Source organism: Salmo salar, chromosome 03, assembly GCF_965601325.2.
Source record: "Salmo salar chromosome 03, fSalSal1, whole genome shotgun sequence".
Lineage (NCBI taxonomy): Eukaryota > Metazoa > Chordata > Actinopteri > Salmoniformes > Salmonidae > Salmo > Salmo salar.
In genome coordinates, this window is record NC_138293.1 from 27,672,441 (window position 1) to 27,744,325 (window position 71,885).

The 71,885-nt window shown below is 40.8% G+C and overlaps 5 protein-coding genes across 6 annotated transcripts in view; 4 read left to right on the forward strand and 1 right to left on the reverse strand.

Annotated features, from left to right (window-relative positions):
- The first annotated feature begins 12,810 nt into the window (after positions 1 to 12,810).
- On the forward strand, positions 12,811 to 23,447 carry LOC106599318 (cysteine-rich secretory protein LCCL domain-containing 1). Its single transcript, XM_014190489.3, has 15 exons — positions 12,811 to 13,074; positions 13,548 to 13,857; positions 15,372 to 15,490; positions 15,894 to 16,026; positions 16,126 to 16,241; positions 16,399 to 16,499; positions 16,605 to 16,763; positions 16,889 to 16,949; positions 20,874 to 20,940; positions 21,576 to 21,706; positions 21,916 to 21,959; positions 22,039 to 22,111; positions 22,326 to 22,395; positions 22,489 to 22,622; positions 22,874 to 23,447. The coding sequence occupies exons 2-15, from the start codon at positions 13,600 to 13,602 to the stop codon at positions 22,923 to 22,925; spliced, it is 1,518 nt and encodes a 505-aa protein (XP_014045964.1). The 5' UTR covers positions 12,811 to 13,074; positions 13,548 to 13,599; the 3' UTR covers positions 22,926 to 23,447.
- Positions 23,448 to 41,564: 18,117 nt separating this feature from the next.
- LOC106599315 (suppressor of cytokine signaling 6) lies at positions 41,565 to 45,081 on the forward strand. Of its 2 annotated transcripts, none has more exons than XM_014190488.3 (2): positions 41,565 to 42,443; positions 42,544 to 45,081. In XM_014190488.3, the coding sequence occupies exon 2, from the start codon at positions 42,622 to 42,624 to the stop codon at positions 44,167 to 44,169; it is 1,548 nt and encodes a 515-aa protein (XP_014045963.1). In that variant the 5' UTR covers positions 41,565 to 42,443; positions 42,544 to 42,621; the 3' UTR covers positions 44,170 to 45,081. The 2 variants fall into 2 exon arrangements, with proteins under 2 accessions (XP_014045963.1, XP_014045962.1); XM_014190487.3 differs by having other exon boundaries at positions 41,677 to 42,250.
- A 12,393-nt stretch (positions 45,082 to 57,474) lies between these two features.
- Positions 57,475 to 58,472, reverse strand: LOC106599593 (cerebellin-2). Its single transcript, XM_014190885.3, has 3 exons — positions 58,106 to 58,472; positions 57,882 to 58,001; positions 57,475 to 57,795 (listed from the first exon to the last, which is right to left on the reverse strand). Exons 1-3 carry the CDS (start codon positions 58,376 to 58,378, stop codon positions 57,598 to 57,600), a joined length of 591 nt encoding a protein of 196 aa, XP_014046360.1. The 5' UTR covers positions 58,379 to 58,472; the 3' UTR covers positions 57,475 to 57,597.
- Positions 58,473 to 64,509: 6,037 nt separating this feature from the next.
- On the forward strand, positions 64,510 to 70,876 carry LOC106599312 (neuropilin and tolloid-like protein 1). The gene is made up of 9 exons (XM_014190483.3): positions 64,510 to 64,537; positions 64,823 to 64,879; positions 65,087 to 65,221; positions 65,311 to 65,559; positions 67,334 to 67,375; positions 67,496 to 67,623; positions 67,788 to 68,016; positions 69,514 to 69,627; positions 69,841 to 70,876. Exons 1-9 carry the CDS (start codon positions 64,510 to 64,512, stop codon positions 70,428 to 70,430), a joined length of 1,572 nt encoding a protein of 523 aa, XP_014045958.3. The 3' UTR covers positions 70,431 to 70,876.
- Positions 70,877 to 71,047: 171 nt separating this feature from the next.
- The window catches only part of atpsckmt (fATP synthase c subunit lysine N-methyltransferase), a 1,606-nt gene continuing 768 nt past the window's right edge, over positions 71,048 to 71,885 (forward strand). The window contains exons 1-2 of the mRNA XM_014190486.3: positions 71,048 to 71,612; positions 71,884 to 71,885. The exon at positions 71,884 to 71,885 is cut by the window's right edge and continues 136 nt beyond it. Coding sequence (XP_014045961.2) covers positions 71,334 to 71,612; positions 71,884 to 71,885 — 281 coding nt within the window. The 5' untranslated portion in view covers positions 71,048 to 71,333. The remainder of the gene's footprint in view (positions 71,613 to 71,883) is intronic.

The window sequence follows — 71,885 nt, forward strand, 5'->3', positions numbered from 1 at the left end:
TTAAAATTTAAATACAATCAGATCCTCTCTGCTAAAATTGCTAAATCTTTTCTCTATGCCAAGCAAAAATATTTTGAGTTTGGTGACAAACCACACAAACTACTCGCCAGACAACTTCGTAAGAATGTGAGTGACCGTATGATTCACAAAGTTAAATCTGCATCTGGGGAATTACTCTCTTCCCCCAAAGACATAAATGACAGATTCCGTCAGTTTTATGAGACTTTATATACATCTAAAGCGGATCCTAACCCCTTAATTATGCAAAACTTTTTGGAGAACTGTAATCTTCCTGCCCTTAACCAGGAAGACTCTAACTTCCTGAATAAGGAAATATCTCTTGAAGAAATTACAGAAACAATAAAATCTCTAAAGAGTGGCAAGACCCCGGGCCCAGATGGATACCCGAGTGAATTCTACAAAACATTCAGCAACATGCTCTCTCCCTACCTACACAAAATGTTGGTTCAGGCCAACGAGGATGGAGTGCTCCCATCCACTTTGGATGAGGCGTTTATTACAGTTATACATAAGAAGGGTAAGGATCCGGAAGAGGTAGGGTCATACAGACCAATATCCCTCCTTAATACAGACCAAAAGATTTTAGCAAAAACTTTGGCTAACAGGCTGAGGACTTTAATTGGCAAATTGGTCCATTCAGACCAGACCGGCTTTATCCCTAACAGAAACTCATTCTTCAATCTCAGGCGCCTATTCAACATTATGTATTCTCAGAGGTTACCTAACGTGGACCTAGCCGTTATATCTCTTGACGCTGAAAAGGCCTTTGACCAAGTTGAGTGGCCCTATCTATTCAAGGTCCTACAGAAATGTAATATTGGAGATGGGTTCATAAAGTGGATCCAGCTTTTATATAGGAACCCCTGTGCGAGAATACTCACTAACCAATCATTGTCGCCCCGATTTAACCTTCACAGAGGGACAAGGCAGGGTTGTGCGCTGTCACCTATGCTCTTCGCCCTAATTATTGAACCTCTCGCTCAAGCGATCAGATCTCATGCAGCAATACACGGCTATAATACTAAACATACTCTAAATAAGATTTCCCTATACGCAGATGACATTCTCCTCTATGTAACAGAACCCCATGGTAGTATTCCAGCTATTCTAGAGGTGATTCATTTGTTTGGTACCTTCTCAGGATACAGAATAAATTGGAACAAGAGTGAATTAATGCCCATTCGGTTGCAAAACACCTCCTGGCTAGAACATCTTCCAGTTAAGCTATCTTCAGATAAATTTACCTACCTTGGAATTGTAGTTACCAAACAATACTCCTTACCATTTAAAGAGAATTTCCCCTCTCTGATGCAAAAACTTAAGGCAAACATACAATTTTGGAGAACTCTCCCAATTTCTCTGCTCGGAAGAATTAATGCCATTAAAATGGTCTTCCTCCCACAACTGCTCTACCTATACCAGAACATCCCAATATTCATACCTAAATCCTTTCATAAACAACTGGACTCTATTATCAATCCTTTCATCTGGGATTATAAAACACACAGGATAGGTAAAAAACACCTCTGTAAATCCAAGATGGAAGGAGGATTGTCTCTCCCAAACTTTATATTTTACTACTGGGCCGCCAACCTCCGCGCTGTTACGTTTCTGCTGGATGACGCACCCCCGCCATCCAGCTGGCTTAGTATGGAGCGAGAGGAGTGCCACCCCTTCTCTATTGGTGCTGTGATTTTGTCACCTGTCAATCTGGAGATGTCACTTTACCGTAACAATCCTATTATACATAGCACAGTCCGAATCTGGAAGCAAATTAAAGTCCACTTTGATCTTAGACAAATATCGTTCATGCTTTCTGTTGCCAGGAATCCCTCCTTTGCCCCCTCTAACCTTGATAACACCTTTGAGCGGTGGGGAGAGTTGGGGATAAGTACCATAGGGGATTTATATATAGGGGGAACCTTTGCTTCCTTTGAATTGCTGAGGGAAAATTATAATCTTCCCAGAAGTTACTTTTTCAGATACCTACAGATTAGAGACTATGTTAGAAAATACCTCCCAACATCCCAACAAACCTTCCACGTTTGACGGATGCATAAAAATATGCCCCACCTCAGACAAACTGATATCTCGTATATATGATGCTTTTCAATCTGTTAGCACACCCTCTACTGATGCCATTAAGGCAAAATGGGAGGAAGAACTAGGGACTGACATTTCGGTGGCAGACTGGGAAGATAGCTTGGTGTATATCCACACCTGCTCCATTAACTCCAGACATCGTTTCATACAATTCAAGGTATTACACAGATTACACTATTCCAAAACCAAACTGCATAGGATATTTCCTGGTACATCCCCTATGTGTGATAAATGTCAGGCTGAGCAGGGTACACTACTCCACTGCTTTGCCCTATGCGCTAACTTGTATGGGTATTGGTGTGGAATTTTTGGGGTCCTCTCTGAAGTTCTGGAGACTTCAATAGACCCAGACCCGCTTCTGATAATCCTGGGAGTGTCCGATTCCCTAAACGGATTAACCAACTCCCAAAAACAACTCATCTCTTACAGTCTCATTTCGGCAAAAAAATTAATCTTGTTGTTTTGGAAAAAGAGGGAAGCGCCAAATTATGGTTCAGCGAATTGGCAAACACTGTACACTTAGAAAGAATTAGATATATTTTGAACAATAAATTATCAACATTTGATCAAATCTGGCAGCCTTTCCTCTCTTACTTGGACCAGGCGGCGCTGTGAATTTGCACTTAACGCACTCTTAATTGTCATACGGTAATCTACCTTTGGGCAGCGTGTGCTGGCCCCGCCACCCGAGCAGTTGGGAGGGGAATAGGGTGGAATAAGGGGGGATAAAGTGGGGTATAAGTGGGGGGGCTACATCGACCCTTTTTTTTTTATTATAATTTTTTTTTTTGTTCTACCTGTCCTTGTTTTGTATGTCTTGTTTTGTAATATTTGTTTTGTGCCCAGAACTCTGGGTCCTTTGGTTAATGTCTGTTCTCTTATGTTTAGATAAGAACTGTAAACTTGTCTTTTATACCTATACACCATTCTTGTGTATGTGTTCAATAAAAAATATTTGAACAAAATAAAGTGGTGATCCTAACTGACCTAAGACAGGGAATTTTTACTAGGATCAAATGTCAGGAATTGTGAAAAACTGAGTTTAAATGTATTTGGCTAAGGTGTATGCAAACTTCTGACTTCAAATGTAACATGTGAAATGGCATGAGACACAAGCTTTACAGATCCAATCAGTATTGTACATTACAACAATAATATTTTATATAATATTATTCTGTGTAAAATATCACAAAGAATACTCTAGTGATATACATACAAATTGATTGAATTATCAAAACATTTACTGTGGTGTCCATTTAGCAAAACAAACCATTTTCACTTTCTTCAGTGGTGTTGGCTTTAGTTACATCACTAGAATTGAATCCAGACTACTTTGTAGGGTCTACAGACCCCTACTGACCGTAGTACAGAGTGCAGCTCTCTACATCAGGAGGTGAAGACATGCTGGCCAAAAATAACACCAGCTGAGCGATTATGAGAAAATGACAAACTTTGTGTAACTGATATGAGCTTGGTAGAACCATATTATTATTATTATCTTTATGGTTGGATTAATGGTCCAAGAACCTGTAGAAATGAACTCCTTACATCAGCATAAAGAGTGTCACCTATAGTATAGGTTGTTTGACAGTTCAAATCAAAGTTTATTGGTTGCATACACAGTTTATATTTGGGACTCCTGTGCGGCGCAGCGGTCTAAGGCACTGCATCTCAGCACAAGTGGTGTCACTGCAGTCCCTGGTTCAAATCCAGGCTGCATCACATCTGGCTGTGATTGGGAGTATCATAGGGTGGTGCACAATTGGCCCAGTGTCGTCCAGGTTTGGCTGTCATTGTAAATAAGAATTTGTTCTTAACTCACTTTCCTAGTTAAATAAATATATTTAAGGTTTATTTGGAATTGTTCACATTTGCAGCTAAAAGCTGAATTGCAGCGTACATAAGCCCAACGTAAGTAAATAAAAAATATGAGATGTGGTATACAATATTACAGTTAAGCAGCATTAAGCAGTCTCACAAACTATGGCATAGGGCTGTTGTAGTACCTGTCAGTCAGAGTAGGGGGAAGGTTCAGTTTGTGACTGGATTGGGCAGATCTGCCACTGACATGGACTCTCGTCTGAGGCAGCCATTTGTTGTAATCCTGGAACTTTGCAAGCTTCTGGGCAAAGGATCTGCAGAGGTGGGTGCGACGGGACTCCAAGGACTGCAAGCCCAAGTCATTGCATGCAGAGTCGTAGGGGGTGTAGGGGGGCGCATGATGATTTTGGCTGCATGTCGTTGGATCTTCTCAAGTTGATTGTGTTGGTGGGCTGTGGGGACCTGGGTGCCATACTGGAGCGGCGTAGGCTACTCCAGCACTGGACGGACAAAGCAGGTGTAGAGTGTCAGAATGTTTAGCAGATTTTAAACAAAAATGTCAAACAAGTACACACCGTAATCAAAAACAATCTAGTTAACAACCCAAATCACACTGTATCACTAATCCAAATGCAATCTAGGCGTATACACACCAAAAATATATACTTAGAATGATATGTATAGCAGTAGATATGACACTCATCATATTAGTATCAGCTGATACCAGGTCAACATTTCACACTGTTATTATTACTACGTAGTTCCGGGTTTTTGTGTGATTTAATGTAAAATTGGACTGAGCAGGTACTAAGTCTCCATGCTGTAGCTCTCTAATTTTTCTGATTATTATGACACATAACTTTATAAGCCTATACACTTATTGTACAAAACATTAGGAACACCTTCCTAATATTCCATTGCACCCCCTTCTGCCCTCAGAACAGCCTTAATTCATTGGGGCATGGACTCTACAAGGTGTCTGTCACATCCTGACCAGTAAAGGGGTCATTTTGTTATTGTAGTTGGTCAGGACGTGGCAGGGGTGTGTTTGTTTTGTGTGTTTTGGTTTATGGTCTATGTTTTCTATTTCTATGTGGGTTTTCTAGTTTGTCTATTTCTATGTTCGTTTTGGGAACGACCTCCAATTAGAAGCAGCTGGTTGTCGTTGCTTCTAATTGGAGGCCATATTTAAGTGGGTTTATTTTGTCTTGTGTTTGTTTCTTTGTATAGCTGTGTAGCGTTACAGGACTGTCGTTTGGTTTCTTGTTTTGTTTAGTGTTCACGCTTATAAGTATGGACACTTACCACGCTGCGTATTGGGCCGATGATTTCTCCTCATCAGAAGACGAAGCTTATGACAGTGTCGAAAGCGTTCCATAGGGATTATGGCCCATGTTGACTCCAACGCTTTTTCAAATTCAAACCAAATCAAATTGTGTTTGTTCAAATGCACCGAATACAACAGGTGTAGACCTTACTATGAAATGCTTACTTACAAGCCCTTAACCAACAATGCAGTTCAAGAAATAGAGTTAAGTAATTATTTACTAAATAAACTAAAGTACAGATTAGTCGAGGTAATTTGTACATGTAGGTAAGGGTAAAGTGACTATACATAGATAATAAACAGTGAGTAGCAGCCGTGTGAAAACAAAGGGGGGAGGGGGGGTCAATGTAAATAGTCCGGTTGGCCATTTGATTAATTGTTCAGCAGTCTTATGGCGTGGGGATAGAAGCAGTTAAGGAGCCTTTTGGTCCTAGACTTGGCGCTCCGGTACCACTTGCCGTATGGTAGCAGAGAGAACAGTCTATGTGTGACTGGAGTCTTTGACAATTTTTTGGGCCTTCCTCTGACACCACCTAGTATATAGGTCCTGGATGGCAGGAAGCTTGATTTTGGAGAGCAAAGGGATGCCAGATTCTCATGCCTCTATTTGGTCGCCCAAATGGAAAAGATAGTATTTATCCATTATTAGATCAAATCAACCATGTTTGACAAATTATCCCAAAATTCTAAGGATTCAGTAAAACTTCAGGAATGACATGCATGGAATAACGTTAGAGTGAAGTTAGCTACCAACAAATATATTTTTTTACTCCCATATTGCAATGCAATTTCTACTCTAGCTGTATGGTCTTCTAACTGACTACTTAATAGAAAGTGTATGAGTACTTCCTCTGCCAACAATCCTTACTGACAAAGCAATGCAGAGGTTATGCTGGGACAGCACTGCATTCTAAATCCAGCTTCAGGCCAAACCAAAGTAACTACGGTGAGATAAAACAAGCAATAAATCTATTCTTATGAGTGTGCAGAGGATGTAGTGCAGTGATTAAACTTTCATTACTTTGACTGTAATTACTGTATCACTAAACCATGAGAACAAGAGCAAAACATTTGTCAAACTCTTCAACACTGCCAAGTTGTCGATATGGATATCTGTCTCTCCAAAATCCCCCACTGTACTGTATTTAAAACTACGGTCAAAGAAATTAATAGAGATTTAAAAGAAATGCAATTAACTTTCATGGCTGATGTAAGCTCAGGCTGCGAACTCAGGAGGCTCAGAGCCAGAGCGTGCTGCTTCTCCAACTGCTCTAAGGCAATTTCCGATATTATCGCAAGCACTAAGAATACTATGAATACTGATGATACATATGCCCGTCGTTTTTTAATTATTTTGTTTTAAGCCTTCCCTAAACCATTGCACTAATCGAATTAATGCCTAAAATGTTCACCTTTGAGTTGTTTCTCTTTTAACCACGTGGAATTAATGCGTCAAAAATAGACAGTCATCCATGGGAGTAGATGTATTTTTTCGTTAGGGAAAATCCGTATTTTTTTTGTTGAATTGCTTTATTATGTTGAAGACAAGCAATAGGCACTATAAGTTATTGGTTTACTCAGTGCCTGTGTGGTCCAGTGCTTACAGCCACTGACCTCAGCACACATATTCCAGAGTCGGCATATGCTCGAATCCGGCCCTTTGACTCATGGACAGTGGCGATTTTAGCATGTAAATCTTGGTGGGACAAACTCAAAAATAGTTTTTGAGATGCATGCCTGCAAAGCCACTGCACAACACAACACTAAACAATACGTGAATTGCACTATAACGGTGACAAACGGTGCCCACAAACTGTTAGGGCCTACATAAAGCTGTCCCAACAGCAGAGCTTTCTTTTCAGCACCATGGAGTGCTACACCTGGCTATCAGCGGAGCCTTGTCTGGCAGCAGAACAGTTCATTGAGCCTCATTTACTGACTTTTTAAAAAACATAGCTGACCTGCTTAAATACATTTGGTTTCTACTGACAATTCAAATGTACAAACTATGGCATAAGGGAACGATGAGCGGATGAGAGGCAATCTGTAATTTTGATTAAAAATGAGAGAGCTAAGACAGATGTAGTCAATATAACTATTAGTTCAGCACTTTTGAAATGTACAGCGACAGAATTCCGAACGTGAGACGTTCTTACAGTATTCTCCCACTACACTGTGATAGAAAAATTACATATTTACCTGATTTGTTTGATATTAATAGTTAGCGATTAATACTTAACAAATAGGAGGATATTTCTGTCCTGTTAGTGTCTGTGTTTTTATGGTCTCCACTCTAGTTCCCTGCAGCTAATCTGGGCATCTGGCCAGAGATGGCTTGAGCTGACAAATGAGTTAAAGACTGCATTACAGAGACAAGAATGTGTTTTACTAGAGATAGCTTAGGAGTAGAACAATCCCTCATTGTCTCAAAATCATCCTTGCATCTGGGAAACTAAGCCAGGGTGGGGTTAAGACAACAACCCATGTGCAGATAAGACAGGATGAACCCAGAGTGGATTATGATGCTCCTTGGTCTGTATGAGGGGGGTTAACCAACCATGACTGAGCATTGTTAGTGTCAGCTATATATAGTACTCTGCATTTGTGTAAAAGTTAGGTTACTCGGTCCAACACTCAAGGGTGGGGGGTCGTCCAGCCTCATTATTGCAATAGTTCATCGATATTAAATAAGATGATTGTTAGAAGAAATTACCAAATCTCTCTCAGTACTGAATTTCCACGACAACACCAAGTCAGAATCATAGGATAAATAAAGGGGATAAACAGTGCATTCGGAAAGGATTCAGAAGCCTTGACTTTTTCCTAATTTTGTTACGTTACAGTCTTATTCTAAAATTGATAAATCATTTTTTCCCCTCATCAATCTACACACAATACCCCATAATGACAAAGCAAAAACAGGTTTTAGAAATGTTTGCTAATTTATAAAAAACAAAAGCTGAAATATCCCATTTAGTATTCAGACCCTTTACTCAGTACTTTGTTGAAGCATCTTTGGCAGCGATTACAGCCTTGAGTCTTCTTTAATATGACGCTACAAGCTTGGCACACCTGTATTTCGGGAGTTTCTCCTATTCTTCTCTGCAGATCCTCTCAAGCTCTGTCAAGTTGGATGGGGAGCATCGCTGCACAGCTATTTTCAGGTCTCTCCAGAGATGTTTGATCGGGTTCAAGTCCGGGCTCTGGCTGGGCCACTCAAGGACATCCAGAGACTTGTCCCCAAGCCACTCCTGTGTTTTCTTGGCTGTGTGCTTAGGGTTGTTGTCCTGTTGGAAGGTGAACCTTCGCTCCAGTCTGAGGTCCTGAGCGCTCTGGAACAGGGTTTCATCAATGATCTCTCTTTACTTTGCACCGTTCATTTTTCCCTTGATCCTGACAAGTCTCCCAGTCTCTGCCGCTGAAAACATCCCCACAGCATGATTCTGCTACCACCACGCTTCACCGTATGGATGGTGCCAGGTTTCCTCCATACGTGACGTTTGGCATTCAGGCCAAGGAGTTCAATCTTCGTTTCATCAGACCTGTTTCTCATGGTCTGAGAGTTTTAAGGGGCCTTTTGGCAAACTCCAAGAGGCTTGTCATGTGCCTTTTACTTAGGAGTGGCTTCTGTCTGGCCACTCTACCATAAAGGCCTGATTGGTAGAGTGCTGCAGATATGGTCATCCTTCTGGAAGGTTCTCCCATCTCTTCAGAGGAACTCTGGAGCTCTGTCAGAGTGACCATCGAGTTCTTGGCCACCTCCCTGACCAAGGCTCTTCTCCCCCGATTGGTCAGTTTGGCTGGGCGGCCAGCTCTAGGAAGAGTCTTGGTGGTTCCAAACCCCTTCCATTTCAGAATGATGGATGCCACTGTGTTCTTGGGGACATTCAATGCTGCAGATATTTTTGGTACCCTTCTGTCTCGACACAATCTTGTCTCGGAGCTCTACGGACAATTCCTTCGATCTCATGGCTTCATTTTTGCTCTGACATGCACTGTCAACTGTGGGACCTTATATAGACAAATCATGTCCAATCAATTGAATTTACCACAGGTGGACTCCAATCAAGTTGTAGAAACCTCTCAAGGATGATCAATGGAAACAGGATGTACCTGAGCTCAATTTCAAGTTTCATAGCAAAGTGTCTGAATACTTAAGTACATTTAAAATATATATATTTAACCTTTATTTAACTAGACAAGTCAGTTAAGAACAAATTCCTATTTACAATGACGGCCTATACTGGCCAAACCTGGGCCAATTGTGCGCCACCCTATGGGACTCCCAATCACGGCCGGTTGTGATACAGCCTGGATTCGAACCAGGGTGTCTGTAGTTATGCCTCTAGCACTGAGATGCCATGCCTTAGACCGCTGCCCCACTTGGGAGCCCAAATAAGGTATTTCTGTTTTTTATTTGTCACACATTTGCAAAATTTTCTAAAAACCTGTTTTCGCTTTGTAATTATGGGGTATTGTGTTTAGATTGATGAGGATTTTTTTTATTTAATCAATTTTAGAATAAGACTGTAACGTAATAAAATGTGGAAAAAGTAAAGGGGTCTGAATACTTTCCGAATGCACCGTAAGCAGACAATGAAATCTCTTACAATATTCTTACAATGCCACACCCTGATCAGTTTCACCTGTCCTCGTTATTGCCTAGAAGGCCAGCATCCCAGAGTCGCCTCTTCACTGTTGACGTTGAGACTGGTGTTTTGCGGGTACTATTTAATTAAGCTGCCAGTTGAGGACTTGTGAGGCGTCTGTTTCTCAAACTAGACACTCTAATGTACTCGTCCTCTTGCTCAGTTGTGCACCGGGGCCTCCCACTCCTCTTTCTATTCTGGTTAAAGCCAGTTTGCGCTGTTCTGTGAAGGGAGTAGTACACAGCGTTGTACGAGATCTTCAGTTTCTTGGCAATTTCTCGCATGGAATAGCCTTAATTTCTCAGAACAAGAATAGACTGACAAGTTTCAGATGAAAGTTAGTTTCTGGCCTTTTTGAGCCTGTAATCGAACCCACAAATGCTGATGCTCCAGATACTCAACTAGTCTAAAGAAGGCCAGTTTTATTGCTTCTTTAATCAGAACAACAGTTTTCAGTTGTGCTAACATAATTGCAAAAGGGTTTTCTAATGATCAATTAACCTTTTAAAATGGTAAACTTGGATTAGCTAGCACAACGTGCCATTGGAACACATGAGTGGTGGTTGCTGATATTGGGCCTCTGTATGCCTATGTAGATATTCCATAAAAAATCTGCCGTTTCCAGCTACAATAGTCATTTACAACATTAGCAATGTCTACACTGTATTTCTGATCAATTTTATGTTATTTTAATGGAGAATTTTGCTTTTTTTTCTTCTTTCAAAAACAAGGACATTTCTAAGTGACCCCAAACTTTTAAATGGTAATGTATGTCTGAAAGGTTGTCCAGAACATTGATAACATGTACTTTACCTACAGGATGCAACATATGTTTACACCATTGAAATCCATTTAGTTTTGTGTCCAAATAATTGCCTTTTACAAATGTTACAGAATAAAAACTGGTATATACTGTAACTGAGTGTATAAGAATCATGAACGTCCTAATCCAGGCACTTGTCATCTCCCGTCTGGATTATTGCAACTCGCTGTTGGCTGGGCTCCCTGCCTGTGCCATTAAACCCCTACAACTCATCCAGAACGCCGCAGCCCGTCTGGTGTTCAACCTTCCCAAGTTCTCTCACGTCACCCCGCTCCTCCGCTCTCTCCACTGGCTTCCAGTCGAAGCTCGCATCCGCTACAAGACCATGGTGCTTGCCTACGGAGCTGTGAGGGGAACGGCACCTCCGTACCTTCAGGCTCTGATCAGGCCCTACACCCAAACAAGGGCACTGCGTTCATCCACCTCTGGCCTGCTGGCCCCCCTACCTCTGAGGAAGCACAGTTCCCGCTCAGCCCAGTCAAAACTGTTCGCTGCTCTGGCACCCCAATGGTGGAACAAGCTCCCTCACGACGCCAGGACAGCGGAGTCAATCACCACCTTCCGGAGACACCTGAAACCCCACCTCTTCAAGGAATACCTGGGATAGGATAAAGTAATCCTTCTAACCCCCCCCTTAAAAGATTTAGATGCACTATTGTAAAGTGGGTGTTCCACTGGATATTATAGGTGAATGCACCAATTTGTAAGTCGCTCTGGATAAGAGCGTCTGCTAAATGACTAAAATGTAAATGTAAATGTAATGTCTTGCTAGAGAAAGTGTTTGGGAAGTCCAAATGCATGAGCAGAGATTTTAGCAGCAGTTGTAGTGAGGAAAAAAACCACCAGAGGGCGAGCCTGACAAAGTAAACTCAGCCTGCACTGGAATATTCCTTTGTGAATATTCAACTATGTCCCTATTTGAAGACTGGTTATTATATACATTTTGCAAATAAATAAGTCCTATAAAGACAAGGAATGAAAGGAATAATAGGGGAAACAACATAGGATAAAGTTACTTTGACACAATGTCGACTACCTGCTGAAATGTTTGGTACACTGCTAAATATGATGAAAAAGTTTGTCCCTGGTCAACCTCATCACAGATCATTTGTATAGGCCCAACCATAAGCAAATTATCTCTTGGACCTGTTCGGTTCCACACTGACTTGGAGTCTTGCAGTGCTGGAACCTAATTGACCCCTAGCATGGGTGTGTCTGCCTTTCTACTATAAATCACTGAACAGGACTATCAATGCGATTTCATTTCCCCTAGTAGGCAACTTTGGAAGCAACCATGGCACTGTACAGCAACTTGTTACCTCTTAGATGGGCACTGGCTTCATTTCCAGCTGAGTTGACATTTCTTGGTGATGTGGGTTGATTCCTCTAGAAGTCTTAGTAGGAATGCAGGATTGAAGTCAGCATGACTTAAGGTGCTGAGAATCTGATCCCCAGGAATGCACTCATAAAGCAGGGAGCAAAGCTTGCCCTCTACCTAGAGGATGCCAGCTTTCTCCTGTGAAAAATGCTCATTATACCCACCTGAGGAAAATAACTTGTGTCTGGAACTTGGGTTGATGCTGACTGAAGTGTAAAAAGCCTTATCAGTTTTGAACACAGTTGATTTGATCTGCAGAGCTCAGTGGGGTCATGCTGCATAAAATGGCAGGGAGTAGGCCTACAGGAAGAGAGCAAGGAGAGTGCAAAACTTTTCTTAATGTCATGGATGCAGGCACAAAGCTATTGAGGCTTGTAAGAACATAGATAGTGATTTTTGGGGGGTTGGAAATCTACTTGAACATACAGTAATACATCATTCAGCCACAAATACTGAATTAAACTCACAGTAAATGTGATAATTGAAAAAAATCACATCTTTAAAAAAAACATAGAATACAGAAATACTATTCTAAAGAAATACTGAATTTACATATGAGTGGGCTGTCATTGCCCAAAGTTTACCTTGCAGTCACTTTGAGTGGGATGGCTGGACTCAGAACCAGAGTCTTTAAATAGTTCAACCTGCGAACGCTGTGGAGGAGGCGTGGTCTGCCGCGTAACCTATAGCTAAATCCAAATTTGGCATATAAATGCAGGGAGCGCTCGTTTTTGAGATATTATACAGGTAACTCTCTCGACTTTTTGGTGGATGTACGATACTTTACCCGGGCGAACTTTCTTATTACGAAAGTTTTGGCTCCTGTTATGAGAGATGTCATAAATCTTAGGATGTATGAAGAGTAGCTTTCATTCAGCTGCAATAAAACGTTTGGAGGTGGACATTGTTTCCTGAGGATAGTTGACCAGATTGAACAAGTGTTCGGTGAAAGGTAAATCATTTGTAAATGTTATATTCGTCATTGAGATAACGAAAATACTGTTTTGTATTATAACAGCCTGTCTAGGCAGACATGTTGCCTCCAACAATGTATCAACGCTACTAAGGTGGGTCGGGTTTACTAGACTATAACAGGATCAGACGTGACTTGCCTTGTCAGCCTGTGAGAGAATTTCACATGCAATATGCATGGTCATGAAATATTGCATGTGCTTGGCAAAAACGTACATGTTTTCCTTGTGAGAAATTGTGTGAACAGTTCAATTGACCTACTATCATGCACTTAAAATACACCAAATATACATGTACAGTATCAGTTCTAGTTCTAATGTTTGATAACCATGTGCCAAAGATGTGTTAATTCATCAGTAATCACATTCAAGTGAATATATTAATCAATAACAAATAGTATACAATGGATTACAGATCTCTGAATGCTTGTATTTTATTTTGTCTCTTGTTTAGCCAACAGAATACCGATTTTTGTATTGGAGGCTTGAGAGGCTGATCAGTCATTATGAAGTGTGGAACTCAGGACTGGCTACGAGGGTTTGGGCTGCTATTCTTTGTGCAAACAGTACTTTCTATGGTGATCCCTAACTCTACTCACCTGGAGATGTTACTGGAGAAGTATATGAACAAAGATGATGAGTGGTGGGTGTCCAAACAGCGAGGGAAGAGGGCCATCACTGAAGGTGATATGCACCTCATACTCGATTTGCACAACAACCTGAGAGGTCAAGTTTATCCTCAAGCTTCAAATATGGAGTATATGGTAAGCTGAACCAGGACCTGTTGTGTCTGCATCACACATTTCTGTTATATTTAGGTCATCCTAAGATGAACTGTAGGCAATTGGAATATGACTTGCCCATACTGGAGTATGTAGAAGGAGATTGTACAGTACTACAGATTGAAGCAAGTGTTAGTTAGTTATTTTGCACTGATACTTCATCTTAGCTAATGATACTTGCTCAACGACTCAAGACATCTAGGCTTGAGAATCTGGAACATTTTCAAACCAATTCAACCATCCATGGGGTTCAGCAGAGCACATCTGCAAAGTCAGGGCCAACTCAGAGGTTTCACACCAAGTTCTTGGAGCACAGAGTGCTCAAATAGATCAAAACCTAAAAACAAGCCTGACCGACAGCCAAGCAATAAAGCCAGTGTGTTACTGGCCCTGCCAAACCTCAAGCTCTGCCCCCTGCCTTGGTAACCGGCCAGCTCTCACCTCCCCTGGGATCGTGCACTCTGCCTCAACCATTTCAACTCACATCTTCAAATATTAGTCTTTATCTTTGCATTTCATTTGGCAACAAAGCTGGATCTGTGTTGATTCAAACGTGTAACAGTTGAGCATCATCCTTTGAAGTATGGTGGTTCATTTGGATGACTTCCCATGCATAAATGGAGATTTGTATCCTGTGTGGATACACTGTGGTCCTGTGTGGCTCAGTTGTTAGAGCATGGCGCTTGCGCTGCCAGGGTGGTCAGTTCGATTCCCAGGACCACCCATGTGTATATATGCGCGCATGACTGTCAGTCGCTTTAGATAAAAGTGTCTGCTAAATGGCATATATAGTATTGCAGGCCTATGGTATGTCCATTGGCCTCAAGCCCATTGCATTCACCCTAAGCAGTGCAGAATGCAGATATCACTAATGTAATGTTCTACACATGGAAGACATTAGGACTGTACAGGGCAGCCAGCCGGCTGGCACAGTTTTCAATTAACCTTGATGGGTGTTAGTGCAGTTAAACAGCAGAACAGCAGCACACTACACCTAATGGACAATTGTACTACAACTTGGCTGACACGTTAGAATTCCTCAAGTCATATCTACGTAGTTCTTTGTAAGAAACAAGTGGTGCACAAATAGATTATAATTTTTAACTTCACTTGACCCGTTATAAGATCTCGATCATGTAGGTTGTTGCACTTTAGTGCAGACCCACTGGGCACACACTGGTTGAATCAGCGTTGTTTCCACGTCATTTCAATGAAATGATGTGGAACCAACGTGGAATAGACGTTGAATTGACGTCTGTGCCCAGTGGAGAGTTGATGCAAAGAGACCAGTAATACTAAAAATGCCATCAGGGCCCCCCAAGACTTTCTGTGAAGAATGTTAGAATTTGTATTTACAATTTTTGTTTATCAAGAGTTTTGTCTTTCAAGAGTAATACTAATACTAGCAGTATTAAGTGTATCAGTAGCACCAATCTGATGTGCCTGCAGATATGTCTTTATCTTATCAGAACAACTCTGACTTTGGCATTTCAAAGGTTTGGGATACAGATCTGGAGAGGAGTGCTGAGCACTGGGCACACACCTGCCTGTGGGAGCATGGACCACAACACATGCTAACTCAGATTGGACAAAACCTGGGTGCCCACTGGGGAAGGTCTGTATAGTATCTGGAGAGATGACCAGTTTGATTATATGCATTATGTCATTATACAGTTATACTGTATGCCCATTTCCTAACATGTTGCGGGGTCCTATAAACTCATGAGGCAACCAATGTGTGATTAGACTGTACAGGGAGTACTGTATATTGCTGTGGGTTATGTCTAGTTTAGGGTTTCCCAAACTCGGTCCCGGGGCCTCCCATGGGTGCATATTTTGGTTTTTGCCCTAGCACTACACAGCTGATTTTAAAATAATAAACTCATCATCAAGCTTTGATTATTTGAATCAGCTATGTAGTACGAGGGCAAAAAACTAAACATGCAACCCTGGGAGGCCCCAGGACCAAGTTTGGGAAACCCTAGTTAGTTAAATTGTTTCGTTTCTACTTTCCTCAGAGACCGACCACCAACATTTCATGTCCAGGCCTGGTATGATGAAGTGAGAGACTACAGCTATCCCTATCCACAGGAGTGTAACCCACACTGCCCCTTCAGATGCTCTGGTCCTGTCTGCACTCACTACACACAGGTAAGAGTTTCCTATAACAATATCATAAAACCTTATTTAAGGTCAGAGAAGTCTGAGAGGACTACTAACTGAAGGTAGCTACTTTGTTTGTCTTTGCAGATGGTTTGGGCAACAAGCAGCCATATTGGATGTGCTATTAATGTGTGCTACAACATGAATGTGTGGGGCATGATTTGGACTAAAGCTGTGTACTTGGTTTGCAACTACTCACCGCCGTAAGTTTGAAAGGTTTTTTATGTCGTCCCCCCCCCCCCAAAAAAAAAATGAAGTTCAGATTCTTATTTTCAACTGTTGTACGTTATGTAGTGTATGGGAACTGGGAAGGATTGGGTTAAAAGGTTCAGTGTGTTTTATGATGTCATTTGTGTGCAGGGGAAACTGGTGGGGGCATGCCCCATACAAACATGGCAGCCCGTGCTCTGCCTGTCCGCCCAGCTACGGTGGAGGCTGTAGGGACAATCTCTGCTATACAGGTCGGCTGCTTTCAGAAGAAAGTTGTGCCATAACAAATTGGTTGCTTTTATGCATTTTGTTTTGCAGAGTATATTACATGTGATGTGACACTTGTTCTTCTTCAGAGAACGGAGTAGACCGACGTCCTGCCCCTGAACTTGAGGAGACAAACTACATCGAGCCAGAGCCGAGGGCCCAAGAGCCAAGGTCGAGACCGCAACCCCCAATACCATCACCCAATGACAACATGGAGAGGAATGAGGTGGTCAGCACAGTGCAAATGTGTAAGAATTTATCACAAATTTGACACTGTTTCTAATACACAATGTCATTATACAGTAGGATAAAAGTCTATATTTGGTATCACTGCCAGAAGGTCTAAGTGAAATTGTTTTTCTTATTTTCAAAGGTCAACAGATGGACTGTGAGACAAAGCTGCGTGATCGCTGTAAAGAAACCACTTGTAATAGGTAGGCCTAAGTTGTTCCTAAAGTGGATGTTGTCACCTAGGTTTGCAAATCAAATGTTATTTGTCACATGCGCCAAATACAACAGGTGTAGACCTCACAGTGAAACGCTTACTTACCAACAACTGTGCCAACTGTGCCAGCCGGCTACCAACAATGACGTTTTTTTGTAAAAATTAAATGTAACCTTTAATTTAAGAAAATACCCCCCCCAAAAAGTAAGAGATAAAAGTAACAAATAATTAAAGACCAGCAGTAAAATAACAATAGTGAGGCTATATACAGGGAGTACCAGTACAGAGTCAATATGCGGGGCACCGGTGTCGAGGTAATTGAGGTAATATGTACATGTAGGTAGAGTTATTAAAGTGACTATGCATAGATAATAACAGAGAGTAGCAGCAACGTAGAAAGGGGGGGAGGGCAATGCAAATAGTCTGGGTAGCCATTTGATTAGATGTTCAGGAGTCATATGGCTTGGGGGGTAGAAGCTGTTTAGAAGCCTCTTGGACCTAGACTTGGTGCTCCGGTACCGCTTTCCATGCGGTAGCAGAGAGAACAGTCTATGACTAGGGTAACTGGAGTCTTTGACAAATGTTAGAGCCCCGCCTCTGACACCGCCTGGTATAGAGGTCCTGGATGGCAGGAAGCTTGGCCCCGGTGACGTACTGGGCCATACGCGTTACCCTCTGTAGTGCCTTGCGGACAGAGGCCGAGCAGTTGCCATACCAGGCAGTGATGCAACCCGTCAGGATGCTCTCGATGGTGCAGCTGTAGAACCTTTTGAGGATCTGAGGAACCATGCCAAATCCTTTCAGTTTCCTGAGGGGGAATAGGTTTGGTCATGCCTTCTTCACGACTGTCTTGGTGTGCTTGGACCATGTTTGTTTGTTGGTGATGTGGATGCCAAGGAACTTGAAGCTCTCGACCTGCTCCACTACAGCCCCATCGATGAGAATGGGGGTGTGCTCGGTCCTCCTTTTTCTGTAGTCCACAATCAACTCCTTTGTCTTGATCACGTTGAGGGAGAGGTTGTTGTCCTTCCACCACATGGTCAGGTCTCTGACCACCTCCCTATAGGCTGTCTCATCATTGTCGGTGATCAGGCCTACCACTGTTGTCATCGGCAAACTTAATGATGGTATTGGAGTCGTGCCTGGCCGTTCAGTCATGAGTGAACAGGGAGTGCAGGAGGGGACTGAGCACGCACCCCTGAGTGGCCCCCATGTTGAGGATCAGCGTGGCGGATGTGTTGTTACCTACCCTTACCACCTGGGGGCGGCCCGTCAGGAAGTCCAGGATCCAGCTGCAGAGGGAGGTGTTTAGTCCCAGGGTCCTTAGCTTAGTGATGAGCTTTGAGGGCACTATGGTGTTGAACGCTGAGCTGTAGTCAATGAAGATCATTCTCACATAGGTGTTCCTTTTGTCCAGGTGGGAAAGGGCAGTGTGGAGTGCAATAGAGATTGCATCATCTGTTGGGGCGGTATCCAAATTGGAGTGGGTCTAGGGTCTCTGGGATAATGGTGTTAAAGTGAGACATGACCAGCCTTTCAAAGCACTTCATGGCTACAGACGTGAGTGCTTCGGGTCGGTAGTCATTTAGGCAGGTTACCTTAGTGTTCTTGGGCACAGGGACTATGGTGGTCTGCTTGAAACATGTTGGTATTACAGACTCAGACAGGGAGAGTTTGAAAATGTCCATGAAGGCACTTGCCAGTTGGTCAGAGCATGCTCTCATGCATGTTTCACTGTCACTTGCTTCGATGCGAGCATAGAAGTTATTTAGCTCGTCTGGTAGGCTCGTGTCACTGGGCAGTTCTCGGCTTTGCTTCACTTTGTAGTCTGTAATAGTTTGCAAGCCCTGCCACATCTGATGCGCGTCGGAGCCATTTTAGAACAATTCGATCTTAGTCCTGTATTGATGCTTTGCCTGTTTTATGGTTCGTCGGAGGGCATTGCAGGATTTCTTTTAAGCTTCCGGGTTAGAGTCCCGCTCCTTGAAAGCGGCAGCTCTACCATTTAGCTCAGTACGGATTTTGCCAATAATCCATGATTTTGCCAATAATCCATGGCTTCTGGTTGGGGTATGTACGCACAGTCACTGTGGGGACAGCGTCATTGATGCACAGTGACTGATGTGGTGTACTCCTCAATTCCATCGGAAGAATCCCGGAACATATTCCAGTCCGTGCTAGCAAAACAGTCCTGTAGCTTAGCATCTGCTTCATGGTGCTTCCTGCTTTAGTTTTTGCTTGTAAGCAGGAATCAGGAGGATATAATTATGGTCAGATTTGCCAAATAGAGGGCAAGGGAGCGCTTTGTACGCGTTTCTGTGTGCACGGGGGGGTCGTCAATGTTTTGTTGCCAAACTGGTGGCAGCTGTGAAAAAAGTTAATAGTTAGGAGTCCCATCAGAGCCATAGATGACACAATCTCTATTGCACTCCACACTGCCCTCACCCACCTGGACAAAAGCAATACCTTTGTGAGAATGCTGTTCATTGACTACAGCTCAGCATTCAACACCGCAGTCCCCTCCAAGATAATCAATGAGCTCAGGACCCTGGGACTGAACACCTCCCTCTGCAACTGGATAATGAACTTCCTGACGGGCCGCCTGAGGGGGCAAGGGTAGGCAACAACACATCCGCTACGCTGGCCATCAACACGGGGGCTCCTCAGGGGTGTGTGCTTAGTCTCCTCTTGTACTCCCTGTTCACTCACAACTGCGTGGCGGTGCATGACTCCAACACCATCATTACATTTTCTGACGATGCAACAGTGGTAAGACTATTCACCGACAACAGGCAGCCTATAGGGAGGAGGTCAGAGACCTGGCAGTGTGGTGCCAGAACAACAACCAATCCCTCAACATCAGCAAGACAAAGGAGCGGATCGTGGAATATAGGAAATGGAGGAGCGAGCACACCCCCGTCCACATTGATAGGGCTGTAATAGAGCAGCTTCAAGTTCCTCAGTGTCCACATCACTAAGAAATGAACATGGTCCACACCCACACAGTTGTGAAGAGGGCACGCAGCACCTCATCCCCCTCAGGAGGCTGAAAAGATTTGGCATGGGCCCTCAGATCCTCAAAAAGTACCATTGAGAGCATCTTCACTGGCTACATCACCGCTTGGTAAGGCAAGTGCAAGGCACCCGACCGCAAGGCGCTACAGAAGGTCCACACCTGGCCCAGTACATCACTGCGGCCGAGCTCACTGCCATCCAGAACCTCTATACCAGGCGGTGTCAGAGGAAGGCCCAAAAAATGGTCAAAGACTCCAGCCACCCAAGCCATAGACTGTTCTCTCTGCTACTGCATGGCAAGTGGTACCAGTGAACCAAGTCTAGAAACAATAGGACCCTGAACACTTTAACCCTACCTGTATGTACATAGCTACCTCAATTACCTCATACCCCTGCACATCGACTCAGTACTGTTACTCCCTGTATATAGCCATGTTTTTTTTTAAATTCATTATTCACTGTGTATTTATTCCTCGTCACTATTTCTGTTTTAATTTTAATCTTTAATCTTTAACTTTGCATTTTTTGAAAAGGAAGTAAGCATTTCACTGTTAGTCTACACCTGTTGTTTACGAAGCATGTGACAAATAACATTTGATTTGCAGAGTTAATTGAAAATAATGCTATTGTTGATTTGATTTTTGTTTCATTAATTAGGGTATTTTAATCTTGAACCATATGGTCTATCAAGTAGAAACTCATGGACAATATGGATACAGATATATAAAAAAAAAATGTATGAAAACATTTTTTGGGTTATTCTAGTATAAATTACCAAAGTTACTATAGCTTGCCATGGAATACCTTTTAATTACCAAAATTACCCTACACTTAACCATTCTCACTAATTTCTGTGAATGGGTCAAAAGTGAGTTTATAATGTTATTTCTTCCTACAGGTACGAGTGTCCTCCTGGATGCTTGTCCAGCCCAGGAAAAGTCATAGGGACTGCGTATTATGATATGGTACGAACAGAAAACACTTCATCTATTAATTTTTAAAATGTATTCCAACTGCATGAGTTGTGGGATACTAGATATAAAATAACGGTACAACTTCAGTCATTTTATTGATGTATTTTTATTATCTAATTAAAATAATTAGGGAAAGCCAAAACATGCCCTCTAAGTGGTCTAAGGCACTGCATCTCAGTGTAAGAGGTGTCACTACAGTCCCTGGTTCAAATCCAGGCTGTATCACATCCGGCCGTGACTGGGAGTCCCATAGGGCGGCGCACAATTGGCCGGGGTAGGCCATCATTGTAAATAAGAAGTTGTTCTTAACAGACTTGCTTAGTTAAATAAAGGTTAGATGAGCTATGCAATCGACTTTGTATTACGTCAAACATCTGGGTCCTGTCCCCTAATCTTTAGCACGGACTCATAGATTTTGTGAAAACACAGTAATTTAAGATGTATATAAAATTATATGTGTTTGTAGATGAATTTACTTCTGCCAGATGCCATTGGGCTGCATTTCTGCCCATTGTTGACCATTCAAAAAGCCTACAAAAGTTCAAAAACTACAAGGCTACTTCCTGGAAAATGCCATGTCCCTTTCATAGCTTATAAAGGGTAGTGAAACATGTTTCATTTTCCAGCAATCAAGTGTTTGTGGAGCTGGTTTACACGCTGGAATAATAGACAACGATGGAGGCTGGCTGGATGTTACAAGACATGGAAGAAAACCACATTTCACAAAGTCATACAAAAATGGAATTCAGTCTCTTGGGTGAGTTAATTTTACACAGCTTTGTCTCGTAATGTCACCCAATTCTGTATGTAGTGCACTACTTTTGACCAGGGCCCATAGGGCTCTGGTCAAAATAATTACAATTTAAAGGGAATTTTATGCTATTTGGGATGCAACTTTACTCTATTATGTTTGTTTATAATAAAGCAGCAAGTCATGTTTTCACACCAAATTATTCAAATTTACAGGATGAACAGGAGTGCAAATGCTTTCAAAGTATTCTCTGTACCAGGTATGTCTGATCTAGTTTCACCTTTGTCTCAGTAATGCATGTATTTTTCAAATGACATTGTGGCATCTTTGCTTCTCAGTAAAGGCAGTACTGTGTGAGACCACTGTTGCACGGTTCTGTCCCTACAAAAGACCTGCACGGCACTGTCCAAGGTAAAGACAGAGTTCACTCTAATAAACCAAACGTGATACTCTTCTTCTGTAAAGTTGATTGGTTTGGATAGGTATAGACTACACCTGCATTGCTTGCTGTTTGGGGTTTTAGGCTGGGTTTCTGTACAGCACTTTGTGACATCAGCTGATGTAAGAAGGGCTTTATAAATAAATTTGATTGACTACTGTGATCATGGCCATTTTCCTTCACCAGGTTGTATTGCCCTCGCAATTGTCTGCATGAGACCCGTGCCAGAGTCATTGGAACACAATATTATTCGGATGTAAGTCTGGCTGACAATGGCCTTCTATACAGATTATATTTCTCTCCATAGAACTGATGTTTGTGCTATGCTAATCTACCTTATTTTTTCTAGAAATCCAGTATATGTCGAGCAGCCATCCATGCTGGTGTAATTCAGAATGACTCAGGAGGCTACCTGGATGTGCAACCTGTGGACAAGAGGAGACAGTACAGCGGTAGCTATCAGAATGGAATCTCTTCAGAAAGGTAAGGGATGTGGATAAGGGAAATACAGGTCAATTGTGGGGTTTTGACTTTGTTCCAAATGCTTTTGGATGCATAATGGCTAGGGACCAGGAGTTTTTCCTGGTCAGCTATTGTGATCAGAAAAAAACTCCTATCCTTTGTTGTAACAGTATGGAGATGTAGACTAGTATCAGTGTCATATACCTTGGCTTGACGGTGTAAACTGTTCTTAGCTGAATCCAAACTAACCACAGTGTTTATTCTCCCCCCAGCCTACAGAATCCCTCAGGTGGCAAAGCATTCAGAGTATTTGCAGTCATTTGAATTGACATTGCAAGGACACTGGCAATGAAAAAGAGCACTTGTCATTTAACACCCAGTCATTTCACGGCCAGTAATCACATTGCTTATGGTTTGAACAGTGTATCTTTAAGCTTGTTTATTTGATGTATATAATATGTTGTAAATAAGTTGAATGTAAAAAAAAAAAGGAAAAAAAGAAAAGCAATCTCTCATAGATATTTGTATCAGAACAGAAAAATATATACAGTAATGTGCATGCCATAGTAAATGTTTTCATTCTATGATATTTAAATTGTATTGTTTTTTATTTTATTTTGTATGCATATTTAAAAAAAAAAGTATTTTATATGTTTTGATGGCTGATGTTGTATTTCATGATACAAAATATATAGTATAGTCTCCATTCATAGATTTTTACAGTTCAAGCCTGGCTGGCCAGGAGTGTCTCAGAAGATGTCATAGCCTGAACCGAAAAGGGAGAGACAGCCGAAATATGCATTATTTATTTACATCTATGAATAAATCAATGGTAAATTCTGAAAAGACAGAGCATTCATTCATTCATTCATTCATTCATTCATTCATTCAAGAGCTTTATAAATAAATGTGATTGATTCATATGTCTTTGCGGAACATACAGTATCGCCATTATCTGTTTCAAGAAAACCTTAAATATCAGTTCTCCATTGATTGCTGCTGTTCACAATACAGTAGTGTATAAAGCACTACCTGACATTGTTAGATAAGCGTTGTCCTATCACTGTCAATGTTCTGGAAAATACTGCTATTCTGTGACGGATGGCCAAGAGGGTACTTTCTTACTGTCCTAGATCAACGTTTGTTTGTAAGGCATTACTAATCTTCAGGGTATTCAGTAGTAAAGCTCTTCATATTTCTATGCTCTAGAATGCCCTTCAAGACAATCAGAAAGGAGTATTCAACAATACCATGGTATAAGTATATACATTATACAACTGTTGCACATGTTTAAGGTTGCAAAATGTGAAATTCCCAGGTTTTCCATAAATCCGGGTTGGAGGATTCCCGGAATAAGCAAGAAATACAGAATCCTCAAACCAGGAAATTTATTGAAAGTTCCTGGAATTTTGCAACCCTACACATGTTCATCTATCCACAGAATTCAGGCACTCATATTCAATATTTCAAAAACAATATTTGCAGAAATCTTTTCCAGGCAGGAGCAGTAAAGAATGAAAGCTGAGCAAGCCCTTATGTTAAACTACTTTGGCCCACTGGCTGTGTGCTAGGTAGAGCAGACAAAGAGTGACTTTGTCTGTGTTGATCTCAATCTCACTTCCCGGGATGCAATTCCCCCATGCCTGCCACAGATGTGGTCAATCCCAGCTGAAAGGTCTCTGTCAGTCACCCTTACTTACCCTAATGTAAACATACCCTCTGTGGGATGCTTTATGTAAGTGGTTGAGATTTAGAAACAAGTTAAAATTCAGTATATTTTCCTCAATAGTTTAGTCTGAAAGGAGTTTGCTTCGGATAACGCATTTTAACTAATGCTGGTCAACTAATGTTGCTGACTAACCTATGGTCAGTCAACATACAAAGAGAGTTGAATATTATAGCTCTAAGTGGTACAGACAAACTTCAATATGGAACAGAAACAGGGGAATCTAACATGACAGACAGATTGACCTTTATCCATAAAATTATTTATTTTGAAATATACAGTTCACGCTAGCCTCCTTTGCTAGTGCGAAACCATGGTTAATAAACTGTATACTGTATACACTGTACTGTCGTGGTGACCCATTATAACACACAACCCCCACTACCACCACCATTCTGTGTAAATAAGAATTTGTTCTTAACTGACTTGCCTAGTTAAATAAAGGTTAAAAAAAATAATAATATTCTGCTGAGTGACCAGTAGGGCTGGACTGAAAGGAAATTTCCAGGAAGAGGACCAGGGCTGATATAGAACTAGCTGCTGATGGCCTCGTTGAGTTCTGTACTGCTCTCCAGAGAGGAGAGGCATGCATCAGAACGCTGTCAAAATTCACAGGGCAGTGTTGCAGAGGAGTCTACTGGCAAAGACGCCAACTGTTCACTTCTACAAGAGTGTTACACAACATGAAAAGACCTCACTGTCACAGACCCACACAAGAATCGATACATTGTCATCTCAGAGGTGCTGTTTTGTGAAATGAGATTTGTAGCTACAGCTAATATTATACCTGCTACTGAATAAAATAATGAGTAAAAATGTGTAGAAATCAGTTCCACCAGATGAATGCTGTTATAGTATAACCCTCTTAAATTTGACACACTGTAGTGCAGTACAGTATGACTAATCTGCCTTCAGTGAATGGTGATCTGTGTAATCTTTATAGAATAATTCCCATTGATCCATGCTGGACGCTGTTCACAGGAAATTAATAAATACAACATTTATTTTTGTAACTCCTGAGCCTCTAATGACATAATTTAAGTTACTAGTTATAGTCAGAGAACTCGATGTTGGTTTATTGTACAGTACAGCTATGTAAAATATAGTCAGTAATTATAAGGTTTTTGAAGTATGTTGGACATCTCAAGGCAGCTCACCGCTAGAGAAACATTAGCCGGTGTATAGAGGTGAGTGGTTTCTAAATATAACTTGTACAATCATTCTCATGCTTTATAACTTGTTCCTGAGGTTGACTTCTGGGTGGACATATATGATGTACTGTTTATGGGCCAACAATCAGTAACTCCAGATATAGAATCGTAGTGTCAGTTAGTGCCTCCTGCCTTTACTCCCTGAGAGTTAATCATTACTTTGTTAACATAACTGTAGTTTCCAGCTGTGTTTAGTTTGAGGAGCATAATCATCTCTGCATTGCTGGCTTTATAATGATAATGCGGTATTTATAACAGTGGCAATTTCATTTCACTTTCACATGCAATAGATAGGAAACATCTCACGGCATTCCCTTAACATGAGTTTTTAACGATTACAGTAAATCATTTCCAATTCTGCTTCCTGCAGAGAGGGTTCAATTCAAATTCAAATGTTTTATTGGAACTAAAGAGCAATTCGCAACTCAAATCAGAAGTGGCCCTAATCCTGCACTTCAGAACATGGCGCATATAATTTACAACCCATAGGGTACATATTCTGAAGTAGGAAATGCAACAAACCATTCTCAATGTCCATTTAAAACACACATTTTTATTTACAACATGATAATATAACAGTCAAATCTGTTTCTCATGCAGCTCTACACAGTGGATCAAACATTCTGCTCTAACCTCATCACTTTCCATCCACACACACCCACCCAGTTGTGATTTTGGCAAGCCTCTCTCTTACTTGCCCTATTTGTTGATATCCCACACAGAGACTTCCACTGCCAGTGTGGCAACTGTATTTCCCCACAACCTCACACTCCAATAGTAAACCAGTCAACTCTTTATGGAGTCTTTTCATGCTCCTACTGTTTGTCCCTAAAGAACCCTATAAAAATGTTCTGCAACTCTCAAAATAGTTGTCTGATGTCTTGGCACACTTTATTGGTGCCCTCCTGTCACTGACTGGAGCAGAGTACAAATAAATGATGAGACTCTTTAAAAATATATATATTTATGAATCTCATTAAATCCGTTTTTTTTTACTGTACTGAATGTATGTCCTGTGTTTAACATCTGTAATTACCTCTAATGCAGCATATGATATTGGAACAAAAACACTGCAGGATAAGTGTTACTACAGTAGTAGTCATTAATTGGCCACTTGTGTACTGTATACAGTACATGTCTACAAACATGCAGAACTGCATCAGTTAGCCCCTCTGTGTCTTTACTGGTTTACGGGTTACTTCTTTTGGCACGCGCAACATGCATCCCGATTGGAGACCTGCATTGTGAATGTGTGCATGCAGTTGAAAGTTACTGTAGATGCTGTGCACTACGCAGATATAAAAAATGTTAAATAAAATACACAATATATCACCCACTTGCTTTTTCAGTGCACAGTAGAGACACAAAAATACCACTGTAGTGACATAAGAGGTTGTCCAAGCCTCCATATTTATTTAGTTTCTTGGGTTTGGAGTGTAGAATGTAAACAACAAGAAAAGCTACAAATAGAATTTACCCACTTAAGAATATAGTCACTCCCTCACTCCCTACGTCATCTCTGACCTTTTTCTGTTTGCAGAAGGGATTTGATTTCACCTCTTTTTTCACACTTAAACCACTGTAGCATCTTGGAGTATAAAATAGTAGATTTTTGTCTTGATGAAATGGGGGTGCAGGACCAACATGCAGCTGCCAAGCCATAAAAGAACAGCTAACATCCAGCACCAATCACCAGCTCCAGCCCTCACCTGTTTTTTATTACGATTGTCAGCCTACATATGGACCCCAGCTAGCAAACAGACCTGAGTTTATGTACTTTTATTTCACAACTTGAGTTCCTTTATTTAGAACCACTGTAAGGTCTATCTGGATGGGTGCATACAAACTGTTACCTCTGTTCAGATGAACAAGTTTTATCAAATGTTAAGTTGAATCCAGTCCCTTGTGGAAAGTGTGATTTAATATTTTTGTATTCATACCATTGGAGGTTCCTCAGAGGAGGAAGAGGAGGACCATGCTCCTCAATTAATTTCATTTAAAAAATAAAATATGTAAAAAGTAATAATTTTTAGATAAACTATACTAAATATAATCACGTCACCAAATAATTTATTAAAACATGCTGTTTTCCAATGAAGGTCTACAGTATCCTCAACAGCACTCTCTAGGGTAGCACCATGGTGTAGCCGAAGGACAGCTAGCTTCTGTCCTCCTCTGGGTACATTGACTTTAATGCAAAACCTAGGAGGCTCATGGTTCTCACCCCATCCATAGACTTACACAGTAATTATGACAACTTCCAGAGGACATCCTCCAAACTAATGGAGCTCTTACAGTATGAACTGACATGTTGTCCACCCAATCAAAGTGTGGACAACGGAAGCAAACGGAACGAAACGAGGATAAAAATACCTGAATTTGTCCAATAGAAACTCTCGTTTAAAACTGTTGGACTAATGATTACATTACACTTTAGATCAGTTAGATGCAGGCAAGAGTGTGCAAGGCGATATTGAATGTGTTACTGTCTGTCACCTCAAATCTTTCTCTCGACCTGTGTGCACCTACGTAGTAAACTTTCATTCATAGCCGAGGTTGTAGCAACCTCATGATGGGTATAGGGAAAACTAGTATCATGTAATAGCTTAAACCTATCGATGTTAAATTGAACTGGGTGAGCGGAATATTAATGACAGTCATCCAATATGCTGTATTATAAACTGGGTGGTTCGAGCTCTGAATGCTGATTGGCTGAAAGCCGTGGTATATCAGACCGTATACCATGGGTATGACAAAACATTTATTCTTTTTACTGCTCTAATCATGTTGGTAACCAGTTTATAATAGCGATAAGTCACCTCAGAGGTTTGTGATATATGGCCAATATACCACGGGTAAGAGCTGTGTCCTAGCACTCTGCATTGTGCCGTGCGTAAGAACAGCCCTGAGCCGTGGTATATTGGCCATATGCAGTACCCCACCCCCTTGCTTAAATAGAAATAAGGCCATACTCATAACAAAATAGTAATCCTCCCTCATCTTAAACGGCACCAACCGCCACTGATTCATACTGAATCAAAAGGCTACAATAAAATTCTGACTGTCACAGCACATACATATTTTCTCCAAATAGGCACATCTGCATGGACTTAACCAAACAACAAATTTAATTTTCAATTCATATATTGAAGTTGAATTTATGATTTAAATAATTTTATCATAAGAGGCTCACTTTATTGTTTTGCTACACGCAGTAGTAGTAGAGAGTGTTTGAGAGGGGTCTAGAGAGGATGTGCAAACTAACAATAACAATGCTGCCCTCTGCAGTATAAAAGTTCAATCCAAGCAACGAACAGAGTATGCTACCATTAGGGGCACATACAGGGCACAGAGAAAGGTCTCTATGGAATAACCCAAATATTGTCTCGGTTTGATAAAATTTCCCACAATATATAATGTTGATTGGTAATTAAAAAGAGCAAAAAAAACAGCTCAATGTAAACAGCTACATTCTGGGGGTTCTACAGAGTTAAAATGTCTGCTGTTATTTCAATCTGAATTACTATAATTCAGCATTTCCTGAATGACTTGAATATTTAATGTTTTAGCGGAGATGCCATTGCACCTCTTCATGGCAGCATCCCACATTGCCAGGATGCCTTTCTCCAGCAGTTGGTGGCAGGCCTGGGGACCAGAGAACTAATGGGGAGGAAGCGGATAGATGAGAGGGGGAAAAAAACAAACAAACCTACTAGGACTGGGTGAGGAAGAGATGAGACAAGAGATCAGCCCATTCTGCTGACGTAAGTTTCTTTCAACAACTCCCCTCAAGCAGCGAAGTGCACAAAATGTTCAAGGTTGAGAAGTACAAGTAATGAAGTGGATAAATAAGAGAGACACTTGAAATCAGAGAGCGAGAGATGGGGAAAGATAGAAAGAGGTAGAGAGAGTTGCTCTTAATTTGACTTACATGTTTGGACTAAGCTTTTTGTAATCATTATCAGTGGTGTAAAGTACTTAAGTAAAAATACTTTAAAATACTGCTTAAGTATTTTTTGTGGGGGGGGGATCTGTACTTTACTATTTATATTTTTGAAAACTTTTACTTTTACTTCGCTACATTCCTGAAGAAAATATTGTACTTTTTACTCCATACATTTTCCCTGACAAGTTAACCATGTTCCTCATTTTTAGAACATAAAATATTTCCTGAAAGAAATACACATTAGGCATCTTTTACATCCTTTCCAATTAAAACAAACATGTTTTACTTTCGGGATCATAGAGTGCACAAAGCACTGCCTGAAGCCCTTTTTATGCCATGCTGGACAGTGCTGTCATTGTCTGAGGGGTGCATTGGGAGCTCTTGTCTGAGGGGTGCATTGGGAGCTCTTGTCTGAGGGGTGCATTGGGAGCTCTTGTCTGAGGGGTGCATTGGGAGCTCTTGTCTGAGGGGTGCATTGGGAGCTCTTGTCTGAGGGGTGCATTGGGAGCTCTTGTCTGAGGGGTGCATTGGGAGCTCTTGTCTGAGGGGTGCATTGGGAGCTCTTGTCTGAGGGGTGCATTGGGAGCTCTTGTCTGAGGGGTGCATTGGGAGCTCTTGTGGAAATGGGAGTGGAATTCCTGAGTTTTCTTTTTTATTTCAAACTGTCCAAAAGCAACAGTTCTGTGGCCCATTAATAATCTATATATCCTCCATTACTCAGCGAACATTCAAACTTAGACCTATGAGATGTGGAGCATCGGAAATGCACTTTCAATAACATAAAGCAGGAAACTAACAATAATATGCATGTTTCATTATGTGTTAGAAGGTCTTTTGCCCAAATATATAGGCTAAGTACTGTTCCAGTATTTGTTTAATAGGCTATAATGAAAGCTGGGGTGCGTTCAGTCTGCGTCAACGTTTGCTACGTTGCATGACACTTTGAACCAAACAACATGTTTCCTCAAATCGGTCTGTGCCGTTCTTCAACAGGGGTATGTTCATTACACCGGTTCTGTTGCAAAACATTTTGCAACAGAAACCGTTTACACCAAAGGGAAAATGTTTTTCCAACGAAAACAATATTTTCTATTGGACAAATGTAGGTAGGTCCCGCCTCGTTTTGATCTGTTTGCTTTGTTTGCTTACGTTTGGTTCTTAAACGGTAAACGGTTTCTGTTGCAAGACGTAATGCATACATCCCTGGTATGTTTTCTGCCTTTTGGTGGGTGTGGCGGGGTGAGGCCTGATCAATATGGGTGTGACCCTGGGCCACATTCAGTTACAAAACATTCTTGAATGTTGCAGATAGAAATTCCATGAATAGAGCTGACATGATTCCTTATTCTACATGTTGGAGAGGCATGTTTGTTCTACATTGCAAAACGTTTGCAGCACATCATAACTGCCCTCTGGGCCACCATATTCACAATGTTTTTCAACTGGTCGTTCAGTACAGTACAATTTCCATTGAATGTTGCACACAGATCTGTGGTACTGAACTGGAATCTTATTCTAAAACAAAGGTCATGATGGTTTTATTTTGTAAAGGTTTTATTCTGACCCTAACAGTTATTCAAAACAAGAGAAAAAATCAAATAAATGACACATAATTGATTATGTGGTAGGCTAAATATTATTATTGACATGTAAATTGGGGTGATTATCAATGCGTTCAGTTCTGGGGGATTCCTTTTACCTCTTTTCCCAGAGACAGGGAACGCATGTCAAATGGCACATGTCGAGATTGAGTCTGATGCAGCTACCAGTTTGGCGAGTGAGAGTGAAGTGGACGAGAAATCTGGATGGACAACTGTCGCTAAAGGTCGGAGTAAGAAGAAGTCAGTTAAAATGCAGTTTAGTAAGCAGATGGCTCATGCTCCAACTTCTCAGTTTGTAGTGGGAGTGCGGTTTAGGGATAAGAAGATGTACGATGTTTCTGGTGAAGAGTGAATTGGGTGCTGTGTAGTCTGTGAGGGTGACCAGAGGTGGAATTGTGTTGATCTGTTGTGTATTGGAAAATAAAAAGCAGCGAGCATTGAACCTGATTCGTATCAAGGAAAAAGAGGGGACTTGCTTAGACTTTCGGAGTAGGGCACTATATCTGGGGTCACTGTTGAAGTTGAAGCTGAGAAGATTAAGATGGAAACTGCTAGAGTGGTTGGGGTTCAAAGATCAACATGAATGTTCAATGTTGAGAAGAGACAGAGTATGTCCATGCTGTTGTTTTTGAAGAGGAGTCGCTTCCTAAGCATGTTAATTAAGCAATGTGGTATATATGAGGTCAGTGGCGACATGTCATTCTGTTTTGAGCCCCACCTGTTTAAGCAAAAAAAAAAATGTTTTTTTGCCAGTTTTGTGTGTTATTTTTGCATTAATATGTGTCACACATCAGTTTGCAAACAATGTAAAACAATATATATAATCATTGTGAACAAATATTGTCTCTGGGTAAGGCAGGTAGCCTAGTGATTAGAGTGTTGGGCCAGTAACCGAAAGGTTGCTAGATCAAATCCCAGAGTTGACAAGGTAAAAATGTGTTGTTCTGCCCCTGAACAAGGCAGTTAATCCACTGTTCCTAGGCTGTCATTGTAAATAGAAATTTGTTCTTAACTGACTTGCCTAGTTAAATAAAGGTTAAATAAATTAAAAATTAAACAATTCAGGTGTTTCAGCCTAGCTCAGTGCTTTCTGTAGGGGTTGGTATTGTTCTCTAGTTGCGCTGTGATTGGCTCAGTGTTCTGTCACTCATGGGGACACTATGTCACTGCAAAATCTACAGGTAGAGCTCGAATATTCAAGCCCTTTGCGTTCTCCCATAGACTTACATTAGAAGTGCCCATCCAAGAAGGCTCAAGGTCAATGGCCAAAGATAAAATGACTTCAAATTACGTTACATCTACCGTAGCTTTGATTGGACTGATCATGTCAACATAATACTTTTGAAATCTTAGCTAGCAGATTAGACAAGGCGTCATCATCATGCAATCTACTGGCAAATCCTTTTCAATCCTTGTCATATGAAGAGAAATTATAGATAAAACGTAACAGTGGTCATCGGCCATGGGACATAAACATTACTCAACAAGTTTGAAATCGAAAATTCAACACACCACTGCAGCCCCGGGTTCGTTCCCAGGCTGCGTCACAGCCGGCAGTGACCAGAAGACGCAAGAGGCGGCGCACAATTGGCCCAATCGTCCAGGTTAGGGGAGGGTTTGGCCGGCCAGGATGTCCTTGTCTCATCGTGCTCTAGTGACTCCTTGTGGCGGGCCGGGCAACTGCAAGCTGACTTCCGGTCGACAGTGTTTCCTCCGACACATTGGTGCGGCTGGCTTCAAATCAAATTGTATTTGTCACATGCACCAAATACAACAGGTGTAGACCTTACCGTGAAAGGCTTAACCAACAATGCAGTTCAAGAAATAGAGTTAAGAAAGTATTTACTAAATAAACCAACTGTATCCGTGTCGTCGTTCAGCCACGATTCGGTGAAACATAAGATATTACAGTTTTTAATGTCCTGTTGGTAGGATAGTCTTAATAGCTTCCGGGTTAAGCGAGCAGTGTGTCAAGAAGTAGTGCAGCTTGGCTCTCAACCTTTGCCAAATCCGTAGGGGAGTTGCAGCGATAAGACAAAATCGTAACAACCAGTTGGATATCACGAAAAAGAGGGTAACAGCATGGGCCAGAAAAGTTTGAATACATTGGCCATGCTGTCAATCCAGCATGACTTCTGCCACAAACAACTGGAAACTCGGAACTGGGAAATCTCAGACTTTAGTGAGTTCAACTGGGAACTCGACTAAAATTAGCTCATCCAACTCGGGGTCCAGGGCTGGATTTCGGGCCACTTTGTAAAGCCCATAAGAAGGACCGCCGTGCCAACCTCCTGTTCAAGTGAGCGCAGCATAACAAGGTGAGTCCAAAAATGTATTGTTTGCTGCTGCATAAATGATGTAATATGCCAGGGAGATATGTACACTGTAGCTAAGAAAGTAATACTAACTGTATTTTGTGTAGTAAGCTGTTAGTAGCCCATGTGCCTCACCCTAATATTTGTTCCCTTTCTCCCTCATAATTTAGCCTACTGTTCTGACTTAGTGGTGCATCCTATAGCCTGTTTTAGAGAAATATAATAATTGAATATTGTAAGAGCTTTCATTGTCTGCCCCTTTATTAATCCTACTGTTCTAACTTGGTGTAAAGGGAGAATACTATAAGAACGGCCTATGTTCTGTATTCAGTCGCTGTACATTTCAAAAGTGCTGAACAAATAGTTATATTGACTATGTCCGTCCTAGCTCACTCATTGTCTTAATCCAAATTATGTATTGCCTCTTATCCGCTCGTCGTCCCCTTATGCCATAGTTTGTACATCTCAATTGTCAGTAGAAACCACATTTGTTTAAGCAAATCAGTCATATCAGCTGTCTTTTTTAAAGGAAGTAAATGAGGCTGAATGAGGGCCTCCCGAGTGGTGCAGTGGTCTAAGGCACTGCATCGCAGTGCTTGAGGCGTCACTACGTACCCGGGTTTTATCCCAGGCTGTGTTGCAGGTGGATGCCACCGGGAGACCCATGAGGCGGTGCACAATTGGCCAAGTGTAGTCCGGGTTAGGGGAGGGTTTGGCCGGCCGGGATGTCCTTGTCCCATCGTGCTCTAGCGTCTCCTTGTGACAGGCCGGGCGCATGCACGGTGACTTCGCTGGTTGTGTGTTTCCTCCAACACATTGGTGCGGCTGGCTTCCGGGTTAAGCGAGCAGTGCGTCAAGAATCAGTGTGGCTTGGCAGTCGTGTTTCGGAGGACGCATGGCTCTCGACCTTCGCCTCTCCCGAGTCTGTACGGGAGTTGCAGCGATGGGACAAGACTATAATCAAATCAAAATCTATTTGTCACGTGCGCCAAATACAACAGGTGTAGACCGTACAGTGAGATGCTTACTTACAGGCTCTAACCAATAGTGCAAAAAAGTGTATAACTACTACCAATTGGGGAGAAATTGGGGAGAAAAGACTTTAAAAATAAAATAATGAGGCTGAATGAACTGATTCGCTGCCAGACAAGGCTCCGCTGATAGCCAGCTGTAGCAGTGGTAAGGATTCACTCCATGGTGCCGAAAAGAAAGCTCTGCTGTTGGAACAGCTTTATGTAGGCCCTAACAGTTTATGGGCACCGTTCCTCACCGTTATAGGGCAATTAATGTATTGTTTAGTGTTGTGTAGTGGCTTTGCTGGCATGCATCTAAACAATTTTTGGGGAGTTTACCCCACCAAGATTCACATGCTAAAATCGCCACTCTATGAGGTACCCTTTGAGGGAATTTATCCCAAGGGTAATTTAGTGTCCCAACTGCAAAGAATTTTGATCAAATAAGAGCTGTTCAGAGTGTCTCATATGTCAAGGCAGCATATAAAGTAAAATAAAGTGCTAGTGAGTCCAAGGACCTGTGTAGGGCTCAGAGTGAATTGTGAATTCATTAAGATTTTATTTTTTTTGCTTTTTACAAATTGGAAATTTCTCCAGTAATGGGCAGCAATTACATTTTTGGGATGGGCCTAGCACGGTAGTGCGACAGAAGACGGAGGAGACCTGGCTGACGACTGTGGCACGTTTTGGGAGTCTGGCAAGAGATAGCCAGACTAGTAAATTGGGCTAAGGAACAGAAGGTGGGTATTGGAGAAAGGCAAGCAGTACAGCGGATGAAGGCACGGTATGAGCATGGTGAACGAATAGCCGTGGTTATGGACAGCAAGGAAGGAGAAGTACCGAGTGCAGTAGGAAGATGTGTTGAGGAAGAATGGCGCCAAGTACAAACCGCATTCTCCTGTTTCTGATGGCTCAGAAATGTTACCTGACGAGAGTGAGGATGAATTACCTGTGGTGGCAGATGTGATGAAGACCTCAGTCTGAGCCTCGCCTCGATAGTCATGCAAAGGATGACCATCGGGAGTGATATTTTTGGCGAAAGTGGATCGCTGCCTTTTGGCTGACACATATGAAGTCTCTGGTTGGGTTGAAAATCGGTAGAGGTAGCTCGAAGTGGACTTGTGATGATTTTCTGTGTTTCTTCCGTCCAGAGTGAGCGGGCGCTTCACGTCACGTACCCAGGGACAAGACCTGTGACTTGCTTCGCTCTCCGGAGCAGGGCACCTTTTAAAGGAGTGATTACTGGGGTGGCGGTAGTGTTGAGGTGGAGCAACTGAAATTGAAGATTCCCTATTTCTGTGACGCCCGCCGTTTGATGCAACGCAGACCCGGTGGCGAGCGTGGTGAAACTGAAAAGACAGTGTTTGTCCTTTTGAGTTTTGAGTCTTTACCTGATAAAGTCATTTAGGATATGTCAGTTATCCTGTGAGAGCTTTTGTTCCAAACACACTAAGGTGTTTCAGGGCTTGCAGCAGTGTGTAAGAGGGAGATTCCGAGATGTGAGAAGTGTGCAGGAGGGCATTGGCTGTGGTGTAAGGTACTTAAGTAAAAATATTACTTAAGTAGTTTTTTGGGCTATTTGTACTTTACTATTCATATTTTTTACAACTTTTACATTTACTTCACCACATTCCTATTGAAAATAATGTACTTTTTACTCCATACATTTTCCCTGACACCCAAAACTACTCGTTACATTTTGAATGCTTAGCAGGATAGGAAAATTGTCAAATGCATGCGCTTATAAAGAGAACATCCCTACTGCCTCTGATCGGGCAGCCTCACTAAACACACATGCTTTGTTTTTAAGTGATGACTGAGTGTGGACTGTGCCCCTGGCTATCCGTAAATGAAATTTTTAAAACTAGACAATTGTGCCATTTGGTTTGCTTAATATAAGCAATTTAAAATTATTTATTATTTTACTTTTGATGCTTAAGTATATTTAAAACCAAATACGTTAAACTTTTACTCAAGCAGTATTTTACTGGGTCACTTTCACTTTTAGTGGAGTCATTTTCTATTAAGATATTTTAACTTTTACTCAAGTTTTTCCACCACTGGGAATGGGTCAAAGGAAGGTGTAGTATCGGTGGAAAAAACGGTGTGTGTCAATTGTGGGGATGGCCATGTTGCTGGGGATCAGAAGTGCCCGGTGCGAGAGAGACAGGCTTAGGTTGCCAGAGTAGAACAGAAGGTACCATATGCCGAAGAGAGAGTGATACGAATTTGTGCATCAGTAAGGTTGGCTTCTTAGCATTCATTGCCATGGTTATCGACCATACTGCAGAAACGGAATGTACATTACAGAAAATAGATGTTGTGGTGGCAGCTGCAGAGAAGTACTTAGGTGTATGTGTCACAATGGTCGTAAAATGGAGACCAAGACGCAGCGTGTAAAGTGCTCATTCTTTTTCTTTAATGAATATACCTCAACAAAAAACAACAAACGACGGATAACAGTCCCGTCAGGTACACAAGACTAAACGGAAACCAACTACCCACAAACCCCAAAGGAAAATAGGTAGCTCACTACTGTTGACCATTAGGGTGCCACAGCAAGCAAAATTAGAGTATAAAGAAGCATTTATTTTAGAAACATTTTGTAATGTTTAAGAAAATGATAATACACAAATATTATCACACAATAACACAAAAACATCACAGAAAGTTAAGTTTGTTAACAAACATTAAATAAGAAATACAAATTTCGATCTTTGCATAAGATATAAAATGACAATAAATCAAGTATAAAAAGACAATAAATACATAAACAAATATTGGAAAGCAGCTCGACTGAACATTTAGTCCACTTTTTATGGAAAGTTTTCCAGGTGATACTGTCGCCTGGAACTCAAGCCTAACCTAGTCCTGACAGGCAGGGCAGACATAATCCTCCAATGATGGGATGGTTTTTGTCACATTCTTCGTCAGATGAAGAAGAAAAATCATTGTCGGACCAAAACGCAGCAGGGTTATGTGCACTCATCTTCTTTTATTGAATTGGCAAAGAAGGAAAAACAAAAATAAACACGTACACAAAACACAATGATGAATAACAGGCCGGTAAGGCATTAAGGCTATACCTAGCACAATCTCCCACAAACTACCAACACAAACACATACCTATATATAGGACTCTCAATCAGAGGCAACTAGGAAACACCTGCCTCCAATTGAGAGGCCAACACCCCAATGACCTAAACAAAGAAATACTAATACTAGAATGAACTTAGAAATACAAAACATATAACATAGCCCAAAACCCGGAAATAAATCAAACACCCTTCTAAACAACCAACCACCCCGAACCACATAAAACAAATACCCCCTGCCACGTCCTGACCAAACTACAATACAAATAACCCCTATTCCTGGTCAGGACGTGACAGTACCCCCCCCAAAAGGTGCAGACCCCGGATGCACCTCACAAATAAACAAATACACCCCCCCCCCCCCCAAAAAAAATCCCCCTAAACTAAAGGGAGGGAGGCTGCCGTCACCGACGGCACTCATGCAACACCCCCCCTCCCAACCCACCTATACTGGAGGTGGCTCAGGTTCCGGTCTACTACCCCGACCCAACCTGTCCACCCCTACAGAATACTCACTCTGGACTGGACACTGTTGCCGGACACTCTGGACTGGACACTGTTGCCGGAAGCTCGAGACTGAGCTGATGCACAGGAAGCCTAATGCGTGGGGCTGGTAGTGGAGCTACCAGACTGGAGACACGCGCTTTAAGGTTAGTGCGAGGAGCGGGAACAGGCTGAATAGGACTGGGCTGACGTACTGGAGGCCTGGTGCGTGGTGCCGGTACTGGATATACCGGGCTGTGGAGAAGCACTGGCGGTCTCGATCGCACCTCCTGCACAACCCGTCCTGGCTGGATGGAACTAGTAGCCCTGTACAAGCGGAGTGCTGGTACAGGGCGAACTGGGCTGTGCAGGGACCTGATGGTTGCCGTGCGTAGAGCGGGCATAGGGTAGCCTGGACCTAGGAGGCGCACCGGTGGCCAGATGCGCTGCGCAGGCATCCTCCTACCAGGCTGGATGCCCACTCTAGCACGGCATTTGCGAGGGGCTGGGATCACTCCCACCGGACTGTGCGTGCGTATGGGCGAGATCGTGCGTACTTCCGCATACCTATGCGCTCTCCACTCCATACGTCCTTCCCAAAAAACACGGGGAGCTGGCTTAGGGCTCACCCTTGCCCCAGCCAAACTACCCATGTGCCACCCCCAAAACATTATTGGGGTTGCCTCTCCGGCTTTCTCGCCAGCCGTGTTCCCCGGTAGCGTTCCCGGTCTTCACCCGACTTCCTCCATGGGCCCTCTCCGGCCAGAATCTGCTCCCATGTCCAAAACTCCCGATAGTCCATATTAGTGTTCCGTTGCTCCTTACCCCGCTGCTTGGTCCTTGGTTGGTGGGAGATTCTGTCACAATCTTCTTCATCAGATGGTAAAGAAAAATCATTGTCGGACCAAAACGCAGCAGGGTTATGTGCACTCATCTTCTTTTATTGAATTGGCAAAGGAAAAACTAAAATAAACACTACACAAAACACAATGATGAATAACAGGCCGGTAAGGCATTAAGGCTATACCTAGCACAATCTCCCACAAACTACCAACACAAACACATACCTATATATAGGACTCTCAATCAGAGGCAACTAGGAAACACCTGCCTCTAATTGAGAGTCCAACACCCCAATGACCTAAACAAAGAAATACTAATACTAGAATGAACATAGAAATACAAAACATATAACATAGCCCAAAACCCGGAAATAATAAATCAAACACCCTTCTAAACAACCAACCACCCCGAACCACATAAAACAAATACTCCCTGCCACGTCCTGACCAAACTACAATACAAATAACCCCTATTCCTGGTCAGGACGTGACAGTTTTCATACAGGACTGGTGGAACCATCGTGGGCAGCAGTCACAACCAATCTGAAATTTATGATGAAAAATGTTAATATATTTAAAACATTAAATACATTTTCTTGAATTACAATTATTTCATTATCAGACAAAGCGGATGATGCTACCTCTAGTAATATTACTGCTTATACAAATTCGTACTCCTAAAAATGTACCTTTAGAAGTGAACAAGTGTAACGACGGTCGTCAGGAATGGACCAAGGCGCAGCAGGTTGAGTGCTCATAATACATTTTTTAATGAAAACACTTATACAAACAAAACAAAATGATGGACGACGAATACAGACTTGAAGGCAAACGACAGCAATTCAAGTGACAACCTCCCACAAATTACAAACACTACCCTAATATATAGGACTCTCAATCAAAGGCAACTAGACAACACCTGCCTTCAATTGAGAGTCCACACCCCAATTAACTAAACATAGAAACAGACTAACTAGAAAGAACATAGACTAACAGAGCAGTGACCAAAAAACCCCGGAATACATAAATCAACTACCCTCTACATAATACACACACCCCGAACCACATAAACCAAATACCCTCTGCCACGTCCTGACCAGCCTACACTAACAAAATAACCCTCATACTGGTCAGAACGTGACAACAAGTAATTACCCAGTTAGTGTCTTCCTCATTATTGTCCAACTCCCCACAGAAGTGGCACAGTTGGCTCAGGTATTCTAGCAAAACATAATGTCAAGTGTTCTATACATCTTTACATGTATAATACTGAGCAAACAGGAAAGAAGGGAATAGTATAGGTTTCTTGTAACAGAATTATTTAAATACATGTGTTTTAGTGGCCATCTATTCAGAAGTTGGATCAAAGATAACCTTGAAGATCCATATAAATGTTTTTTACCTACTATTATATTAAATTAGAATTTGAACATACCAGTGTTTTGGAGGAGAGTGACTGCTATTTCTTCTCTCATGAGGTTAACATCTTTGTCCGTATTTGAAAAGACAATCGACTCCTCCTTCAGAACACATTCAGAAAACTGGGGAAAAAATTTGATGGGCATTTCAGTTTTCCCCAACAAAATTAGGTTACACTTAAGATTCTAATTCGCAAATATACAACGCAGCTATAATATAATTTGGCAGTTCTGTTTTGCCTTTTAGTCAGTATACTTTCAGGAGGTTAATTGTACATTACTTATACTCTCATACATACTTTCAAGGCAAAGACCCCACAAGAAGTAACATCTTGTTGGCATGGGTGAGGAAGGGTACCACACGCTCATCTGGAGATATTACACCCCTTCTCTCTCAGGAATGATCTGAACATATATGTTAATAAAAGTACAGCATTTTGAAACACTTTATTGATTACAATATAGAGATTAATAACACAGGTTAATCTGAGAATGCAGGGATTCCAGCAGAGTGTGAATGGAAGTAGTCAAATCTGGAGCTGACAAGCGCTGGAATGTAAATGACATGTGATCATCATTATCTAACATCTGAGAATGGGCAGGCATTCCCTCAGATGAAGAGCATCTCCGTCTTGCTGATTATGTGCTGTGAATATGTTTATGTATATGTACTGTACATGTGTGTGTATGTGTATATATATCTTGGTATATATCTTTTTTATTTTAATTTCTATTATTATCATTATTATGTTTTGTGGTTGAGGGGTGGGGGAGATTGATGGGGATGGTGAAGGTGCTGGGGTTGTCCTATTGAGGGCGAAGGGACCTATTGGGGAAGGGATTTTTCATGGAGGCACATTCAGTCATAGTTTTGTTTATTATATTATTATACATTTATTTTATATTTTTATTTTTTATATTATTATAACAGTTTACTGTGATTATGGATATGCACTCATGTTGACTTATATATTTGAACTTTCTTTTTTGCCCAGAGTACAATTGTTGTATCATTATTATTATTGTATTATTACTTTATTATTACTACTGTACCTACATTCTTAAAAACTAAAACAGAAAAAGTGTATTTTTTTTTTTAGGAAAAGCCATAAGAGGAAAAGCAAGGTGGGATGGGGGATTGAGGGATGGGTAGAGAGAACAGTAGGGGTCTCTGAAAATTATTAACGCTGAAATAACCACTTCCTTTTGTGACTAGAGTCTAATACTTCCTGTCGCACTCATCAGAGGGCATGATTGGTCACCAAAATTATTCTGAAGCGTGCCAGGCCTTCCCAAAACTACAATCTGTTTCGAATAGAGTGGACACAGTTTTGTAGACTTTACCCTTCGTCGCATAGGCGAATTGAGAAATATGCATATATTTTCTAGAACGCGCCAATAGGATCTCGCGAGCTTGTATTTGGCTCTGCACACCTCTTTGCTTGTTCTGCACACTATGACTCATTTGATCCCATTGGAAAGGACAGGCTGTGGTTTATCTTAGTTATACAATTATTTTCCTCAACCCCCGGACTGGTCTGCTTCGCAAGCGTTCCCGGTAGTCTCGCGATGTTGCATCTCTGGGTTTAGAAACTCATCGAATAAGAAGTACCTATTTTCCCACAATGCAAGCGTCATGTAAACAAAGGACAACGACAGGAAGGGAGACTGAAAAGTTGTAGCTAGTTGAGTACCTAGTTACAAATGTGCAATTTGCTACAGCAGTTCTGCAATGGATATACCAACAATATAAATATATTTAAGTAGATAACTAACCAGTTTGACATAGTTTGTATTGTTTTCCGTTTGTCTCGTGTGGGGTCTCTACATCCAGTTAGCTTAGAACAGTAACGTTAGTTAGCTTGCGTGCCTAGAAGCTAGCAGCTAACAGTAGCTATAGTACTTTGTCTCAAAATGCATCGGTCTTGGCAGTTTCATAGGGAAACAGTTTTTACAAGAGGATGACGGGTAATATCAAAAGTGAATCGAAGTAAAGAAGGTAACTAACTTAGCTAGTCCTCTTTGTTTCTTGGGTGGACCACCAGCTGGCTAGCAAGCTAACGTTAGCTTCCAAGGACTTTTACCACAGATGAAAGGGGAAGTTATCGGTATCTTTGCTTTTACTAGCAGTAGGCTGTATCGATCAGGCTTCTTCACCAATCGACAGCAGTTGAAAAACATACTGTAGAAAGGTAGTCATGATTGATAAATCTGCAGTATTCAATTCGACGTCTTTGTATTGCCTCGATGTGGAATAAATGAATGGAAAAATATATGTTTGATCTTTTTCAGGGATGACAGCTTTTGGAGGACAACCTATGTGGCCATCCATACATCCATGAACCTCCCCACGTCCGAGGGACTTCCACAATGAAGAAAATTTGTCTGAAAACGATACGAAAGTCATTCAACCTAAAAAGCAGAGAGGAGGGAAAAGATATTGTACCACAGCCAAATTCAGCTACCGACATCTCAACAGATTCAGTGTTTGGAAAATGTTACAGCAAAGAACTTGTTCGTAACGACTTTGATCATGAGGAGGAGAAAGGCCCGAAGAACCGCTCCAAGGGTGAGAGTCTTATGGGATCACTGAAAAGAAGGCTTTCGGCAAAGCAGAAAAATAAAATAAAGGAAAGTTCCACATCGGTGACCAGTGAAGATGACACATTCTCGTGCTCCTCAGCACCCATATTCTTTAATGATGTCAAATCACAACACCATCTAAGATCTAATAGTCACCATTATAGCCCCACGCCATGGGCCCTCAGGGCAGCAAATTCTGAGGAAACATGCATTAGGATGGATGGGAAAGTGAAAGCTATGATACACTCATCAGACCCAAGCCCATCTCTGAATGGCATTCTGAAAGAATTCCCAGACCCCCAGAGGGATAGGCCTTTTCAGGATTCAACCGAGAACACTGAGCCTCAGAATGGTGATTTGCATCTAGGTATTGACAATGAAAATGTACCTGCCATCATTGGACTAGCATCTCAGGACTATATTCACTATGCAATGCCTTTAGATGATGAACTTGACCCTGCAGAAAGTTTGGATAGTTCCTCTCCAATGGATGAGATGCCTCAGCCTGAGCGATTCCCTCCTTTTGCAGATGAAGAGCCCATTGACCAGGAGAAGCTGATGTCACCAGATATATTCATGGACCCATCGGTGAATCGACTGCTCTCTGATGCTGAATGTGCCTTGATTCAAGACTCTAGAATAGAGCCTCCTCTCTCCCCCTTGCTATCTCTGCCACCTGGTAGTCACATCCGAAGGAGTTTCCTAGTATATGGTGGTTCTTCTCACTCACATGGTGCAGAGAGAGTTTTGCATCATCTCAACTTTGACCCCAATTCAGCCCCTGGCGTTGGCAGGGTTTATGATGCTGTTCAGCACAGCGGGCCCATGATTGTAACCAGCCTTACAGTAGAGCTAAAGAAACTGGCCAAGCAGGGTTGGTACTGGGGTCCTATAACGCGTTGGGAAGCTGAGGAAAAACTTGCCAGCCTGCCAGATGGGTCATTCTTGGTGCGAGACAGCTCAGACGATCGTTATCTTTTGAGCTTGAGCTTTCGTTCACAGGGTAAGACCCTCCATACCAGGATTGAACACTCCAATGGCAGTTTCAGTTTCTATGAACAGCCAGATGTGGAGGGTCACATATCAATAGTGGAACTCATTGAACATTCTATCATAGATTCTGAGAGTGGAGCCTTCTGCTATTCACGATCTCGCACACCAGGGACTGCAATGTATCCTGTCAGACTGACAAACCCTATCTCAAGGTTTATGCAGGTGCGCTCCATGCAGTACCTCTGTCGGTTTGTCATCCGTCAGTACACACGGATCGACCTTATCCAGAAGTTGCCTTTGCCAAACAAGATGAAAGATTACTTGCAGGAAAAGCACTACTGAAGGGGTTAAATGAAACTCAATTGGACTTTCTTGCACATTTTAGATCAGTGATATATTGACTTAGTCCTCGATTTTACATTTTTTTTACCCTTTTTCTTGGCTGTTACAAATACTTTTTGTAGAATTTGATTTCAGTACATGTAACACAGTACAATGTCACCCTATCTAGTGATATGTTCAACAGACAATGCCAGCAACTGATTATTTATATATATATATATATATATATATATATATATATATATATAGAGCATAGTTATACTCCCAACCTCAAAGCAAAGGATTGAAGCTGAACCTTAATCAAATCTATAAAATAAAAATAATTGCATTGGATTATTTCTGTGAATTGTGTTTTGATGGACCAAGTGTTTTGTTATATAAAGCACAAATACTTCTAATCATTACACTCAACATTTGTGTGTTGTCCTATGTGGTTTGTTGTCTTACATTAAACCAGTTTGTTAGTACTGTAGCTACTAGCTAGTATGATTTTGATACCTGAAAGTTCTCTCTGCTCAGTCTTTAGTAAAGTTGTTTTTCATTTGCCTCAGTGATGGTTTCTCATTGCATGTTAATTATATTGAGTATATGGAGAAAGAAAATGTAAGTACCACACATCTGATGCTGTAATTTGGGAGAACTAATCGTTATTGACTGTATAACCATATATCGAGATAATGGCTTGTTTGTGCAGCCTAAACTTGACTGTTTGCCTGTCACTGTAAGTATAAGGAAAAAAATGCTTCACCTTGTTACTTTCCAGGTCATGAAATGCTACCTATGGTAGAATACTTGTTATGGTATGTCTCACCCCCCTCCCCCTTTTGAAAGGCTGTACACCGATTTATTGCACATCTTCAATGCAGTTAAAGGAGGGGTGTTTATGACTGTTAATAAACTATTCACAGATAACATAGTCTGTCTGTTCTTAATCATTATACAGAATGTTTTCATTTGGAAATGTTACTCTATGAACTTAATATTATGCAATAGATTTTTAAAATGGTACAAAACCAGTGCTTCTCAGTCTTCAGAGATCAGGGGCATATTCATTACGACAATTCTCTTGCAAAAGATTTCTTAAACAGAAACAAACAGAACGAAAAGGGAGGGACCTACCTGAATTTATCCAATAGAAACACATTTTCTGTTTGCAACTGTTTGGACTAATGATTACAACCCAGGAACTGTCCTCCAGTTAAAGTGGTATTGAAACCTAATCCCACACCTTCTTTGCCAGCTGGTCCTCCCTCTTCTCAACATGTGACTCTGGATCCTGTATCTCTCAGGTGACTGCAAAGTAACCTCAGCCCTGCCAGCTGCCCCAACCATCAGACCAGAGTGGCCTGCTATCTTAATGCGCTATGACTAGGGTTGCAAAGGGAGGGTACATTACTGATAACTTTATAAGTTTACCAGTAAACAACCAGAATTTTGTAAACTTTCAAGGATTTTATGGAATTTTCATAACATGTCAAATATATAAAATAATAAAATAAGATGATGTTATAATAAATGAAATGACAAATCTAAATTATCCTAAATGTAATAAAATAGCATATTTTCTTTTTATGGTAGAGGTATCGTTGTATGTTTTATTTGCCATCAGACCACCCATAGGATTCACAGTCACACTGTCATCACTGTACTTGCAGTGGGTTCTTGGTCCTGCAGAATAGTTTGTCACATTGATACTTTATTCTGAATGCCATCTGCCATCACTAACCCCAGAAGACTTCTCATCCAGTGCAGCATGTATCTTCTTCACATTAGAGGGGTTCTTATGCAGCACAGTTTCAGATAATACAGTGGAACGCCATGCATGCACAGCCACTGACAGCTTCACTGAAGTATGAGATTACTTTGAGCTGGATGCCTACACATGCAGATGTAGCCAAATATCTTGTTTGACAATCAGGATGAAGATTGAATCTGTCCTTAGTGGGTAAATATGGAAATTATTTTGCCCATTCAACCTTCATGTCAAGGTTGCCATGGGAAAATGGCCTTGGGATTCATTCAATAAGATCTAATGAAGAATATGAATATCATAATGGTAAAGAAATGTACATTTTACCACCCCAAAAGGAGGAGTGCAATAGATCATTCTAAAATACCACTTTATTTATGAATTCAGACAACCTTTGCCAAAGACTACTCTTGACGAACAACAATGTGAAGAGCTCATGCCTGCCTATTGAGTTAATCAGGATGAGAAAAATATTAAATAACAGCTTTGAACAGATGCCCTTATTCATTATTTACACACCGCCTCTGTGAACCATTTGGGAGAGATTTTCCTAACTGTCAGCAGGAAGTTAACAGAGCACAAAAATAAAACTAACACACTCACAAGGAAAAACACCATCCCTCTCTTTCATATACCTATCCACACATAGACAACTGAATAATGAAAGGAAACGGTCTCCCAATAATAATGCTAACTGTCAATGTAGATGTTCATTTTGTATAATGTACGTGCAGGGTTGGGGAGTAACGGATTACATGTAATCTGTTACATGTAAGGCATAACAAAAAAACGGTAACTGTAATCCGTTATGTTACCAGCTAAAATATTGTAATCAGATTACAGATACTTTTGAAAAACTAGATGATTACTTCGAGGATTACTTTTAAATTCAGAAAGGATGTTTGCGTGAAAAAAAATCTTTGACACTTCTCTGTTTTCTCAATGACATTCAAATCAGCATTGAAAAAAGGCTGAGCGAGTCTGACCATAAGTCAAGAGACCACTATGATGACACACCAAATGTGTTTGATGGATCGCGGGAAAAGAGCAGGACTAGGCTTTTGTAGGCTACAGTCCAAGCTAATTCTTCCAATGGTGAAGTACTGTTGGCATCCAAAGATTATCCAATTTGAATAAATGCTTGGAGGTAAGGATGACAGCAGTGGTGTAGTCTACGGCGATACGGATATCACTTATTATTGATATCTACATAACGCATTGATGTGAATCACACTGCTGCTCTCTCAGCTATTTACGCCTTCCTTATTGTGGTTGTTGTGGATGGCTGTTCACAAATCTAAATGTGTATTTGAACCAAATAATGGTTGAATTCAAGAAGTTTAAGCTGCCTATCAATCATTGTTTTTGAAACCAGTGAAAAATGCATTCTTGCAACAGCTACATAGTGTGGATCCCAGCCTATGGAATAAAAGTGGGGCTTTTAATGCTCAATCTAATTCATGCTGATAAAAAAAAAAACATAGGCCTAATGAAAACATGCTCAAACTCGCACACTTTTGATAGACTTAAAGGGGCAATCTGTAGTTGCTACATCCATTTTTGGACTTCTAAATTATATATATATATATAATTTAGATTCTTGAAGAATATAACTTAGAAATGCCTCATGAGCTTAGTTCAACTGTCACACTCCATGAGAACCCAACATATAAGCTTGTTTTATTCCAATGTTTGTGAAACATTGTAAATGTTATAACATGTTTAAAACAATATTTTTATATCATGGATGGTCAGTCCTTGCATATATAAATCTGAGAGTGGTTACATTTCTCCAGGGCCATCCCTCAGCTTTTTACCAAAACAGAGGCGGGGCGACTGTTTTGTAATTGTTTCATTTGTGGATTTATAAAGATATCAAAGTGTGACCAACAAAAAGGTAAACAATAGGCCTATAGTAAATGCAGCATATGGAATTCATTTTTCACATGTAAATAGCACTTTTCAGTAGTGCTCAAAGCATGCCATTCCATGAGCGCAGCATTTATTTTTCAACTCGAATAAATGAGCCCAATCAGTACTCCATGACAACAAAATCATAAACAACAGAGTAGGGCTGGCTAATAAGTCCTTAGTTTTGGGGTCATGCTCAGGTTAAACAATATGGATAATCTATACTTCCATATTTCCAAGTCCTATTCTGGAAGATCAAAGGGTATAACATTTATTGGAATGGCTGGAATTCTGATAAACTTTGGTTTTTAATGAAAATATATAATTTAATTGTATTATTAGATGTAGTAGAAAGTGATGGGTTAGAAGAAGCCTACATTACCAACCCATAAAGTCAAATATAACATCCGTATTTGGCCAGCTATGTAAACTTTAACATTGATTTATCCTGCAATAGATGTCGTTCAATTGGTAACATACATTTTTGTCTTCTTCTAATGCCTCAGGGGAAAGTAATCTAAAAGTAACGTAATGTAATCAGATTACGTTACTGAGTTTGGGGTAATCCAAAAGTTATGTTACTGATTACAATTTTGGACAGGTAATTAGTAACTGTAAGAGATTACATTTAGAAAGTAATCTACCCATCCCTGTGTTTGTGTGGATATCTAAAAATGTAAAAAAATGGTAGGATTTTTTAAATCATTGGTGTAACTTCAGAGAATATCCATATACAGTTGAAGTCGGAAGTTTACATATACTTAGGTTGGAGTCATTAAAACAAATTTTTCAACCACTCCGCAAAATTCTTGTTAACAAACTATAGTTTTGGCAAGTCAGTTAGGACATCTACTTTGTGCATGACACAAGTAATTTTTCCAACAATTGTTTACAGACAGATTATTTCACTTATAATTCACTGTATCGCAATTACAATTGGTCAGAAGTTTACATACACTAAGTTGACTGTGCCTTTAAACAGTTTGGAAATTTCCAGAAAATGATGTCATGGCTTTAGAAGCCTCTGATAGGCTAATTGACATCATTTGGTCAATTGGAGGAATACCTGTGGATGAATTTCAAGGCCTACCTTCAAACTCAGTGCCTCTTTGCTTGACATCATGGGAAAATCAAAGGAAATCAGCCAAGACATCAGAAAAGAAATTGTAGACCTCCACAAGTCTGGTTCATCCTTGGGAGCAATTTCCAAGCGCCTGAAGGTACCATGTTCATCTGTACAAACAATAGTACGCAAGTATAAACACCATGGGACCACGCAGATGTCATACCGCTCAGGAAGGAGACGCGTTCTGTCTCCTAGAGATGAACGTACTTTGGTGCGAAAAGTGCAAATCACTCCCACAACAGCAACAAAGGACCTTGTGAAGATGCTGGAGGAAAGAGGTACAAAAGTATCTATATCCACAGTAAAACGAGTCCTATATCGACATAACCTGAAAGGCTGCTCAGTAAGGAAGAAGCCACTGCTCCAAAACCACCATAAAAAAGCCAGACTACGCTTTCCAACTGCATATGGGGACAAAGATCGTACTTTTTGGAGAAATGGCCTCTGGTCTGATGAAACAAAAAGAGAACTATTTGGCCAATATGACCATCGTTGTGTTTGGAGGAAAAAGGGGGAGGTTTGCAAGCCGAAGAACACCATCCCAACCATGAAGCACGGGTGTGGCAGCATCATGTTGTGGGGGTGCTTTGCTGCAGGAGAGACTGGTGCACTTCACAAAATAGATGGCATCATGAGGAAGGAGAATTGTGTGGATAGATTTAATCAACATCTTAAGACATCAGTTAGGAAGTTAAAGCTTGGTCGCAAATGGGTCTTCCAAATGGACAATGACCCCAAGCATACTTCCAACGTTTTGGCAAAATGGCTTAAGGACAATGAAGTCAAGGTATTGGAGTGGCCATCACAAAGCCCTGACCTCAACCCTACAGAACATTTGTGGGCAGAACTGGAAAAAGCATGTGCGAGCAAGGAGGCCTACAAACCTGACTCAGTTACATCAGCTCTGTCAGGAGGAATGGGCCAAAATCCACCCAACTTATTGTGGGAAGCTTGTGGAAGGCTACCCGAAACGTTTCACCCAATTTAAACAATTTAAAGGCAATGCTACCAAATACTAATTGAGTGTATGTAAACCTCTGACCCACAGGGAATGTGATGAAAGAAATAAAAGCTGAAAGAAATATTTCTCTCATCTATTATTCTGACATTTCCCATTCTTAAAATAAAGTGGTGATCCTAACTGACCTAAGACAGGGAATTTTTACTAGGATTAAATGTCAGGAATTGTGAAACTTAGTTTAAATGTATTTGGCTAAGGTATATGTAAACTTTCGACTTCAACTGTATATATACAGTACCAGTCAAAAGTTTAGACACACCTCAAAGGTTTTTATTTATTTTTACTATTTTCTACATTGTAGAATAATAGTGAAGACATCAAAACTATGAAAGAACACATATGGAATCATGTAGTATCCAAAAAATGTTAAACAAATCAAAATATAAAAAATGTTAGATTCTTCAAAGTAGCCACACTTTGCCTTTTTGACAGCTTTGCACACTCTTGGCATTCTCTCAACCTGCTTCACCTGGAATGGTTTTCCAACAGTCATGTCGGCTGCTTTTCCTTCACTCCGCGGTCCAACTCATCCCAAACCATCTCATTTGGGTTGAGGTCAGGTGACTGTGGAGGCCAGGTCATCTGATGCAGCACTCAATCACTCTCCTACTTGGTCAAATAGCCCTTACACAGCCTGGAGGTGTGTTAGGTCATTGTCCTGTTGAAAAACACATTTGGGGATTCAATCTAGCAACCTTTTGGTTACTGGTCCAACACTCTAACCACTAGGCTACCTGCCGCCCATTCTACTGCTAATGTTTGTCTATGGAGATTGCATGGCTGTGTGCTTGATTTTATACACCTGCCAGCAACGGGTGTGGCTGAAATAGCCAAATCTACTAATTTGAAGGGGTGTCCAAATATTTTTGTATATAAATCTATACACAAAAAAACATATTTATGCATAAACTGATTTAAGTCTTTTCAGAATGAAATAGTGTGTGAGAAGCAGATGGGAGAACATAATTCAACTGGGGTAATCTAAAAAAATAACACAAGTCTTCCAATGAAGCAGAATGCAATTTAAGCATAATCTAAATGACTCATTGAAGTAACATAAACCATGTGGTGATTAAGAGGCAGTGATAGACTAGTCTTTCATTAACACACTGGAACAACTATAGATCACCTAGAAGAAATGCAATGTTAGCATGTTCCAAACAAGCAATAACTCTAGCATATGCTGTTGTTTTGGTAAATTCTTGCCAAGAACTATGGCTGTGTTTACAGAGGCAGCCCAAACCTGATCTTTTTTTTCACTAATTGGTCTTTTGACCAATCAGATCAGCTCTGAAAAAGACGTGAAAACATCAGATATGATTGGTCAAAAGACCAATTAGTTGAAAAAATATCAGAATTGGGCTGCCTGTGTAGATAGCCATTCAACTAGCGCTGCTAGAAAAGCTATATTCATGCGTATGTCTATGGCTGTGTTTACACAGGCAGCCTAATTCTGATATTTCATACTAATTGGTCTTTTGACCAATCAGATCAACGCTTTTGCCAATAATTGGGGAAAAGATCAGAATTGGGCAACCTGTGTAAACGCAGCCTATGATACATTTTTTTTAAAACCATGCAGTTACTTTTCATTTAAGAGAAAAAACAGCATTCTGTGTGCCAGGTGGGCTGCGTTTACAAAGTCAACCCAATTCTTAGATCTTTACACTAATTGGTCTTTTGCCCAATCAGATCAGCTATTTTGCCAATACTTGGGCAAAAGATCAAAATTGGTGTTTCAGAAGCCCCGTTTATACCTGGTTGTAACTTGCATCCTTTGTACTGATTTTGTCCACATTCTGATATTGCCCACATTTTTAGACAGGTGTAGACAATCAAAAGACAGCTCATTCTGCCCACCTCCGGAGGTAGTCAGACACGCATTGTGTCTGGATATCTTACAAGTGTAGACAGATCTGGACAGAGATACCATTTAAATCATAATTATTCCACCCTCTAAAATCATTGACAAGTGACACAATTAACTGATTACATCAATATGTGTCTTACAAAATAATATTTATTTAGTTATTGTAAGAATAGCTGTGAAATACTTTGCATAAAGGAAGGGACCAGGAAATCTGGTCACAATGCAGACAGTGGACAGATTGATAACAGACACATTTAAATACCATCTGTGGACACATTTCTGTAAATGTTGGCACAAACAGAATGTAGATAAGATCAGGACAAAGGACCCATGTTAAAATCAGGTTCAAACGGGACTAGAGAGAGGTATGATTACAGACTTTTACATGCCAGGTGTCGCACAGAGCAGATTGATGTTGTCCTTGGGCATTCCACTGCTCTGTGTGAAGTCCTATGCAGAGGCCAGACATCAAAAGGCTACAGCCGTGCTCATACGCTGAGGAGCTGTTGATCTGAGTACTTTATTCTGAAGGCACAGGGTTGCACGCTCACCAGACGTGATTGCTGCTGGGATAAGATGAATACAGTATCCCCATGGATGAGAAAGAGGGGGGGGGGGTTATAATGTGAAGGGAAATGATACACATATCACAGTTAGGTATAGATAGGTGTAATGAAAACTATGTATACTCTCTCTCTCTGTTTCTCTCCCTCTAGTCTAACACACACTTACACCCAAAACTAAATACAGTACACACACACACAAAAAAAAAAACATTTGCATACAGTCATTGACATATCCAATTACAGCACCAACATCAGAAAAATAGTATCTTAAGTAAATCCCACAGTGGTGCAGCTCACCAGACGTGACTGCTGCTGGGATAAGATGGATACAGTATCCCCATGGATAAGCGAGAGCCAGAGACATAGCGCGAGAGAGAGAGGGGGTGGGGGGGGGGGGGGTTAAAATGTCAAGGTAAATTATATACATGTCACAGTTAGGTATAGATAGGTGAAATGAAAACTATGTACAGTGCTTTCGGGAAGTATTCAGATCCCTTGACTTTTTCCGCTTTTTGTTAGGTTACAGTCTTACTCTAAAATGGATTAAATCATTTTTTTCCCCTCATCAATCTACACACAATACCCCATAATGACAAAGCAAAAACTGGTTTTAGGCATTTTTGCTAATTTATATTTAAAAAAATGAAATATCACATTTACATAAGTAATCAGAGCCTTTACTCAGTACTTTGTTGAAGCACCTTTTGCAGCAATTACAGCCTCGAGTCATCTTGGGTTTGACGCTACAAGCTTGGCACACTGGTATTTGGGGAATTTCCCCCATTATTCTCTGCAGATCCTATCAAGCTCTGTCAAGTTGGATGTGGAGCGTTGCTGCACAGCTTTTTACAGGTCTCTCCAGAGATGTTTGATCGGGTTCAAGTCCAGGCTCTGGCTGTGCCACTCAAGGACATTCAGAGACTTGTCCCAAAGCCACTCATGCGTTGTCTTGGATGTGTGCTTAGGGTCGTTGTCCTATTAGAAGGTGAACCGTCGCCCCAGTCTGAGGTCCTGATCTTTATTTTTTACAGTTTTCTATATTGTAGAATAATAGTGAAGACATCAAAACTATTAAATAACACATATGGAATCATGTATTAACCAAAAAAGTGTTAAACAAATCAAAATATATTTTAGATTCTTCAAAGTAGCCACCCTTTGCTTTGATGACAGCTTTGCACACTCTTGGCATTCTCTCAACCAGCTTCACCTGGAATGCTTTTCCAACAGTCTTGAAGGAGTTCCCACATATGCTGAGCACTTGTTGGCTGCTTTTCCTTCACTCTGCGGTCCAACTCATCCCAAACCATCTGAATTGGGTTGAGGTCGGGCGATTGTGGAGGCCAGGTCATCTGATGCAGCACTCTATCACTCTCCTTCTTGATCAAATAGCCCTTACACAGCCTGGAGGTGTGTTGGGTCATTGTCCTGTTGAAAAACACATTTGCATAGAGTCATTGAAAAATCCAATTACAGCACTAACATCAGAAAAATTGTATCCTAAATAAACACCCCCCCCCCCCCAATTTTTTTTATTTTTTATATTACAAAACAACCACCTGCACTTTTCTTTTCCTACTAGCACTAACTTTGCTGATAACTTGTTTATTGAGGGAAAATGTACTTACTAGGACTGTGATATGTGGTTGTCTCACCTAGTTATCTTAAGATGAATGCATTTATTGCATTGTCACTCTTGGATAAGAACGTCTGCTAAATGACTAAAATGTAAAAACAAAGAGTTACACAATTTAGCAATCACACTCCAGCAGTTCTGAGGTCTAACTGGTGCATATTCACATATTCACACACACACACACACACACACACACACACACACACACACACACACACACACACACACACACACACACACACACACACACACACACACACACACACACACACACACATACACACACACACACACACACACACAGAGAGAGGTTCTAGTCACTTGTCTTTATTTAGAGGTTAAATTGTCCAGTACATATATCAATGCAGTGTTCATTTCGTCAACAAAAATAGTGACTAAAATATTCCTCAAACATCAATTTTTCAGTGTCAATTGATGAGACTAAAATAAAAAAAACATTCATTTCAGTTAACTAAAACGAGACTAAATTATCTGGGAGAGATTGAGAGCTTTTCAGTGGTAAGCACAATTAATATTAGCAGTTCGCAGCTCAGTTCAGCAGTGGGAAGGACTGCTGCCACACCCTGCATTACCAGGGGAACTGCAGGGGAGCAAGCAATGAGTGTGGGCAGACAAGCATACAGGTTGCGCTCAGGCTCTGCTTCGGTTTATACACTCTTGCTTCCCCGTAGTTAACCAGTCACCACCAGCCTTCTAGTTAATTAACTACCCTTTGCCTGGTTAAGAAACACAAGCTACTTTATGAAAATAAAAACAACAGCATTAGCAACCGCATTTTACATTCATAAAGCATATCGCAGGCCATTCTAAAACTATTCTACTTGCAGACCAGACCATTCATCCAGAATGACTGGGTTTACCACGACTTTAGGGCACCATTCTGGCGATGCCAATAGAGGGCGGCCTGAGAACGTTCATAACCGCATGAAGCGACCGAGTGACTGAGATGACACCTATGAATAGCTGACAACATGGGGCGGTTCAACAGGACCACATTTTTGGAAAGCTCGGACAGAAATATGCTATGTAGAACAAACATGCCTCTCTGACATGTTGAATAATCGATGTTGGCTCTATTCATGCGATTTATATAGACCCACTCCTTATTAGATATAACTGTGCATGTCACGACTTCCGCCGAAGTCGGTCCCTCTCCTAGTTCGGGCGGCGTTCGGCGGTCGAAGTCCTTCTAGCCATCGCCGATCCACCTTTCATTTTCCATTGGTTTTGTCTTGTCTTCCCTCACACCTGGTTTCAATTACATAAATTACATGTTGTGTATTTAACCCTCTGTTCCCCCCCCCCATGTCCTTGTCGGGAATTGTTTCTTGTAGTGCTTGTGTACGTTATGCTGGTGGATACGAAGTTTTGTTTGACCCATTCATTTATTGTCCTGTTTACGGTGGTTTTATGTTTATTAAACAACACCGTTGTAAATCAGTTTTCGCTCTCCTGCGCTTGACTTCTCTGCCGCCAGTATGCACCCCGTTACAGTGCGGTCTACCTGTCTGTGGGAAAAACTAACAGGTTACCTAGGTTTCCCGATTAGCTCACAGCAAAAACTTGACCTTTTTCAAACGCAATTTTATTGTTAGTCTGCTTGTTTTAGTCAATTACAAAACGACATTTAATAAAAGTATAACATGTCTAAAGATGAATCTTCTCACGGGCTCTATTTCCCTACTTGGGAGCATTACGAACCGTAGGTCAGGACTTTTCACCAGGCTACATAAAACAACACAGCAGCTTTTCGGTATGTTTTGTTATTTCTGTATACAATGTGTCAATAGGAAAGAATGTTGGTTTTCCCCAATTTGTTGTCGTGGGTCAAGGGAATTCCTTATTATTACTACATGAATACCCGACTGGGACTGTCTGCAAAGTTCGAGAAAGTTTTGCAACTGAACGTGACCCTGGTAACATTAACGTTACCAGTAGCATATATGCACACATTTGGTGGCACAGAAAAAAATGAAAATGGATAGCAAGCAATTTATTGACTACATTTATTTTGCCACTACACTATATCTGACTGGGTAAATAACTTTATTTGGAGTTAATGTGGACCCACTGTCTCAGACTTGACCACTTGGACTAGGATTCGAGCACTGGGACTCGAACATCAGTCATAAGGACTCGTGACTCCATTCGTTACTCGACCAACATTGGTGACTCAGACTTGGACTCGAGCACAGGGGACTTGGTACTCAATTCGGACTTGAGTTTTAGTGACTCGACTGCATCACTGGGCAAAACATTAATTAGCCCCCGTTCTACTTTTGGACACCAATGTGGCTGCGACGTCTGTGGAACGTTGATTACAATGGCACTGACGCGGCCCAGTGACGGAGGTGCAACCCATACTACTTTGCCTATATGTAGGCTGAATTAGGAATGGCCAGATGATTTACATGGCCAGATAACCCTTATATATTATATGGCTCAGTTGGTAGAGCATGGTGTTTGCAACGCCAGCATGGTGTGTGCAACGCCAGGGTTGTGGGTTCAATTCCCACGGGGGGCCAGTACAAAAAATAAATAAAAATAAAAAAATGCATGAAATGAAAATGAAATGTATGTATTCACTACTGTAAGTCGCTCTGGATAAGAGCGTCTGCTAAATGACTAAAATGTAAAATATATGTTTGTCATTTTTCTGCTGTTGGGAAGGAAATGTGATGTTATGTTATGCAGAAAAATATGTTGGTAGGACAAGGCTATGTATCTTTGTGCACATGGGAGTCAGTGATATATGTTTACTATAGGTTAATGAGACAATACAAATGTGATGTGACTAAAATGTGACTGAAATTAAAGGGAATTTAGTTTACTAAAATGGCGCACTGTTTGACAATGACTAGACTTAATCATTATTCAAATGACACAAATGTGACTTAATGTTGCACTGTTGGAACTAGCGCAAGCATTTCACTACACCTGCGATAACAACTGCTAAAAACGTGTATGTGACCAATAACATTTGATTTGATTTGGATGTTATTACAAAGTGACTAAGACTAGACTAAACCTTTTAAAAAGTGCCAACATTAACACTGTATCAACGTGCAATATAGGTCCAAATGCCAGCTAGCCTACATTTGCACACCTTTGGAAAATGTTATTTGATTACAATATTTCAATGGCACTACTGCAACAACGTTGACACTAGAGCCAACACTCAATTTCCACCTATTGGCTCTGTACGCTTGAGATGCGTTTTGTGGTTTCAATGGACAGCTACGGTGTGTCTACGGTTTCAGGACCATGGATAGCTACTGAATGGGCGCAACTGACAAACGCCTGCATAGGCTACTCTTCACAGTTTATATAATATCATACCAACAATCAGTCACATTCAGCCATACAAATCCCAACCTCATAGCACGGAATAATTTCGTCATAAATTACCAAAATAGCCTACTTTATCTCACAGTCAGTTATACATTTGTTCATCATTTAAATCCAGAGATGGGTGGCCAACGTCCTTGAAGAAAATAAAAAAGAGTCACTTGATTTGAGAGTTGTGATTAGAGAGGAAACACCAAGAATCCAGAAAACGTTGAGTACCTCCATCCACCCATTAGATCCCCCCTCTCAAGCTTCAAGTAGAGTTTGTCCTCCCGTTCCAGGTGCAGAAGGACTGAATTGCTCGCAGCCTCTCGAGTGACATCATGGTCCCCGGCGAAAGCTGATATTATAGGGTATTCGTTGTGCATCAAGTTTACCTGCAGAATGTCATGCAATAGGTATGATAAAGACATGAAAAGCACAATTCAATTGCATCACAATACGGACCTCCTTATACACTTACCTGTATAGTCTGTCGGTTGTAAACCTTCACCACATGGAAGCTAAAACTGTAAATGCCTCTTCTTGGTGCTTGAAATACACTCGCTTGCAGCTTGAAATGGTTGCCAATGTTCACTAATACCTGCAATGAGAAAAACATCAAACGTCCTAAAGAGCACAAACATACATTGTCAATATTAGCCTATGAAAAGACACAAATCATGAAAGACATAAATAATCTCCAACCTTGTCAAAGTAGATGGTCGGAGACGTATTGCTCATATCAGAAGGTTCGTGGTTCGTTCCCCTGAGTGCGGAGAAAGCCACTTTAGCACCGCTTGCCCGGACAGATATCCCGAAGGAAGGGGTCAACGCTCCCTCTGCAGACGGGTTCGCATCACAAACCACCAGACACTTTCCCTCCAAAACAAGAGGTTCTGTGTAATTCTGTCCCAGCGAAAAGGCAACGCCAAATCCTAGGAGGACCAATGAAAGCATGGTACAAAATCGAAGAAACATTGTCTGCTAAACTGTAACACAGTTTACGGTTTGCGATTGCTCTGCTTATCAGGTTTGTGGCAATCAGTCCCCCTTCAAACCGTTCACATGCTCTCTCTCTCTTTCTCTCTCTCTCTCTCTCGCTCTTTCACTCACTCACTCACTCACTCACTCACACACAGTATATGTATAGTGTAGTGTCAAGGCTGTGATATGAGTTACACTTGCACCATCAAGTGGTTGGTTGGCAAATGCTAAATGAGCATATATGCCTGCCTGTATCTGTCTATATAAAATAGGTACAATTACAGTTTTTCTCAATTGTTTACACACATTTTCTGAAAGCATGCCTCATATTCTCAGAACTCTACACACAAATCCAAAAACACACACACAATGGGCAAAACCCCTCAATTCTCCAGCAAAATGAAACTTTACATTCAAAAAAATAATGTTATTTCTTATCAAAATGGTATTTTGTTTTCAAATGACACACACAAACCATCATATGAATAGACATTTATAAGAACCAGTTGAACACTGATGTGCTCAATGTAAAACACTATGATGAATGGAAAACACTTCTTCTCCATTCATCTTAATGACTTAGGCCTTTTTTTGGTTCAGTGTTGCCATTACTACAGACAGTACATACATAAGTGTGTTGTAAAATATTTGAGAATATTGTTTTTATACTCAGAACACACAAATACACGGTAACAAATATATTTTATTTTCCCCACAAAAACAATCCCATTCCCAACCAACACAAAGTTGCACATACAGTGGTCTACATACAAAACAGAAGAATGTATACAGTTACAGTAAACAAATAAAAAATAAAACATTTTTTAAACTATGCTGCATCCTCTGTTCTGTTGCGGTCTGGCCACAGCACCTCATCCACATCACAAGCAATGTTTTCCCTGGCCAAGCAGCGGGGGAAATATCGCCTAGCATGGCGATTCCAGCCATGAAAAGCATCAGCTGCTATATCTCCACATGCGTCTTCCATAGCTTGGAGAAGAGGTATACGCGTTTGTGGATTTCGGTCATACACTTTCCATCTCCAGGCAGAAAAAAATTCCTCAATAGGATTGAGGAATGGAGAATATGGAGGGAGATAAACAACTAAAACGCGTGGGTGGGCAGTGAACCAGTTACGAACCAGAGCAGCCCTGTGGAAACTTACGTTGTCCCAAATGACAACGTACCTGAGCTGCTCTGGGCCATCTACCTGATCTGGTGGAATGAGTGTGTTGTGTAGGGTGTCCAGGAATGTGATCAGATGGGCGGTGTTGTAGGGGCCAAGGGTAGCATGGTGATGGATGACGCCGTGGTGGGTAATCGCTGCACACATTGTGATGTTCCCTCTGCGCTGTTATGGCGTTATTTTCTAGGACCATGTTGATGATTTCAGTTTCCTGTTCAGGAGACAGAACACGTTCTCGACCACCTTGTGTTGGTAATCTTTCAGTTCTGCCAAACAAATAGTCAAATACTGTAAATACAAAGTAGGAATACATTTCCCAAATACTTGAAACATACTTTATTTTTACAGTCCTACAGAACAGTCCACAGGCAATACTGTACTACTGTACTCATTGAGTACTGTATTGATATGCAGTACTGCAATTTTCTAGTGAGAGTAGATTTCTTACCTATTCTCATTTCGGAATGTCCGGATGATGGATGCTACAGTGTACCTGCTCAAATTTGGCTGTACTCTTTGCCCAGCCTCCCTCATTGTTAGACCATGGTTGACCACATCATCAACCAAAGTGGCTCGGATCTCATCAGAGATTACGGTGCTTGGCCTTCCTCATCCTCGTCCTCCCCGTCCTCCTCCTCTTACTCTCACTCCTCTGGCTCTGCCTCTGTTTCCAATGTAGGCATCCATTGCTCCAAAACAGAAGAGCTCACCTGTTGCACTTTTATGCTAAAGCTCTGATTGCTAATTGTAAAACTGTGTGACGGGTGTTTGCCCATGTGATGAGTCAGTGTGCATATTTGAATGGCAGTGTGTTCATTGTGAAAACAAGAGATTTTCTGCATGAAAATTGTGCCAAATGCAAAGAATTGTGTGTAGTGTTTTGAAAAAAGTGTGTTTTAGAACTGCAATTTGAGTGTAAAGCAGGAATTGTGCTTGTAGTTAAGCAGAATTGGTTCAGGGGGTTGGTGCATGAGTTACATGTTGTGGTCATTGTGTCTCAAGTACCAGTATTTGTGTGTAAACAATTGAGAAAACCTGTAAAGGAAAGGAGAGTTGAGAGTAGATGGTATTCTGATATTCATGGAAAGCCCAATGTAGACTGTTCTCTGTTATATCACACCCAGGGCCATATTGACAACATTTTACAGTCAATATGACCTACTTCTTATACTTAACATTATTGCTTACCATATTGAAACAGATGGTAAGTCTGATAATAACTGTTTTCTTCTCAAATCTCTATTAAGTCTATTTAAACTAAAGACTTTAATCTCTGGTTTTGGATTGTCTCCATAATAATCATGTATCAAAATCTGTCAAAATACTATGTTTTGTAGACAAAGTTACATCAGAATGATTGTTTAGTGGGTAGAATTTAGGGACTCCTGAACATAGACTACACACCCCACTTGGGTGCAGCTCATCCAAACTGCAGCTAATACTTGCCTTGATATGCCAAGCATGGCACAATTGCTTATGGCTCCGTGCAGATAATATTGTGTAATTACAGATTTGATACTGACTGTGCACGCAGTGGTCACAGACTAGCTAGTCTGTGCATATGGATAGCTATGTGCATGCAGTCTCACGAGACCGATATAGTATAATGCCTTCTGATTAGTTACATAATACTTTAAAAAACATTCACAGAGAAATATAAACCTTGTTCAACATTCATACATGTTTCATTGCAAGAAAGTGGCATTGCCATTATAATGTGACTGGTGAGTGCGTTTGGGGAATGGATACAGCCAGTGACTGACTCAATTCCTCTGTGTCATCATGAATTCAGATTTTGCTATTCTGTCTGAGTGTGCAAAAAATTAAGACCCGTTAATTGTCCTGATAAAACTCTGAATAACAACAATCTGCCTCACAGTAACTAAAGCCAGATGGATTGTATTGTCAGATTTGTCTCCCTTCTGTAGAATATCAAGGGAGTTGATTTCTCTTTGGTCTGGAACAGTGAGAAGTAATCCAGCTTTGCAACATTGAGGCTATGTGAATGAGATACCTGTTTGCAATACTTATATGGGAAACTCAAGCTCATCTTTTTTCCTCAGAAATATTGAACGATATGGATCTGTTTAAATATATATTTTCTGAAACCTTTATGGAATTCAAAATACTTTACTTTTACTTTATTTCTTCATCCCATATGGCAGTCAAAAACATTCAACAGAAATGCATGGGTTTTATTCATAGATAAAAGGCATGACAAAGAGACACAATACTACATACTGTATAGGGAGTTCAGGTTGAGTTTATAGGACTGTCTTTATTTTTGCATGGATTGTAGATAAAAAAACGTGCGTATGATATGAGAGATGTTATTTCCACACAGTGAACTGACTGTTTTGTCAGCAAACCCTGTTCAACACACCCTATTGCCCATAATCATTTCACACCAGGGACACCTGGCCTTAAGGAATGAAATGCAATTCTGGCAAGAGGACAGCTGAACATATTACTGTAACTCCCCACCCTCCTCTGTCTGCATCTGTTTGATACTTTGTTCATGTTGTTTGGATGATTCCTTTCATTTGCGTTTTTCTCATCATAGTGAAGTTTAATATGCAGCATTATCCAGTATTATGATCTTGGTTCCTGTATGGACCCACTGTTACCTTCTACTCATATGGGAAAGGCTTCAGACAGAGGTTGCCAAAGTTAATTTGAGACTGGATGAACCCTCCTCCCATCTGTTTTCTGAGACCCATTGCCAAGTAAACTTTTGTTAATTGCATCAACCCTTATTCTAGCTTCCCTGCTGCCTATCATAACAATGCTCCCCAATTGAGGTTGATTCTAAGTTGAACTGGTCTAAAATGCCAATTCAATTTCTTGAATTTGAATTGGCCACACCGAGCAGGAAGCAGAAGTAGAATTTAATTTGATGAAATTCCTTGAAATTCAAATGGATACTTTCTTCCATAAATCATTAAGCACATGTTTATTTTGTATATAATGTATGGTAAGCAATATTTTTTTTTTTTTCTTGAAACATTTAAAAGAGTTTCAAGTAATTATAGTGGTCTGTAAATATTGTTAGATATTTTTTTTAGGTTTTCTATAATAATTCTATAATATAATAATGTTATTAAATATTTAAAAAAACATACATATCCAAGAATGCATTAGATCAAACACTCCAGAATGGAATGGAACAACCTAACATCTAATTACAAAAATACCAACAAAATACTGTTTGACATCTTTGAGTTATAATCAAGCTAATTTTTGAAATTGTATTTATTTTTTACTTTGAGGTGGCAGATGCTTTTGGCTAAATATATGTCAAAGGAATGAGACTCATATAGCTACAGTATATACTCACCGGGCCAGTTTATTAGGTACACCCATCTAGAACCGGGTTGGACCCCCCTTCGCCTTCAGAACAGCCTGAATTCTTCAGTGGAATTTTACAAGGAGTCTTAAACGTTCCACAGGGATGTTGGTCCATGCTGACAAGATGGCATCACGCAGTTGCTGCAGATTGGACGGCGGTACATTCCTGTTTCAAACAGCCCGTTCCATCTCATCCCAAACATGCTCTATTGGGTTAAGGTCAGGGGACAGCGCAGGCCACTCAAGTAAACTGAACTCGATATCATGTTCCAGATCATTTTTTCCCACTCCTCATTTGTCCAGTGTTGGTGATCGCGTGCTCACTGGAGCCGTTTCTTCTTGTTTTTAGCTGATAAGAGTGGTGTGGCAATAGCCCGTCCATGACAAGATCTAAAAAAAGCCTAGGAGGGCGGCAGTTTCTGAGATACTGAATCTGGCACGCCTGGCACCGACGATCATACCAAGCTCAAAGTTGCTTAGGTCACTCATTTTGCCCATTATAACGTTCAATATACAGTAACTGAATGCCTCGATGCCCATCTGCCTGCTTTATATAGCAAGCCACAGCAATGTGACTCACCGTCTGTATGAGCCATCCATTTTCGTGAGAGTGTACCTAATGTACGTTTCATGTCTCAGTTGAATTTCTTTGAATTCAATTCTACTTCTTTTAATTCAAATTCAATTCTGTTACCTATGGGGTGTGAACAATTCAAATTCGAATTTTAATTCCTGGATTGAATTGAAATTCCAAAATGACCCAAACCCAGACCCCAATTCATCTCTAATATCTTATTTTATTTAACCTTTATTTAACTAGACAAGTCAGTTAAGAACAAATTCTTATTTACAATGAGGGCCTTCCCCGGCCAAACCCTAACCCAGGCGACGCTGGGCCAATTGTGCGCTGCCCTATGAGACTCCCAATCACGGCCGGTTGTGATACAGCCTGGAATCGAACCAGGGTCTGTAGTGACGTATCTAGCACTGAGATGCAGTGCCTTAGACCGCTGCGCCACACCGGAGCCACAAAACAAAAAAATAAGTTGAGCTTGAGTTGAAGCTGAATTGCCGTTCCTTTATAAAACAACATCATTATAGTTTATTAACTAGTTATTACAGTACTACCAGAATTGAATATCCTATATATTTGAGAGTAAGGTGGCTTGAAGTGTCTGGCTTGAAGTGTCCAGACCAAGTATTTATGCAGAACGTCCACGGGAAATAAATACCACAAGCACAGAGACCTATGATGATGTACACCGGCATGTGGCAGATATAATACGGGAAATTGGCACGATGTCAACTGTCAAGGATACTATACTCACTGAAGGTTGCTGTCGGTCGGATTATCGTCGCTGCGCTTGGATGGAAATCAGGACTCAGGAGAACGTTCAGATCTGCCTGTCACAGCAGCAGCGGATGGATTGAGACTGCTTTTCCTCCCGTAACTTTGTATTTGTGTTTTGTTTACACTGAAATAAAATAGGGATATCGTGGATATGATGATTGAATTTTCCCGTTGCACGGAATAATGATTCGTTCATTTCGTTTTGGAAATATTTGGGATTGAAAACAGCAAGGATTAGACATGGTGAACAAATTTGCCTTGCCTCTCGGTAAATTTTGTCTACTTTTGTTTGTATCACATGATCTCTTTAAAAGCATAGTTAGATGGTCAACAGCATAGTTAAATCAATGCTTGCCGTTGAACTTTCCAGCCATGACGCTTTAAAAAAAACGCTACATGTGAATTCATTATGCTATGAAACGAAATGGTAATTTCTGGATTTTGTGGAACATCCTTTTATTTTGTGGTTTAGTAACATACACAAACACAATTTCCATAGCCAATTGTTTTCTGGGTATTTTTTTCTAACTTTCATTTCCTTTTATTTTTACAGCAGTAGTCGCAAGTCTAATCACTCTTGGATTGTCTGGTACACCGGGGAAAAAAGCAGGTAACACTGAAATATACACTGTGTGTAGAGTTATTTATTTCCCTGTTATGTTGGAATCTCTCTAACTGGGAAAAGTAATGTCTGTCTAATGAAGAAGACCATGAAACACCAGATCAATAACAATACATTTGATACATTTTTAATGTCAGACAAAGCTGGATGGTATAATGCTATGATTGGCACCTGAACATTAATCTTGTGCTTCAGTGACAAACAATTCAGGGGTGACTCCAATAGGCCAATGTGGCACCTGGATAAAGGAGGCTGAGGGAGGCCTGTTCACCTCCCCCAACTACCCCCAAAAGTACCCACCAGAGCGAACATGTATTTATATCATTGAAGGTAAGACATAAACACCATCTCAACAAGTAAATGTTTTTTGTTGGATATTGTGTTTCTTTTTCTTACATTTCCCCACTGTGTTCTCTCAGCTTCACCAAGACAATGCATCGACCTCTTCTTTGATGAGAAGTATTCAATAGAGCCTTCATGGGAATGCAAATTTGACCACATTGAAGTCCGCGATGGGCCCTTTTCCTTCTCCACTTTAATTGGTCGATACTGTGGCCAGGAAAGCCCTTTGTATATTAAATCAAGTGGGCGATACCTGCATATAAAGTTTGTCGCAGACGGCGAACTAGAGGCAATTGGATTTTCAGCACGCTATAACTTCACTCAAGGTAATATCATTTCAAATACATCAATTTGCTTTAAACGTTTCAATATTTGCAGTGTTATTCTGAGGTTGTTGCTGAATGTGTGACTCCGACAGGCTAACTGTTTGTCTCACACATGGAGACACACAGACACAATACTGACATAAAGTTGTACACATCCAGTTAATGCAGAGAACTTCAGCCAAAACAATTTACCCTTTACAGCTCAGTGACTGAGCTACAGCTACAGGAGATTGGTGTGGTGCTTACTGCTGTGTGTGTCCATATCAGCTGCTGCATTTGTAGTGCAGGCACACATGCTGCAACTGGGGAGGGGGGGGGGGGGGGGGGGGGGGGGGGGGGTGTTATCTCCTCCTTCACCCAGCCCAGTTAATGAAAGCTTGTCTTCAGGGGAGTACAGCTTGTCAGCTCTGAGCCTCGGCTTAAGGGATACCCATGCAGTTGACAATTTATTACTGGCAGAATTTATAGGGCACTTACGTTGGGAGGAAAGATTCATCTGCTTCCTTGTTTCCCTCTCTCCCAATCAAAGCCATTCATCAGATCAATCTTTCAAAAATGTCTCAGTAACCTCACATTCTCGGGAAGGTTTTGACATTGCCAGTAGACATGGTTATTCTTTATCACTGCCTGCCCTCCATTGGAGTCAAGACTTGAAGTGAGTGGCTCATCCACAAGTTCCGGTGAAATACTTCAGTGTCAAAAGATGAATATAGATTGATATAAATAGATATAAATTGATTCCCATATAATCTCTCCCTGAAACACAGTGGCACATTTTGAGGAGTGAGTGAGTGTGAGGGTACGTTTTCCGGGACTATTACAACAAAAAGTATCCATAAAGAAAGTATCCATGCAACAATACTCTAGCCAATAGAAAGCCTTCCCAGGCCTGCGTTGGTAGAGAAGTACAAGCTGATTTCCCAGTGTTTACCTCAGAAGTAATGAATCCTTTAGTGCCAAATGCTAATCTCTTCTAATTCCTCTCATCAGTGGCAGGATAATTAATTGACCGATCATCATCTTATTACTACACTGTTACATAAGCGTAAGTGTTTGCAGTAAATATTTGTTTTAAACTGGATAGAAAAGCAAGATTGACATATGTTTAATATATTTTCGTATTTCTTTCAGTACATCTTCTGACACACACACACACACACACACACACACACACACACACACACACACACACACACACACACACACACACACACACACACACACACACACACACACACACACACACACACACACACAGTGAATAATCCATGATGCAGAGGTAAGAAACAAGAGGATTAATAAGGATTCATGGCTGAGGTTAGGTTTTAAATAGCTCAGACAGCTGATATTGGTGATATTACAAAGATCTGCCTCTAAATATAACTGTTTTATATTTATATTCATATTTCAAAAACGGGTTTCTCCCTCAACCTCATCTTTTTAGATGATATCATGAAAACATTTTGGAAGTCCCATTTTATCACTTGGTTCTCATTGCTTGTGCAGCATAATCTGTATAAAGCCGGTCCAAGGATTATTAATCCACCTACAAATCATAATGGTGAAGCTTTAGGATAGAAGTCCTGTTCTTTCTGTCTCGACATTTTTTATGAAGGACAAGTGGATGATTGCAGAATGGATTAAACTAAGGACAGAGTTCACACAGTCAAGAATATGCATTGCTGGCCCATATCCTTTCAGACACAGAACATGTATTTTGTGAAATGGCAGAAAAAGTATACAATAGGTTCTCTGTTGTGTGCTCTCTTTTCAGATCCTGAATTTAAAGACATGGGTGTCCTACCGCCTCTGCCTTGTAGGTACACGGTTCTTCTTATATCACCTATGTAAACATATATAAGCCTCATACTGTATATTGTAACAGCCAACTGTTGTGTAACTAACACACTATGCAATGGACTCTCCTGTACTACAGTTTGTGAATTTGATCTGGGTGGATCAGATGGGATCATTGATTCTGCAGCAATACTCAAAGAGGGCAAAGCCTTACAGACAGAGGCTGTGGACTGTAGGTGGTTCATTCGAGCGCCACCAAAGGGAAGGGTCAGTACAGTTCTTGTGTGTTTTTCTTCTTCATATTTGCAATATCCCTCACTCACATTCTCCATTAGTCTTCTGGAAAACATGCTATACAAAAGATACACAAGTCAAGTTCCCATTTGGTTGGGAACCTGTTGTTTCACACTTTTATTTCACTTTTTTTGCAGATCTATTTGCGATTTTTGGAATATGAGATGCACAACTCCAATGAATGCAAACGTAACTTTGTGGCTGTGTACGACGGGAGTAGCTCAGTGGAGCACCTGAAGAACAAGTTCTGCAGCACAGTTGCCAACGATGTCATGTTGGTTACCTCGGTGGGGGTCATACGAATGTGGGCTGATCAGGGCAGCCGAAAAAGCCGCTTCCGGATCCTTTTCACAACCTTCCTAGAGCGTTAGTGAATTAATTTGACAATTTCCACTCCATCTACTGCTATGTTTAATTGTTGACACATTGTTTGAAATGTTCCAATTAGTTTGTAAGGAGAGGCAGTCGCAGGGAATACAGGGTCCCCTTTACTGGGTTATTGTATCACTGTAAAAAATATATAGTTGTTTCAACTAATTATTATTAAGTAACTGGTTCCACAACCTTTTTTAGTTTACTCAACTTTTTAATCAAAGTATTAACTGAACTTACATTCTTTAGTTAGTCCAAACTTATCTCAAACTTAGGCAACAATTCAGTCAATTTAAAATGATGTCTTTGCTCAACTTGTCTCATATGTTCATTCAACCAGAAATTATTATATGGGCATCTTCATCAACAACAACAAAAAGTCTGTGGAACTAGTTACACACACACAGTGCTTTTGACATACAATATTTTCAACTTACACATTTGATTACATTGTCCATGTTCATTTATACAGTAATTATTATTCAACATGTCCTCACCTGCAATTTGAACTGACAACCTCTTGGTTTACAGAATACCGATCTTCCTGCAATGCCTGTGCCAATGATTGATTTGACCTGTACTGCTACACTTTGCACTTCAAAGTAAATCTCTGTTAAAAGTACACTCAAATAAAACAATTTTATTTATCACAGTGATTAAGGATTAACATTAAAACTGAGTAATATGCCCCACCAACATTAGACAACTACTGTATACAGAAAACCCTAAATGCTGAAATAAGTAAATCAAATCAATGATGAGAGAATAGTCAGATTAACTGATAACTGACACAGACATGGTGGTGTAGCAGGAAGATCAGTATGCCATGAACCAAAAGGTTGTGAGTTCAAATCCCAGGCAAGCTTGATGAATAATAATGACATGTTGCATAATAATGATTGTATAAATGAACATGCACAATGTAATCATGTCTCTCAAATATATAAATTGAAAACATTGTATGTTAAAGGCACTGTGTGTGTAACCAGTTGCATAGCCTTTCTTAGTTAAGATGCCAAAATAATAATTTCTAGTTGAACGAATATATGAGACAAGTTAAGCAAACAGATCATTTTAAATTGACTGAATTGTTGTCTATGTTTTATCAAGTTGGAGCTAAGTTTGGGCCAACTAAAAATGTTAAGTTCAGGTAACACTTTTGACCGAAAAGTTGAGTAACTGTGGAACCAGTTACTTTGTAATAATTAGTTGAAACAACTAGATTTATTTTACAGTGTAGTAACAACACTCCTGGACCAAACGTGATCTAAAGCCACTTGCACACTGCCACATTAAACCCCATCAAACACAAACAAACACTGAAAAAAAAAAAACTGCATATAGGTGTCTGTTTGTTGGCATTTGTTGAAGTTTGTTGTGGCAGTGTGCCTTCTTGACAATGAGCCTTATTGTTTGCTTTTTAATGTAATTCATTAGTTTCAAACCCTATTTAATGTTTAGGGATTAAAGTTATCTTCCCCTTGTTTTCAGCTCCATGTGAAGCGGAGGCTTTCTTTTGCCATAGCAACATGTGTATCAACACCAGCTTAGTGTGCAACGGGATCCAGAACTGTGTCTACCCCTGGGACGAGAACAACTGCAAAGGTGAGACACCTGTTCCATTTGGGTATAGAGCTGACAAATATAAACTACAGTCAATGTTTTAGGTTACCTGTATGACAAAAGTACAAGTTAATGGTGCATTCTAAACGTAATGTTGATAAATCTAAATGTAACTTTCATCACACTATTCATCACAATTCAAACCTAGCCGCCAAAATAGAAAACTTAATTGTATGTAATATTTACTGTCCACAGAGAAGAGGAAAGCCAGCATCTTAGACAATATTGACCACACCAATGTCACAATCATTCTAGTCACCTGTGGTCTGGTGGTTGTCCTTCTCATTGTGGCAAGTATCATTCAAGTTAAACAGCCACGCAAAAAATACATCATCAGGAGGGATGACTTTGACCCCACATTGCTCCACGAGGCCTTTGAGCCGCCACATTATGAACTGTGCACTCTGCGGAGGGCAGCCTCTGCCGACCACATGAGCGAAATGGCTATGGCCGAGGACTTTGATAAGTTTCACAAACTCACACGGTCTTCGTCCAAATGCATTCGTGACCACCACTGCGGCGGAGCCCACTCCCAGGTGTCCAGCGTCAGGGGAAGCCAAAGTAACCTGAGTGTGCGGGACGCAGCCATTATGTCAGACATACCTCTCTCCCAGTCCCACCAGGCCACACCCTCCAGCCACAGGAATATACTGATGATGAAGTACAGTTACTCACAGGACGGGCAGGATGGTTGTGACCAGGATGACGACATGGATGACTGTCCGACCCCCAGCCAGAGCCACCATGTCCTGGCTGCACACCAGTCAATGTCCAATGATTTCTGAGGTATGAGGAACATGCATGCCCTACAACCACACAGATTTTCTGTTCCTCTTTGCTTGTTCCATTTGTTTTAAATAAATATGTTTTTGTTCTGCTTGGATTCACACGAGTAGCCTACAAATTAAGAATGCATATCATAGAATGGTTGTGGTTTTGTAAGTATTTTCTGTGAACAAAAAACATACACATTCTGATATGATCTATGGTGTCCCCTTGATTTTAATTTATGTATGTTGTGGATATGAAGTTGTTTATTTTCCCCCTTTGACTGTGTACATGAAAAATACAATATACATCATGTGTTTGCACCTGTTATGATTTAATATTTCGTTTTTTATTGTTGAATGGTGTTGTCTATACAGTGTTTTTTCCTGTCAGTTATAATACATTGCTCCCTCTGTATTGTCGAGGCTACCCCATCTCCAAATACTGTACCTCTGTTTTGTTATTACATTTACAAATGTATTATCATTTTACATCAACATTATATTATGAAATGCTTGGTTTTGTGACACATAGGGTGGTAGTAATAGAGGATGGCATGTTGACCACAGGAAAAAGCAAGATGATTGAGTAGAACTAGGAACCACCGAAACTGTATTTCGCATCAAGTCGGACAAAAACCTGCAGCACACCTTGGTCCAGAACGAGAGGAGAGAGAGTTTTCGATTCTAATAAAGTATTTTCACCTTTTCTGACATTCAAATGTCATGTCAGTTTGCTATTTAGTTACGTCCCACGTGTTTAAGTGTAACGTTATTTCTGGTGGTTAGTCTCGTAATGTTTACATGTTCTTGAATGATGTAGCTATCAATACATGTCCTTGGATGAGTAGCTAGCTAACAGTGGGAGGAGAGGTTTCCAGCAGCTCGCGCTCATTCATTTATTCAAAGTAGCAAGTCATCATGGCCGAACACCGTCTACTGGAAACGGAGGCGATACAATGTAACGTTAATGCTAAAGACAGCGGCTTCAAAAAACGTTTAGGACTGATCGCAACTGGAATTGTCGGGGGGTCATTGGTTGCCCTTTACGCTGTTGCAGGTCCATTTGTTGCACCTGCTTTGAGAAAGGTGTGCCTACCTTATGTTCCCGCAACTACAGCACAGGTGGAAAATGTCCTGAAAGTGCTGCAGGCGAGATCTGGATCCCTCGTGGACATCGGAAGTGGGGATGGAAGAATAGTAAGTACACTAAGTAGTCTGATCAGAGGAGGACCAGCCATTGTCTGAAGTTGTGATTGTGACTTCACTTTTGATTGTTAAGTTAGATCCTTGGGTTTGTGCAATTTGCAGGGGTTGCACTCTTGACAGTAAATTAAAGTTACAAATTGCATTAGAGGGAATTTAGTTGTAGCCTATTAGCATCCCTGAAGACTTTTAGGCTGGACATGTGTAGTATTATGTTGCTCCTATCACTGGCACTTTGATTTAACCATGCATTACATTTCTGCAGGT

What these genes read in the sequence shown, in the direction of transcription:
- LOC106599315 (XM_014190488.3), top strand. Translation starts at nt 42,622, where the DNA reads ATGAAGAAAATTTGTCTGAAAACGATACGAAAGTCATTCAACCTAAAA.
- LOC106599318 (XM_014190489.3), top strand. Translation starts at nt 13,600, where the DNA reads ATGAAGTGTGGAACTCAGGACTGGCTACGAGGGTTTGGGCTGCTATTC. An exon ending in AAAGAAACCACTTGTAATAG is followed by an intron (nt 16,950 to 20,873) that starts GTAGGCCTAAGT and finishes TTCTTCCTACAG; the next exon opens with GTACGAGTGTCCTCCTGGAT. An exon ending in CCTGCACGGCACTGTCCAAG is followed by an intron (nt 22,112 to 22,325) that starts GTAAAGACAGAG and finishes TTCCTTCACCAG; the next exon opens with GTTGTATTGCCCTCGCAATT.
- LOC106599312 (XM_014190483.3), top strand. Translation starts at nt 64,510, where the DNA reads ATGGTGAACAAATTTGCCTTGCCTCTCG. An exon ending in TGTCCTACCGCCTCTGCCTT is followed by an intron (nt 67,376 to 67,495) that starts GTAGGTACACGG and finishes CCTGTACTACAG; the next exon opens with TTTGTGAATTTGATCTGGGT. An exon ending in TTTCACAACCTTCCTAGAGC is followed by an intron (nt 68,017 to 69,513) that starts GTTAGTGAATTA and finishes CCTTGTTTTCAG; the next exon opens with CTCCATGTGAAGCGGAGGCT.
- LOC106599593 (XM_014190885.3), bottom strand. Translation starts at nt 58,378, where the DNA reads ATGTTTCTTCGATTTTGTACCATGCTTTCATTGGTCCTCCTAGGATTT. An exon ending in CGACCATCTACTTTGACAAG is followed by an intron (nt 58,002 to 58,105) that starts GTTGGAGATTAT and finishes TTCTCATTGCAG; the next exon opens with GTATTAGTGAACATTGGCAA. An exon ending in ACAACCGACAGACTATACAG is followed by an intron (nt 57,796 to 57,881) that starts GTAAGTGTATAA and finishes GACATTCTGCAG; the next exon opens with GTAAACTTGATGCACAACGA.